Genomic DNA, 72,089 nt, shown 5'->3' with positions numbered 1-72,089 from the left:
CCATAAGTACGAGTAGATTTGTCCAACAAAGTTTAGCCAACATATTTTTACCCAATGTTATACCTACCATTTAATAAAACCGTATTAATGCTTTTTGATGCTGCGTCGTATACCGGGTGTCCCACGTAACACTTTCGGGTGCAATAACTTATTTTTAAAGGGATTTTTATGAAATTTAAGACAGGTGTAATATAATAGGTAAAGATTAGGCTGATAACAAAAAAACATCATTTTATCGTACAAAAAACGATAACACAAAATTACGTTATAACTTTGAGCAACTAAAATAACGCCTGTGTGCAAAAAATTAATTAAATCACTGTTTTTGTTTAAAAGAATTACATTAATAAAAACGCAAAAATTAATTAATCTGTTTTTACTTCCCGAGCGTAAGCAAAGGAAGTATTGTAATCGAGTCCGTCGGCCGACTCTCTACTTCTACGTTTTCTCGATCTTTCATGACCCCTAGAAGACGAAGAAATAGGTCTCCCATTTCCGTCTGTCTGTCCGTCTGTCCGTCTGTCCGTCCGTCTGTCCGTCCGTCTGTCCGTCCGTCTGTCCGTCTGTCCGTCTGTCCGTCTGCCGTCCCGGATTTTTATTAGATAGATAATCTCCGAAAGTACTCGACCGATTGTTGTGAAATTTTGTACTTATATTAAGAATATCATGTAGATGCTAAAACGCTAACCAAAATTTGTCTAATCATCCCCACCACTAATGCGATGACGTCACTTCAAAATTGTACATAGTAAATGGGTTTTCAATTGTATAAAATAACATAGTCCTACACATGTAGTTTACAACTCTGAATCGACTTTTCACCCGTAACGTCCAGATTTTTGGAAAAAAAATCAAAATTATAAAACAACATTTTGAAATTTAATTTTTAATCTGCTAACCAGAATGCTTTGAAATGTTGCAGATGTTTTAAGGATATAAAGAGCATCATAAATCTTTAGTCAAAAAATATTTGCTTATCCTCTCCAAAAACTTGATGACGTCAGCTCAAAAGTTTGTGGAATAAATCATATCTAAAATGTACAAAATATGATGAGCCTGTACTTGTCATTTATCACTCCATTCATATTTTTTGGATTTGCATATACAGAGTGACTCAAAAAAATTAATGAATGCGTAAATATATTTTATTGATTTAATCAGGAACTACAAAACGGAATGCTCTGACATCTTGCAGATGTTGTAAGGTTATAAAGAGCATAATAAATGTTTAGTCAAAATATATTTGCTTATCCCCTCCAAAAACTTGATGACGTCAGCTCGAAAATTTGCCGAATAAATCATATCTAAAATGTACAAAATATGATCAGTCTGTACTTGTGATCTATCACTCCATTCATATTTTTTGGATTTGCATATACAGGGTGATTCAAGAAAATAAATGAAAGCGTAAATTTATTTTACTGATTTACTCAGGAACTACAAAACCGAATGCTTCGAAATCTTGAAGATATTTTAAAATGATCATAAGCATGGTAAATTTTTGATCAAAACGTATTTGGTCGTCCCCCCTAAAAAATGTATGATGTCACCACAAAATTTTGCTGAATAAATCCTATCTAAAATGTACACAATATGGTGAGTCTCTTCTTGTGATTTATCATTCCATTAAAATTTTTTCGATTTGCATATACAGGGTGACTCAAAAAAATTAATTAATGCGTAAATTTATTTTATTGATTTAATCAGGAACTACAAAACCGAATGCTTTGAAATCTTGCAGATGTTTTAAGGTTATAAAGAGCATAATAAATTTTTAGTCAAAATATATTTGGTTATCTTCTACAAAAAACTGATGACGTCAACTCAAAAGTTTGCCGAATAAATCGTATCTAAAATGTACAAAATATGATGAGTCTGTACTTGTGATTTATCATTCCATTCATATTTTTGGATTTGCATATGCAGGGTGACTCAAAAAAATTAATGAAGGCGTGAATTTATTTTATTTTATCGATTTAATCAGGAATTACAAAACCGAATGCTTTGAAATCTTGGGAATATTTTAAAGTTATTATAAGCATGGTAAACTTTTGTTCAAAATGTATCTGTTCATCCCTCCTAAAAAAATTGATGACGTCACCCTTAAATTTTGCTGAATAAATCCTATCTAAAATGCAAAAAATATGATGAGTTTGTACTTGTGATTTATCATTCCATTCATATTTTTTAGATTTTCTTAAGAGGTGGTCCAAAAAAATTAATGAAGTCAATTTATTTTATTGATTAAATTAAAGGCAACACTTATTATTAGTATTACACCCCAACCAACCCAATTTGGTAGACACAAAATTTGTTAAAGGAAAAACTCGGTTGAAACATAAGGGTAGCACGCTTATTTAGATCGACTTTAACATTACAGACCTGCATTTGTTTTATGCGCTCACTTGGTTCCGCGAATGTGAAATAGACATGTTTATAATCAACCAATTGTGAATTTCACCGTCAAGAATTAAAATAAAACCCAATGTTTTATATAATAAGCGGAAGTCGAAGCAATAAAACCGATGGTCGTTTTGTTTACCGTTTCTCTGTTTGACTCTCACGTATGCTGTTACGCCTGTCATCTTAAATTAAGAATGTTTATACATACACGATTTTCAGTTGCCTCTGATACGTATACGTGAGTAAATTGTTTCGTTATTTTATTGATTATTACAAATCAGTATTCAAAACGACCCAATTCATTTTCCCGAAAATTTGAGAATATGATAATTTTATTCTTAGTATTACACTACATCTATCCCAGCTGATATATGTGTCCTTGCAAAAATGTTGATGACGTCATCGCAATTTTTTTTTTAAATTCCCACCACAAAAATGTAATGAGAAAAAAAACACAATAGGCATGCAGTCGTCAAGTTTCCGACAGCGAGGGAAGTACTGTCTAAACTCTTTAGACCAATTTTTTTAAATTCAATAGTGCTGTCGGTGCAAAACAATTGCCGGCATCGTTGAGTTCAATTTTGTACACCCCTGACATTTTTGTCAAAATCTGACAAGTTATTGAAACTGGTTCGCTTTTCTTTAATTATAAAACAGAAATCATTTTAACCTACGGAGAATGCCGTACAGACCTAGATGAAACAATCAGGACTCTTATCGAACGGTATCCTGATGACGAATTTACCAAATTCAAAATACTGAGAATAATAAACTTATTTCAAGATACGGGAAGTGTATAAGACCTAAAACGAGTGAAAAAAACAAAGTGTTAAATACACCTAGCAAAATTATTTCCATTCAAGTTAGAATTAATTCCTGGACCTAAAGCAATTTTGCACCTTCGAAAAGGTTGTAGTGGAGCAACTGAAAATTAGTATTTTCTTAAAATTCATAAAATAACGCTTAGCAAACAGGTATCAAATTCCCGCAAGGGCGTCCAAAATGCGAGGATAGCAGTTTTTTGTTTCATAGCTACCTATGCTTTAATACTTTTTGGAATTATTTGTGCAACAATTTATGATTTCTTGTATAACCAGACGTATTTCGGAGATCTTTTTTTTTTTCTTTTTCAAGATAATGGTTATTCTTACCGGTTCATATTAATCCGCACCTATCAAAATACATACATTTCAAATTTCATAACACTCCGTTCAAAAATACCGCTATTGCGCCCGAAAGTGTTACGTGGGACACCCGGTATAGTCAAAGCTGGAACCCACTTAAAAGTATTTTATCTAAATTTGTGTCATTACATTTGTCTCGCTCACGGTGTAAACAGAATAGTGGGAGAAGTACAAAATCAATTTCCATTGGTAAATGAATTAATTAAGAATATTATTATTATTATTATTATTAATATTATTATTGCACGCTCGAGCAGAGAGCTCACACTCTGTTATGCCCGCGTGAGCAACAATAGTTCTTAACTTTATTAAATTCAACAAATACAAATATTACAATACAAATAGTTTACATATTCATAAAATGATCAAAATTTTTCTTGAAACTAAGTACACTTGGGCTGCACACTACTTGTAATGGCAGAGAGTTCCATGTGTCGAAAATACGGTTCGAGAAGAAGAACTGGCGGGTTCTCGTGCGAAACGCTTCTTTCTGGAGCTTGAACTGATGACCTCTAGTACGCACATCAGAATTCAAAGTAAACATGCTGTTCGTCGGAGGAACATTTAATATGAGTGCAATAAATGTTGCAATGGCGTCTCCTCTTGTTCTTCTTTGACCCAATGCAGGGCATTTCATGATTACGAGTCTCTGTTCATACGATGGTCGCAAAATGCCATAAGGTAATCGAGTCATGCGCCTCTGAACGCCTTCTAACAGATCACTATCCCTAACTAAAATTGGATACCACACTAAATTAGAATACTCCAGGATTGGCCTTACGTATGTTTTGTGTAGTTTTGCAACTGTGTCATGGTTAGGATTTTTAAACGTACGTCTTAATAGATATACCATTTTGTTGGCTTTACTTACTATTTTAGTGATATGTTGTGACTACGTTAAATCGGTGGTAATTGTTACTCCTAAGTCGTTCTGTGCATCTACTTTAGTCAGTGGAACACCATATATGAAGTAGTCAGCTCTGGGATTATGGGGGCCAATGTGCAAGACAACACATTTGCTAATGTTCAAAGGAATGAGCCATTTTTTATTCCACTCCGTCACAGCTAATATATCCGTCGCAATTACATTTAGTTTACAGGACGAGTTATAGATTTTAAAATCATCAGCATAAAACGCACATGGTGACCGAATATGCTTTCTTAAGTCGGCTGTGTATACAAGAAACAGGAGGGGTCCCAATACAGAACCCTTCGGAACACCACTTATTACCTGCTTGTGACCACTCACTACCTCACCAACTTTTACTCTAAACAATCGCTCAGACAGAAAGGATTTAATCCAAACCAACAGATTACCTGAGACACCAAGCCATTTTAGTTTTAATATAAGTAATAATTGGGACTCTATCAAATGCCTTTGCAAAGTCAAAATAGATAACGTCAGTTGGTATTCCTCGATCAAAATTTTTAGTCCAATCGTTTACACAACTCAGCAGATTAGTAGTAGTAGATCTTCCCGACACAAAACCATGTTGTTCAGTTGGTATGACGTTTTGCTGATTAAGAAACGCACGAAGACTATCACAAATAATCGATTCCATCATTTTTACGACGAGAGAAGTGAGACTTATAGGTCGATAGTTAGTCGCACAGTATTTGTCTCCTTTTTTATAAATAGGTTTCACATTAGCTAGCTTCCAATCAGAAGGAAGAGAACCCGATTTAAAAGATTGAGTCATCAGAATGCTGAGAGGTTTACATAGAGATTGAGCACAGTTTCGTAGCATAGTAGCAGATAGTCCATCTGGTCCTGGAGAGGTGTTTTCTTTCAACGAGTTGATTTTTTTTGATATGTTGTCCTCCGAGAATTCTACATCCATGAGAATAGAAGAATGAACAATGGAATCAGAGGTCAGCGAAGAATGAATAGGTGGTTCCACCAAGTAGTTTGCTGAGAAACTATCCGCGAAAACTTCGGCAGTAACATAATTATCAGTAATTAGGTCACCGTTATGATTTTTGAGTTGTGGAGTTTCTGCCAATCCGTTAATACTTGACCTTATATATTTGTACAGAAGTTTGGGAGCCTTTGAGTTAGCAACGTTATTTTCAAATGAAATTCTAGCTTTCTTTATTGTATTCGACAATCTATTCGAATATGTTCGGTGTGATACATAATCACTTTGATTTCTAGAACGTTTGTAAATTTTCCAAAGGCGACGTTTTTCCTTAACCATTTTTAATATTCTCGAGTTGATCCACGGCTTTGTACCAGATTTTTTCGATGTAAATATTACCGTATGTTTTGCTACTACCGTGTTGAACGTAATTTTGAAAACGGCCCAATTTTCCAAAATGTTTGAGCTCGTTAAAATTGAAGTCCAGTCTAGATTAGCAAATTCGGAGTTAACTTCAACAAAATTAATGACGGATTTATTTTTGACGACCGTATGCGGTATCACTTTGTAGCATAACTGTAGTTGTCCTGAAAGAACTACATGGTCCGATTTACCAATCGGATCCAAATACTGTATGTTTGTGAACAGATTTTCGTCGGATGATAGAATAAGATCTAATCTGGATGGATCTTGGTTTTGTCTATACCTCGTCGGTTGATTTACCATCTGGACAAGATGCGAGTTCTGCAATAATTTTACCAACAATTGCTCTGAAGTGGAGCGAGGATTTGACAGACAAGACATCCAGTTTACTTCGGGCATATTAAAATCGCCAAATAGCAATAAATGAGTGTATTTTTCAGATAAGCGATCCAGAGTATTAAATAACACTAAGTCATCATTAATAACAGTAGATGAAGGCCTATAAATACACCCAAGTAGAAGCGAACTAGTGTTAATTTTGAAATTAAGAAAGAGAGTTTCGATTTTATCAATGTTGACATCAAGAGAAGTGACTTTGAATACAGAAGTAATCGAATGAGATACAAAGATACATACACCCCCACCACGTTTACCTTTTCGGTCAGTCCTGTATATTGAATAACCTGGTAAAGAGTATAGAGAATCGGGTATTGCTACATTTAACCAACTTTCAGTGATTAAAAATATAGCGGGTTTATTCCAGACAACAAAAGAACAGAATTCATCATATTTTGCAGGCAAAGATGCTATGTTAGTATATGCTATTAAAGGGTTACAAAATGATAGAAAAGTTATTAGTATTCATCTTGAAGAGGAGAAATTAGAAACGACTCTGTTGGAGGAACGGGATCAGCTGATGTTTGATCTACAAAGTTTGCGTATGCCTTTTTCAGTTTACGTTGGGCTTTTAAACATTTATTTTTGATGCTTTTGTGCTCTACAAGAGGGTATACGTCATATAACAAATTTAACATTCCCTGTACATCAGTTGTGTATTTGTTAATAAGATCCATCACGTTGCTATCTCCTATCACCTTATCCATAAACTCTACGAACTGGTTGAAGTCGACGGGATACTGTACCCCAGAATTGTCTATTAATTGTCTAACAGGTGACAACAGTTCAGATGTAGACGTGAGACTTTCAAGTGAGTCACTAATTTTCATTTTTTTTGGGCTTTCTCTTTTCACGAGCATCTTTATCACGGAACATTTGAGTCAGATCCAAAGGAGTTACTTCATCTGGATCATCGTTAGTAGTTTGTCGTTTATTACTGGGATAAACTTGGTCTACAGATTGTTTGGCGTTTTCAGAGGGGGAAACTATAGAAGTGGATTTCTCGATGACATTCGGACAGTCAACTGCATAATGACCAGCTGCTTTACATTTAAAGCAGACATCGTCGAAACTTAAGAAAAGTCTATAGTTAGTATCATCATACTTAAAACCGACAGAAGATGGGAGACTGATGGATGAAGGTTGTACGTAGATTTGTCGACGGAAGCTGAGCACATGTGAAAAAGCACTGTTCTGGATGCCGGCTCTGAGAAAAGTCATAGGCGAGACAGCTGTAAAACCCAACATTTTAACTTGATTCTCAACAATGGAGTGAGGAATCGTGAGGCATACATTGGATAAGATGATACGTTTAGCTGGGTTTAATAACCGACGAATTTTAATTTCAATTCCGTTGATAATGAGTGCAGGTTGTTCAGATACTATTTGATCTACAAGTGCCTTGTTACTCAAGTAAATACAAACTCGATCGTTGGACATACGAGATGCAAAAAGTATATCTTTAGGAGTCATCAGGTTACCAATCGCAATTACATAGTCAGTAAGTTTTAATTCACTTACTGCATTCATCACAATTGCTTGGTCTTTAGCAGGGAATTGAAACGCAGTTTCGGCCATAGCTATCGGGTATAAAAAAAAAAAAATGCTAATAATACACTTTTCCCTTTCGGGAAATACCCACCGGCGTGAGCCCGGCTAAAGGCCGCGGCACAGCCGCGGTCTCTTGCCACCGACACAAAAAGTTATCAATTAGTAAAAACTAATCACTACAGTGTAAGTAACAACTTAAAGTAGTACAACAATGAAAAACTCACAATTTTGTAAAGTCAATCTCTCCAAAATTAGCACAGATTGAGCAACTGTTCGGAACAAGCACTCACTCAATTGTGATATGAAAAAGGTTTTTGTTAAGAATCCTTCAAGAGTACAAGTATACGAAGATACATATATCTCAGATGTACCATTGCCTCCTAAACCTGTTATTACACGATCGGATACATGGCTTGACGTAGCTTTATTTCATTTCGAAGATTCGTGTGAGATGAAAGAAATCATGTCAAAATTTGATGATAGTTCATCTGCAATAATCAAGGAAGATAAAAAGATTTTAACTAGTTCTAAATTAAATCAGAACTTCAGTTTCATAAAAAACAACTACGAATTAATTGGTAACATTAACAAAATTGGAAAAACAAAAAGTACCCCTAAATGAACCCGTACAGCAAATAGAAAATTAAAAAAATATATACATCGGCATAGTCAGTTTTAATTTGTAAATGTGTAATTTAAGTCCAAGTATGTATTATCTAAGTTATAAGTGTTGTAAGAAATGAAATAAAATATTAATGTGTAAAAAAAGTAATTTTTCTTGCATACTTTGCATATATTTCTTGCATATTTTAGCAATTTTTGCATATAATGACAAATTTCTCTGCATACCTATAGGTATATGCGCATATTTACATGTTTTTTTCTGCATATAATTTCGAGCTTTACTTATATTATAATATACTACAAACATTTGGATGTTTTTCTACATTGTGGATGATAAAATAAGGAAGAGATGTTGTTTAATTAAAATAAAAAAGGGAGGGTTTGAAAGTGCAATATAATACTTTTCCTTTTATAAAATTTTTGTTTTTATTTTTTTAGGAGATTCCTAGATAGCATTATGAGAAATTATCCAAAATTAATTAGTATTGTCTGTTTTAAAAGTCTTAAAAGTTAAAGACGATGAAAAATTATTTTTTAAAACATTTAACAAAGAAAGAAACATATCTTTTGTTACTGCAAAACGAAATGAACATAACGGAAAAACATAATTTAAAATGGACTAAAAATAATAAATTCGTCATTTCTTGTCAAACGAAATGTGTTATCTTAGAAAAAACAATTCCCGGAGTGCATGATTATTGATTACCCATGAATGCAAGATTGTATCATACAATACAAAATATCGTTAAAATTAATGAAAATTAGTCCCAGATAAAGCAACGTACAGTAGTATAAATACCGAGCTAGTAATCTTTTTTTGTTAGCTTTACTTAAGCGGTTTAGAAAATAACTCATCATGAAGAAAGTAAACACCGTCTCATTTCTGCTCGCAATGGCATATCAATTGCAGGTATGTAATTTTATTATTTTGTTTATAGTATACATTTGTCATCAAATCACACACCATGTAATTTTATTAAAATTTGGGAAAAATCGATTTTATAGAATTTCTTAAAAAAAATTTAAATTAAAATCTGCTGTCAACTCGTATTTAAGTTTTCTTTCCATGTAGATGTTAACAACTGCAGTGGCTCAAGATAGTATGTGGGATCAGGCTGAAACATCACTAAACGAATATCGGGAAAAAGTAAACGAGGGCTTGAGCAGTGCTTTTATAAACAACTACACAGCTTTGGCTCAAACGGCTGATTCCCTAATTGCAGCAGCCATTATCAGCGGTAATTCAGGAATCGTCAGTACACTGGAAGAAGCTTTGTCCGAATACAGATCAATCAAACAAGCAGCTGAAGACGCGAGAATCGATATAACCATTTGCGTTAACAATTTCGAACAATTAATTGTCGACGTCCGCAGAGAAAATTCAGTAGGTTTGAATGAATGCGTACAGAATCTTATAGATCCAATTCTAACATATATATCTGGGGCTAGTACTGGACTAGCGGAACGTTATTTAGGTGACGTATACCAAAACGAAAAATTGATCCTGAACTGTGGACCATTGGATGATGACTGTCTAAGTAATCCAGTGTATGTCCTCGTTCAGGCAAACGCTCGCGTTCAGGGTGAAATTGCCAATGACCTGGCGAGAGATGTGGGCCAGTTTGGCATGTACGAAAGTCAACTCAACGCTTGTACAACAAAATATGTGTCCAGCAGCCACGTGAAATGGAACCAGCTGGTTGGAGATTTTAGAAGCTGTGTAGAAGCTTAGTCCTAATAAATGGAACTATGTATTTTATTTTGTACGATGGTTGTATAAATATATAACGTGCATGATATTTAATTGAGTACATAAATAATTAATCCAATAATAACACACCAAGATACATCCTCAAATTATAATGCTATCAAAAAAAATGGGGAGAGATTACAATCCAATAACAATCCATTATTATTTTATTATTTATAAGTGTGATGTTCTTTTCCAGTTCTTTGCAGAAACACTGAATAAAAGACAATACAATTACTTCGTTATTGTAGATAAGTCTATCGAAATATTTAACACAAATAAATCAGTCTTAGTCAGGCTCGAATTGTATGCAAAATGAATATTCTTTTAATCTTACTGCATATTTTCCGATGAAGTGCATATTTTATTATTATTATTATTACAAATTATACCTTTGTTCAGCAAATACCAAGACATTTCGATAGAATCTTTACCTGGAAACACCAGTAATTAAGACACCCAAATCCGAACTAGAGACATTTCGTTTATTAGTAAAATTATCTTAATTCTCCCACATTTAACTCTCCGGGAGCATCTTTCTAGCAATTATTCAATTTGTCATTTACCCGTTTCATTCTTAAATTTGTCAGTCCTTAATTTGGTACTGAACAGTGAACATCGAGTCTAAAATGCCAAAAGTTTCTGCAAGTGTCTACAGCTGGATAAAAGAGTATTTCGAACTAGCGTTAGATGAAAATTCTCAATCTGTTTTTCGCGGAGTGTGCTGCAAAACGGTAAGTAAGGTATCTAAATTTCATCATTGTCATATTTTAGAATTTGTCAGATTTATTTTTTACTATATTAAGACCCACCACAGACCCGGAAATCAACGGCATTCAGGCAAGACTTCTATCATTACGGGTACTAAGACCAAGTAATTATATGCATTGATTAGATTAACAACTTTCGAGATTCTAGAATTACAGCATACAAATTAGTCTGCTATTATTCTCTAATCTCACCCCATCCCCAAAAGTCTAGCGTAACTACCGATCATTTATCCGCGCATCACTTGGAAAGTGACCTACACTACTCTGACCTACTGGTGCTAATCTAATCTGACTGACATGATCAGACTGTTCGAGAAACTTACGAACAATATGACATGTTCCTAACAAAACAGCTTTTTGAATTTTGACAATTATTGAATCATTCAAATCCAAAGACTTTAAATTCTCAACTAAGCTATTTGGGACTACACCTACATTAGAGATAACTAAGGATAGAATTGAATTTTTTTTAAGATTTAACATGGATTTCATTTCTATTGATAATTGTAAATATTTTGAAATCTTGGTGTGGTGTGTTTGAATAATGTTGTTTGTGTTAGGAATAGCAATGTCAATGAGAATGGCTTCGTTCGTGTGTTTTTTGATAAGTATGATGTCTGGTCTGTTAGCTGTAATGTTTAAGTCTGTAAGTATTGTGCGATCCCAGTATAATTTGTATTTGTTATTTTCAAGGAACGGAGATGGAATGTAAGTGTAATAGAGTGTCGTATCTTCGATTAAGTTCATAAGTGTTGCTAATTATTTGTGAATGATTTTGGCTGCGTTGTCGTGTCTAGCTTTGTAGTCAGTTTGTGCCAGGATGCCGCAGGAGGAGATTATGTGCTGGATCGTTTCAGGTTTTGCTTTACAGAGGCGACAGCAGTCGTTTCTTATATTCGGATCTTTGATGATGTATTTTCTGTAATTCTTGGTATTGATTACTTGGTCTTGAATAGCAAACACCAATCCTTCTGTTTCGGCATACAAACTTGATTTTTTTAACCAAATCAATGACATCTTCTTATTGACATGAGTTTCTTCTAAGTCTTTGTAGAATTTTCCATGTAGTTGTTTTTGTTTTAGCCCACTTATTATTTTGTCTGTTGTGTGGGGGGTGTGGATTTCTTCGGTGTTCGACAGATTTAAGGGTGTGTGGTTCAAATCTGCTCTTGTGATGGTGCGAAACATTTCATTTCTTTCTGCTCGTTTTAAGAAAGAAATACTTCTTCAGATCTGAAATTTGTCTCTGATGTAAGTTTTCTAGGTTCTGGAAACCCCTTCCTCCATTCTGTCTTGGTAATGAGAATCTTTCAATCGACGATTTTGGATGATGCCTTCTACACTGTGTGAAGATTTTCAAAATCAGTTTTGGACCATTTAATGACTCCAAAAGAATGTGTTAGCAGTGGAGCGCAGAATGTATTTACTGCTTCATTAAATTTTTTCCATTTAACTGTGTCTTCAATATTAATTTTAATCTCGCTAGGTAGTATTGATCTTTCAACCGTGTTTTCGTTTTGGTATGATTGATGTGGGAGGATTGACAGAAACCCAGATATTTGTATGTATCATTTCGTTCTTGGGCTTCGATTATTTCGTTATTCTGGGTTATATATGGTACTTGGTGTCGGACGCCTTTTCTGATTTCTTGGGTCTTACATTTCTCAATACCAAAACATATACCAATATCACCGAAATTTGTTCAGTCAGATTTAATAGGTTTTTTAACTGATTTTGTGTACTTATACTTGCATATATTTTTATGTCATCCATATACAGCAAGTGATTTATTCTGTTTTATCTTTGTTTGTTAATTCTTATATTGAACCCATAATTGCAGCTGTTCAGGATATCGGAGAGGGGATTTATTGCTAAGCAGAACCATAACGGGCTAAGAGAATCGCCTTGAAAAATTCCTCTTCGGATCATTATTGGATCTGATTGAATTGTTTGTTCATTTAAAGTTATTTGGATGGTGGTCTTCCAAAATTCCATGGAACATTTGAGAAAAGTGCAGATTTTAGTATCAATTTTGTATAATTCCAGAATTTTACATAGCCAGGAATGAGGGACAGAATCGTAAGCTTTCTTATGATCAATAAAAGCAGTATATATGTTTCGGTTTTCTTTTCTAGCTTGTTCACAGATGATGGAATCTATGATTAATTGCTCTTTGCAACCAAAGGATCCTTTAATACATCCTTTCTGTTCTTCATTAATGATGTCAGAGTTAAAACAGTGTTGATAGATTTTTTGTGTAATGCATGAGGTTAATATTTTATAGATTGTCGGTAAACATGTGATAGGTCTGTATTTTAATGGATTTTTTGTGTCGTTATCTTTAAGTTTTAGGTATGTTACACCATGACATAAGAATGTTGGAAAGGAGGATGGGTCAAGAAGGAACTGATTTAAGTGATGTAGTAAATGAATATGTACACAATTTAATTTTTTTATCCAAAAATTATGGATTTTGTGTGGTCCTGGTGATTTCCAGTTGTGTGTCTTATTGGTGGTATTTATTAATTCGGCAAGTGTTATCTGATGAATGATGATCATTCATTGGTGTAACTGTGGATAGTTTATGGGATATATGAGGAATCCATTTGGCAGATTGGTTAAATTCAAATTCTTGAGACCAAAGTTTTGACCAAAATGTTGTTACATCCTGTGAACTTGGAAGTTCACCGGATAATTGAGTTTTGCTTGAATTAGTTAAATGTTGATAGAATAGTTTTTCGTTGTTTAAAAATGTAGTGTTATCAATTTTTCTGAGATGTGATTGTTTGTATCTTTTAAGTCTTTTGCTATATAAGGAAAGCTTTTGTAATAGGGTATCTTTAATTTGGGATAGTGTTGTGTTGTACTCATCGTAATCAGTTTGATGAAAATTATTGTTGGTCAGTATCGAATGCATACATGTCATGATATGTGGTGTTTTAACTCCTCTAAGGTACTGTGTTATTTGACCTAGTTGTTTTCTAATGTTATTAATTTTATAATTTAATCGTGTTTCCCAATGAGGGGTGGAGGGTATATGATTGGTGTTTGTATTTATTATGTTATCTTTACATGTGTTAATTTGAATACAACCTGCAAAATGCTACCTACCGCACTCATAATGCAAATAAGTATTAGCCAATCCAATAGTGTTAATTTTTTTTTTATTAAATCACCATTGAGTATAATTTTATCAATTTACCATTACCACTACAACCTGTTGTAACTAGGTGGGGAACATGGTTAAATGCAGTTATATTGTATACCAAAACTACAATGACATTAAAGATTTTGTTAATAAGCTGTAAAATAATGCTATTTCTATTAAAGATTCTAAAATAATTTTTGCTAAAACAGACCTGCCATCTCAAATGGCATTTATTTCAGCTAATTTTTCCATAGTTGCTGATACAATTTTAAAACTTGAATGCGACGAGTTAGCACTGGCATTTCGCATATTTATCTTTATAGTTATATAAGCTAACGTTAGCGAGAAATAAAAGAAATTTGTCGGTACAGGACAACCATTGAGATATGCTCTACTGATGAGACCTGAGGAGGTCGAAACTGCAGTCTGCAGATTTGCATTGCGTTGTCTAAATCCTTATAAGTAGAAAACGAAAGTCCAATAAGTAGTCGTTTCCACCCACTGGTTGTTTTATTTATATTATGAAAATTGATAGTTTTAATGCAAATTCAAATTGTTATTAGGTATTTTAGAAAATGAGCAGCGAATGTATACTTTAGTTGTATTTAAAGTGACTATATTTTATTATTATTATTTTTTTTTTGTTTATTAATTAGGTCTTCAACAGATCGAGGCCCAATTACATTTAAACAAATGGGCTACTTTTGACTTCAGTTAAAAACGTAAACTGAATTGCAATTAGATTAAAGATGTTTTAATTTTAATTAAACCGTAAATAATAATCAGTTGTTGACAAGGCTTTTGTAATGTAATCAATCAAAATTATGTTCGGTTAATTACTTCATTCATCAATTGTTTTAAGGTATTATTGATAGCAATTGTAAATAAATATGGCTGTATCTATAAACCACAAGTCTAGACACTCACAAAAATTTTTGGAGGCAACAAGCAGCTAAATTTTGATTATATATTTATAATAAATAAGTACAACGATCTTATGCATAGGTCTGCAAAATTTCAGAATATTTGTGTCTATAGTTTCTAAGTTTAATTGTACTTTTTCTAATAATTTCCAATTAGATATTTTCCAAAAAATTTCATACCTAGGATGAAAACGTAGGGTGATTTAATAAATGAATGAACAGATAAATAACACGATATTCATAAAAAATTTCACAATTACCACACCGTAAGTTCGAAGTTCCTAAAAATCGCCAAATGATCTTTATTCCATATTTTTATGCTCAAGCAGCTAAAAAGAAATAAAGTGAACAAAAATAGGGACATGAAAAAAAGGAATGGAGATGATAAGGCAAACCAATAGTCTCTAGAAAAAACCGTTCTTAAGGCCTATTTCTTCTTATAAGAAAGTTGTGTCTCTCTCGGGTTTTAATATAATCTAATATCTTAAAAGTAATCCCCAGGTTTTTATAAAAGTTATTAAAAGATTATTCTTATCAGCCTTGGCAGACGTCAATTTGAATATTCACTTAACGTTATAAATAACACTAAATACTTAGCTACCAGACTGAATACTTGGTAAACACACGTCTGCCTTTATCCACGGAAAAATTTCTTGAAAATGCTGACACAAATGACGTTTCTTTGTTACTAAATTTTCTGCAAATTTATGTGTTAGTTATAAATTTCATTTTTTTGTTGTCTGAAAATGAAATAAATATCAAAATATTGTATATCATTGTAATCGCAATTTTACAGTCTACTGGAATAAGTTAAAAAATATATACATTGCAATGTAAAAAAACATTGTGTTATATATATGTATTATTTACAATGTAATCAATTAAGCTTCCCACTCAAGCTAAAACAATAGTGTTTACAGACTTTCAATGTCTCTATCCGTTCTCAAAATACTTATTAGACCGCAGAGGTATGCACCAAAAATTGTTGCAATAACAAAATAAAAGAAAGAATCAAAACTAAATTATAAATTCAAATAGAATTCACTCATACCACAAATCTTTTTTTGCCGTTGAATATTCCCGCTGTTACGATGTCTACATACATATACCTAACTTGTTTTTCTAAGGTAAATGACATCATATAAATTCGTTTTGATAGCCTATAATTTTTTTTTTCTCTACCACATACCACATACCACTTATTTTTTAATGACACACTATACATTTTTTTAGAGATCTTGTAGAGCTTGTTTTTTTTTAATTCATTAATGCATTATACCTACTTTAATTACCCATACTCCGCTACTGTCCACTGTTTAGCATTCCAACACATTATGTTACGAAAACACCCGATAATGGAGGTGAAGGGCCCCGACTGGTCGCAGGATAAAGAATTAGTTAGAATTTTAGATGTAAACCGAAATGGATGTCTTTTCGTAGTTTTAATATGTTTTGATGCGAAGATATAAAACAAGGATGCGATATAGTACCAATCTGATACAGATTTCACTCATCTGATTACAAGTCAGTCTTTCTAATAATTCTATGTACTCACTGCTTCATAAAGATTTGATTGCAAAAATAAGATTTTGATGTGTAATCTTTAAATGGTGGTACATGTGAAGAATTTGACCCTTTTCCTGTAAGCAAAGTGAGTAGACATTATATAAATTCCAATGATACAGAGTGAGATAACATCGCGCAGGCGAAGTCAGATTTTTGGAGCGCCAAGTTAAAATTAACCAATGAGCGATAGATTACGCATGTGTAGCTGGTTGCATTCTGTCAAAGCGGTTTGTTGTCACAGGCCTTTGCTCTGCTGCCGGAGTGCCGGATACGTGGTTTTGAAGATGCGTGCGCACGGAAAGTCACTATGGAAGTTTTACGATCTTACAGGAAAAGGATCAATTGCAAATTGTAACTTTAAATGAATTCAGTTAAACTACTTGAAAGAATGTTTTCAATAATCCACAAAAATGGATCATCTTACGCCAGCGGACCACTGGAAAACCCGCATAAACAATGGTTGTAATTTAAATATGTTCCTGTACCTATGTATGTTGACTAAACATGAGAAACGGAAAAAGAAAAAATAGAGATGGATCGACCTTGTGACCGCTATGTAATTCTAGAATTTAAATTTTGGACTCGAATTCAACATTAAAACCATACACCAAATAAAAGAAAGGAAAACGTATTTACTGCGCTTAAATTATTATTTTTCGATCGTTCGATGTACCTAGACTGTTGTGAAATTTATACCTTAAACATTAATTAATTTGGATAAAAACTAATTAGATATTAACGGTAAGCACCTAGCAAGATCATCGATTTTTATTTATGACCGATAACGGTGTCAACTAAATCTCGATTTTATCACAAATCAAAAATTAAATTACATATTCAAACAGGGTACACCCTTGTCACTTCCGACTGATAATATTTTTACTATCTGTGTGGACATTGCTATTGTTGTTAGCAATATCTATCGATTTTGCAAATGAATCTCCTCTTCGTGTTCGTCTTCCTGCCCACAACAAATTTTATATTTCGCAAGGTTTAGTACGAGAAAAACCAGTGAATACCTTCAAGAGCTAGAATGTTTTTTTAGTCAGAGTATGAGATCTCTATAACTGGTGATCAAAAGTTTACAGGATAAATTAACCTATAAAAATATTTTAATTTGGATGTGGCAAAAATTTCATTTTACATTCTCCGTTCCAACATTAAATCATTTGAATTGATTTGGATTTTAAGATAATAATAAAATAATAATAATAATAATAATTTTATTGCCCAACAGAGAATGCTTTCCAATTACAGGACAATATGTGAACACAGGAATCATATGAGTGGCGGCAGAAAGTGCTCCATTAGTATTTTTAGTATATGTTATTTTATAAACCAAGCTCAACTTAAAGAATGTCTAATTACAAAATTTAGCCATAACCTAGTTTATTTAGATACAAACAATAAACAAAAAATAAAAAAATCAAAGCCTAAAATAAAATTTTAAAATTATTCAACTACATTAAATAGTTTAAATTAATAAATTGACCATAGATAAAAATTAAAAAATAATGAAGTATACAAGACTATTTGTTGTCTAGAGTTACTCTGCGGAACGTGAAATTTCAAGAGATCTAACAATGCAAAACAGCCGATTTTATTGTTTAGCAAATTGTGACAGAATATAACAGCACTGGAAATGCTCCTATGTTGACTAGATTCTATGTAACTAGTCCCAACTCACGTTGAGAACAATTCCGTATTGGCCATCTATGGTAGGTCTTAAAAAACAACATTTTCAAGAACTTGCTTTGAATTTTTTCAGTGGTTCGTTTTTGATGTAGGTAGTAGGGAAATCAGACTAAAGGGCAGTACTCTAAGCGGGAACGAATAAGGGAGAAGTATAAAATCTTTAGAGTCTTTATATCAATAAAGCTACTACATGTTCGAAAGACAAAACCAAGCATTCCAGATGACTGAATAACCAAGTTATCAACATGAGAATTAAAATCAAGCCTGGAATCAAATATATATTATACTCAAATCATGAACACATGTTTTCCTAGTAATCGCCTCAGTATCAACTTTGTAGGTATAAATAATGGGATTATGCAAGCGAGAATAGGTTACAATATTACATTTGGAGATGTTTAGTTGAAGATCATTACTTACATACCACTGATATAGGTTATCTAAAGAGTTCTGTAACATATTGTAATAATATAACAATCGTCGCAAGAATTAATTACATCAGCATACCTAAGTGAATCACATTCCAAACAGTACTTGAACATCATTCACATAAACATAAAATAGTAAAGTGTGAACCACCACAGAAACAGCAATTTAAAATCTGATATATAACCATTTATACAGGCAACTTGTTTCCTGTTCAGTTGTTCAGAAGATATAACGGATGAGTCTTTCAAAAAGGTTTGTGTGAAACAAAGTAGATCAGTATCACAATCCAATATATTGAGAGATTATTTACTTTAGATTTAAGACCACGTATGTTTTGATATATGACTTTTAAGACTTATTTATAGTTTTTTTTTTTTTTTTTTGGTTGATTATTTCTATACTTTATCATTATATCAGTTTCGCCTTTAGATATCCTGTTGTAGTCACGTTGTGCCTTAGTCAAGTCGAGTTTGAAATGTCTTTTATTGAGATGACCTTAATTGGACCGTAGTATACTTCTGGCAAGCCCCATATTTAAAAGTCGCAACCGACGATTATAATTTGGCCGACAAGTACCAATGCGGATGACTTATTGGTGGAGAAAACGATCTTAACGGACTTAGTATAGTCATGGCTTGTTGGAGGTCATCATTAATCTTCTCTGTATAAGACCTAGCTGTAAATTCGGGGGTGTTGAAAAGAATAACGTTCAAGCTAAAGTTTTGCACTCTTGAATTTCCGAAACGACATTATTAATATCTCGAGCAGAAGAAACTGAGTCAAGTTGGCATTTTTTTAGCTTATCAATTTCAAGTTGAGATGAACTAACATTTGACTCTATCACAGTTAATCTAGTCAGTATAGTTTCCAGGTGATTATCGATAGATCGTTTAATTTCATTTTGCACGACATTTTTCAAGTCATTTATTTCGTTCTGGAATGATCGAACATTGACTTCAACAACAGTTAATCCGTTAAATATGCCCTGGAAGTTACTATCAATTGACTTTTTTAGTTCCATTTGCATAACACTCAATTGAGCTTTCATTATCTCCTCAAATTTTCCAACAGAAATATCATTTGCACTCGAACGCGAAGAGCACTTGCTTGAGAATTATCCACGAACGCAGCATCAGACAAATTTAAACATTTATTATTTGTGTCGGGAGGACATTTTTCTTTTTTGATTAAGTTTATCGATTTAATCAAAGAAATGAAAGATACTTCCATTTCCTACCCTAACTTTTTGATCACTTGTTACTACTGTAATGGAGTGAGTAAGCTTGAATTCTTTAGTCAGCAAATGCTTGTCCATTACAAGGAACTAGGTCATCAATAATGTATAAAAGTGTAAGTGATATGTAAAATCAGTTAGTGATAAGTCGGGGGTTGTAGTGGTGGTATGGGTAAATAAATGCATAATAACTATGTCGTGGTGTTATTAACCAACCACCGTCGTGGCTTAAAGAGAGGACATCACACTACAGCGTATCTAGCCTATGTTAAACGATTTAAAGAGTCGTTTAACTAATCTTTATATTACATCAACAGGAAATACCTGTTTCTGATAATATGCTATGTACAACATTTAGCTGTTTTTCTATATTGTGGGTGATAAATAAGGAACAGATGTTGTTTAATTAGAATAAAAAAATTGGTCTAAAGAGTTTAGACAGTACTTCCCTCGCTGTCGGAAACTTGACGACTGCATGGCTATTGTGTTTTTTTCTCATTACATTTTTGTAGTGGGAATTTAAAATTGCGATGACGTCATCAACATTTTTGCAAGGACACATATATCAGTTGGGATAGATGTAGTGTAATACTAAGAATAAAATTATTGTATTCCCAAATTTTCGGGAAAATGAATTGGGTCGTTTTGAATATTGATTTTTTTATAATCAATAAAATAACGAAACAATTTACTCACGTATACGGCAACTGAAAATCGTTTATGTGTAAACATTCTTAATTTAAGATGACAAGCGTAACAGCATACGTGAGAGTCAAACAAAGAAACTGTAAACAAAACGACCATCGGTTTTATTGCTTCGACTTCCGCTTATTATATAAAACATTGGGTTTTATTTTAATTCTTGATGGTGAAATTCAGAATTGGTTGATTATAAACATGTCTATTTCACATTCGCGGAACCAAGTGAACAAATGCAGGTCTGTAATGTTAAAGTCGATGTAAATAAGCGTGCTACCCTTATGTTTCAACCAGGTTTTTCCTTTAACAAATTTTGTGTCTACCAAATTGGGTTGGTTGGGGTGTAATACTAATAATAAGTGTTGCCTTTAATTTAATCAATAAAATAAATTGACTTCATTAATTTTTTTGAACCACCTCTTAAGAAAATCTAAAAAATATGAATGGAATGATAAATTACAAGTACAAACTCATCATATTTTTAGCATTTTAGATAGGATTTATTCAGCAAAATTTAAGGGTGACGTCATCAATTTTTTTAGGAGGGATGAACAAATACATTTTGAACAAAAGTTTACCATGCTTATAATAACTTTAAAATATTCCCAAGATTTCAAAGCATTCGGTCTTGTAATTCCTGATTAAATCGATAAAATAAATTCACGCCTTCATTAATTTTTTTGAGTCACCCTGCATATGCAAAACCAAAAATATGAATGGAATGATAAATCACAAGTACAGACTCATCATATTTTGTACATTTTAGATACGATTTATTCGGCAAACTTTTGAGCTGACGTCATCAGTTTTTTGTAGAAGATAACCAAATATATTTTGACTAAAAATTTATTATGCTCTTTATAACCTTAAAACATCTGCAAGATTTCAAAGCATTCGGTTTTGTAGTTCCTGATTAAATCAATAAAATAAATTTACGCATTCATTAATTTTTTTGAGTCACCCTGTATATGCAAATCGAAAAAATTTGAATGGAATGATAAATCACAAGAAGAGACTCACCATATTTTGTACATTTTAGATAGGATTTTTTCAGCAAAATTTTGTGGTGACATCATAAATTTTTTAGGGGGGACGACCAAATACGTTTTGATCAAAAATGTACCATGCTTATGATAATTTTAAAATATCTTCAAGATTTCGAAGCATTCGGTTTTGTAGTTTCTGAGTAAATCAGTAAAATAAATTTACGCTTTCATTTATTTTCTTGAATCACCCTGTATATGCAAATCCAAAAAATATGAATGGAGTGATAGATCACAAGTACAGACTGATCATATTTTGTACATTTTAGATATGATTTATTCGGCAAATTTTCGAGCTGACGTCATCAAGTTTTTGGAGGGGATAAGCAAATATATTTTGACTAAACATTTATTATGCTCTTTATAACCTTAAAACATCTGCAAGATGTCAGAGCATTCCGTTTTGTAGTTCCTGATTAAATCAATAAAATATATTTACGCATTCATTAATTTTTTTGAGTCACTCTGTATATGCAAATCCAAAAAATATGAATGGAGTGATAAATGACAAGTACAGGCTCATCATATTTTGTACATTTTAGATATGATTTATTCGGCAAACTTTCGAGCTGACGTCATCAAGTTTTTGGAGGGGATAAGCAAATATATTTTGACTAAACATTTATTATGCTCTTTATGACCTTAAAACATCTGCAAGATTTCAGAGCATTCGGTTTTGTAGTTCCTGATTAAATCAATAAAATATATTTAGGCATTCATTAATTTTTTTGAGTCACCCTGTATATGCAAGTCCAAAAAATATGAATGGAGTGATAGATCACAAGTACAGGCTCATCATATTTTGTACATTTTAGATATGATTTATTCCACAAACTTTTGAGCTGACGTCATCAAGTTTTTGGAGGGGATAAGCAAATATATTTTGACTAAACATTTATTATGCTTTTTATGACCTTAAAACATCTGCAAGATTTCAGAGCATTCGGTTTTGTAGTTCCTGATTAAATCAATAAAATATATTTACGCATTCATTAATTTTTTTGAGTCACCCTGTATATGCAAATCCAAAAAATATGAATCGAGTGATAGATCACAAGTACAGACTCATCATATTTTGTACATTTTAGATATGATTTATTCCACAAACTTTTGAGCTGACGTCATCAAGTTTTTGGAGGGGATAAGCAAATATTTTTTGACTAAAGATTTATGATGCTCTTTATAGCCTTAAAACATCTGCAACATTTCAAAGCATTCTGGTTAGCAGATTAAAAATTAAATTTTAAAATGTTGTTTTATAATTTTGATTTTTTTTCCAAAAATCTGGACGTTTCGGGTGAAAAGTCGATTCAGAGTTGTAAACTACATGTGTAGGACTATGTTATTTTATACAATTGAAAACCCATTTACTATGTACAATTTTGAAGTGACGTCATCGCATTAGTGGTGGGGATGATTAGACAAATTTTGGCTAGCGTTTTACCATCTACATGATATTCTTAATATAAGTACAAAATTTCACAACAATCGGTCGAGTACTTTCGGAGATTATCTGTCTAATAAAATCCGGGACAACAGACGGACAGACGGACAGACGGACGGACAGACAGACGGAAATGGGAGACCTATTTCTTCGTCTTCTAGGGGTCATGAAAGATCGAGAAAACGTAAAAGTAGAGAGTCGGCCGACGGACTCGATTACAATACTTCCTTCGCTTACGCTCGAGAAGTAAAAAGGAAAAGTTTGAAAGCGTATAACAAAAATCGACTAATACAATCCTTTTCCATTTATAAAATTTTTGTTTTTATTTTTCTACAAGATTCCTGGATATTAGCAGGCCCATCATTGTGAGAAATTATCCAAAATTAATTAGTATTGTCTGTTTTAAAAGAGTACACTTAATTTTAGTTAACCTTTTTAAAGCAACTGTGAATTAAAGGAACCCACCTATTTAAAATTATATTAACTTAAAGAAGATGAAAAATTATTTTGTAAAATATTTAACAACAAAAATAAAAATATCCTTTGTTACTGCAAAACGAAATGAACATACCGGAAATATATAATTGAAAATTGACGAATAAAAATACTAAATTCATCATTTATTGTCTAACGATATGTGTTATCTTTAAAAAAATAATTCTCAGAATGCATGATTAAACATTAATGCAAGATTTTATCATACAATACAAAATATCTGTAAAATTTAATGAAAACTAGTCCCTGATAAAGTAACGTACAATAGTATAAATAGCGGGCTAGTAATCTTTCTTGTTAGCTTTATTTAAGCGAATTATTAGAAAATAACTAATCATGAAGAACGTAATCATCGTCTCATTTCTGCTCGCAATGGCATGTCAATTGCAGGTATGTAATTTTATTATTTTCTTAATAATATACATTTGTCATCAAATCTCACACCATGTAATTTTATTAAAATTTGGGAAAAAATCGATTTTACGCAATCTTTTTAGAAACCGTTGGGAACATTACCTGAAACGTTGGCAATGGTTAAATATAAAAACAAGAGAAACCGCGATAATTTTTTTAAATTAAAATCTGCTGGCAACTCGTCTTTCAGTTTTCTGTTCCTGACTCTGCAACTACTAATAAATAATGATTTCTCTCCATGTAGATGTTAACAACAGCAGTGGCTCAAGATAGCATGTGGGATCAAGCCGACACATTACTAAACCAATATCGACAAAATGTCAACGAAGGCTTCAGCAGTGCTCTTATAAACAACTACACAGCTTTGGCTCAAACGGCTGATTCTCTAATTGCAGCAGCCATTACCAGCGGTAATTCAGAAATCGTCAGTACACTGGAGAAAGCCTTGTCCGAATACAGATCAATCAAACAAGCAGCTGAAGACGCGAGAATCGATATTACCATTTGCGTTAACAACTTCGAACAATTAATTGTCGACGTCCGCAGAGAAAATTCAGTAGGTTTGAATGAATGCGTACAGAATCTTATAGAGCCAATTGTGACATATATATCCAAGGCTAGTACTGGACTATTGGGACTTTATTTAGGTGATGTATACCAAAAAGAAAAATTGGTCCTGAATTGTGGACCATTGGATGATAACTGTCTAAGTAATATGGTGTACGCTCTCGTTAAGGTAAGTGGTCGTGTTCCGAGTGAAATTGCGAACACCGTAGCAAGAGATGTGGGCCAGTTTGCCATGTACAAAAGTCAAATCAACGCTTGTAGAACAAAATATGTCTCTAGCAGTGACGCAAAATGGAACCAACTGGTTGGAGATTTTAGAAGCTGCGTAGAAGCTCAATCATAATAAATTGGAACTATTTTATTTTGTACGACAGTTGTTAAATATTTGTACATGATATTTAATAGAATACATAAATAAAGCAATAATAACACACTAAGATACATCCTGAAATTATAATTTTTATCAATTAAAATGGGGATAGTGTATCCTATGGCTGTTAAGAAAAATTATTCTCAGAAATGTTTTCTGAGTAAAAAATATCCACAAAGCATAGTTGTGGAAAAACTGAAGCTATAAAGATTGTCCTAAATGTATGTGTGGGTTTTAGAAATTAAGTGAGATATTTTGGTAGATATGGAAGACAATCTTTTCTTGTAAATAAGTAAAAATTTTCCCAATAAACTTTTTAAACAAGTCTCTCGTTTCTCACTAATTCAACCTTAACGCTTTTGTTAAAGACATCTGTATCTAAAAAGTTCTGGATGATTTCACTAAAGTTACTAGATTGTCCACACTTTACAATTTCTCTCCTTGCCGTTTACCTACACCCGAACCACACCTTTAGCTGGATCCAAAAATTCGACCAGTTGTCTCAAAATTAAGAGAACATTAAATTGTCTTATTAATCAAATGTAACTATAGTTCTTGTTGTAAGTATTGACCATTCGATGGATTCACTAGGTTTTAGTTTTGTGAATTTGGCATCAGCTGTGTTTAGTCCTTTTCCTGCCAGGCTAATACAGCGCATGTGCGTAGTTGCTATTTCAGAATTTTGAACAGGAACGTTTATTACTTCAACTAAAGGATACATTCGCACCGCATTTTCTAAAGTACCTAATAACAAAATGAATTTGCAATTAAACCATCAACCTTCATAATATGTTTGTGCAATCAGATTAAAGATTTTTTAATTTTAATTGAACCATAAATAATTGTCATTTGTTGACAACGCTATTGTGATGTAATCAATCAAGATTATGTTCTAATGTAAAATTATAAAAATTATGTTCGGTTAATTACTTCATTCATTAATTGTTTTGAGATATTTGTAGCTCCACCGATAAACAAGTGTAGACAAGGAAAGTTTATGGAGCAAACAAACACAACTATATACAATAATTTTATGCATAGGTCTGCAAAATTTCAGAATATTTGTTTCTGTAGTTTCTAAGTTCAGTTCATTTTTTTTTTAATTATTTTCCATTATTTTCCAAAAACCTTTATATCTAGGATGAAAATGAACGGTGATTTAATAAATGAATCATCAGATAAATAACACGATATTCATAAAGTATGGGAGTTAAGTATAATACCTAAGATTTCACAACTATCAGATCGAAAATACGAGGATTAACTGTTTAATAAAAATTGCCAAATGATCTTTATTCAATATCTTAATGTTCAGCACAGCTAAAAACAAACAAAGTGAACAAAAATAGAGAAACGAAAAAAATGACAGATGACAAGGCTAGAAAAAAGCATTCTTAAGACCTATTTCTTCTTGTAAAAAAGTTACTTATGTTTCTCTTTGGTTTTAATATAATCTAATATCTTAAAAGTAATCCTCAAGTTTTTATTAAGATTATTAAAAGATTAATCTTGTCAGCCTTTTTTTTGTTATTTATCACAAATCAAAAACATTATTTCGTAAAGCCGTAAACCAAACTTATTAGCGTTAAAATAGAATGACACAAGTGACACATGTCAATTTGAATATTCACTTAACATTATAACTAAGTGACACTAGATTGTTACAAGAGTGAATTCTTGCTAAACACACGTCTGCATATAGCCACAGAAAAATTTCTTGAAAATGTTGACACAAATGTTGTTTCTTTGTTACTAAGTTTTGTCTGCAACTTTATTTATTTCTCTGTTACTGTCAGTCATAAATTTATTTTTTTTTGTCAATTGAAAATGAAATAAATATCTACATATTGTATATCATTGTAACTGCAATTTCACTGTCTACTGGAGTAAGTTAAAAAATATATACATTGCAATTTAAAAAAGTATAGGGTTATAATTATATCAAACCTATTTGTTATGTACTCAATTAAGCATCCCACTTCAAGCTTATACAATGGTGTTTACAGAATTTCAATGTCTCTATCCGCTCTCAAGATATTAGGCCGCGGAAGTATACCATACCAAAAAATTTTGCAATAACAGAATAAAAGAATCAAAACCAAATTACAAATCAAATGGAATCTCATCATACCACTAATCTTTTTTACTGTTCTATGAATATTCCCGCTTTTACCATATCTACATATAACTTGTTTCCCCGACTCCACAAAATATATTGTTACGAAATACATTCTTAGCCCGTCTCGGTACGACGCCAATGGCCGTCGAGAGCTTTCTGAACGTATGCACGGCGTTGATCCGTGAATCATTATTGCTGGCTATGTCGACGCGGCGTTCCACAAAGGCAAGTCTGTAGCGGTTTACCGGAAGCTCGATGGCGGGCCCAGAAAACTCTCGATGCGGCGTTCTGGATCCGTGGGGAACAGGGGCATTCAGTCGAACGACGAGTCTAGAGAGTGTTAAGAAGAGCCAGTCAAATTGCACCATAAATAGTTTGTAGGTACTGTTACGGCACCCTTTGTGCCGACCGACCTATGCTCTGGTGGAGATGGGGTATACAAAAAAAAAACGGTAACTTTCTTACATCTAATGTGACCGGAAGTACAAATGGACGCGACACAGCGCCCTTCAAATCACAGATTACCAAACTACACTTTAACATAACATGGATACAGTGGGTCGCAACACAGCGCCCTTCTCGATACAAATTACCACAATACAGTGTTGTTTCCTCCCTCCTTTGTATGCAAGTCCTGCGGGAGGATTCGTGGGGGGGGGGGGGGAAATCTGGCACGGCGGCTCCTCTCGTCTTCGGGACGCCCCTTGTCGGCTCAGTGGGACGAGTCGGGAGGTGCGGAGGCCTGAGGGATTCTTACGGCCTCCCAATGAGGTTTTTCGTTCTTCTTCCAAAAAGAAATGAGTAACACGCCACGTCGAGGAGGAAAAAAGTTGTAAAAAAAGAAAAAAAGAAACCGAAAACGTTGGCTGTCTGTGGCAAAGGAAAACCTGGTTTATACGGGATCTCGCAAGGGTGACTTACTTACGGCTCTCTCTCTCACTCACTCTCACCCCCGGTGTAACTTTTCCGGGCTGTCGCTCCCCAAAAGTTACAACCCTTTATTTTGTGCGTCACCCGCCGACCGTTACTCGATTCTGTTTGAACACGATCCCGTCGGATGAGTTGCGGAAATTCCCGATTAGGCGACCAATCGCGTTATCCCTGCTCCAAACGCCACTCGTTCACCGCAGTCTCTCACTTGCGCCTGACTCGCTGTTATCTAGGCAACCCCTTATTTTCGAATCGTAACAGTACATAATCGCTGTAATAGTTAGTCGTGTATATTCGAGTTAGTAAGGAATAAATTGTTGAGTTTTACCCACGCAAATTTTCAGTCACCCGTACAACGTAACAATATATTTTTTTCCATTACTTCATGCCATATTTTCGAAAAAACCCCTATAACAGGACGTGCAATTTATTTTTCCAATAATTGTGATGGTAACACCAATGCGTTCTTTCTTCAGCTTAACAGCTACAATATCAGCATCATTAGTTTAAAAATAAATGTTCAGAACGAACAGCACGTCAAAACATGCAGAATTGTCTCAGATTAGGAAAAGGAGACGTTTGTGTCAATTTTATGCATTCTGGCGTTCGTAGATACAAGAAAATTGTTAAAATTCTTCAGAAACGTCACTTTTGAAGTGTTTTCTTGTAGTTTTAAGCCAATTAGGAACCCTACGGGCTCGGAAAGAGTAACGAAACCATCAAATTTTAGCTAGAAACAGTATTTTTGTCGATTTTTATTAAATATGAACTATATTTCAACATTTTTTGATGATTCTGAGCGACGAAACACACTTAAAGCATGCAGAATCGTCTCAGATTAGGAAAAGAAGACGTTTGTGCCAATTTTATGCATTCTGGCGTTCGTAGATACAAGAAAATTGTTAAAATTCTTCAGAAACAACACTTTTGAAGTGTTTTCTTGTAGTTTTAAGCCAATTAGGAACCCTAAGGGCTCAGAAAGAGCAACGAAACCATCAAATTTTAGCTAGAAACAGTATTTTTGTCGATTTTTATTAAATATGAACTATATTTCAACATTTTTTGATGATTCTGAGCAACGAAACACACTTAAAGCATGCAGGATCGTCTCAGATTAGGAAAAGGAGACGTTTGTGTCAATTTTATGCATTCCGGCGTTCGTAGACACAAGAAAATTGTTAAAATTCTTCAGAAACGTCACTTTTGAAGTGTTTTCTTGTAGTTTTAAGCCAATTAGGAACCCGACGGGCTCGGAAAGAGCAACGAAACCATCAAATTTTAGCTAGAAACAGTATTTTTGTCGATTTTTATTAAATATGAACTATATTTCAACATTTTTTTATGATTCTGAGCGACGAAACACACTTAAAGCATACAGAATCGTCTCAGATTAGGAAAAGGAGACGTTTGTGTCAATTTTATGCATTCTGGCGTTCGTAGATACAAGAAAATTGTTAAAATTCTTCAGAAACGTCACTTTTGAAGTGTTTTCTTGTAGTTTTAAGCCAATTAGGAACCCGACGGGCTCGGAAAGAGCAACGAAACCATCAAATTTTAGCTAGAAACAGTATTTTTGTCGATTTTTATTAAACATGAACTATATTTCAACATTGTTTGATGATTCTGAGCGACGAAACACACTTAAAGCATGCAGAATCGTCTCAGATTAGGAAAAGGAGACGTTTGTGTCAATTTTAGGCATTCTGGCGTTCGTAGATACAGGAAAATTGTTAAAATTCTTCAGAAACGTCACTTTTGAAGTGTTTTCTTGTAGTTTTAAGCCAATTAGGAACCCAACGGACTCGGAAAGGGCAACGAAACCATCAAATTTTAGCTAGAAACAGTATTTTTGTCGATTTTTATTAAATATGAACCATATTTCAACATTTTTTGTCTCTTTGAGATACTATACTGTTTTATCTAATTATTTGAATTAAACATCTAGAACTTCCTCCTGGATCAATGGTTTGCTATTTAAACTGTGGACAAAAGGATTCTTGGTCAGACAATGACTCCTCAACTTCAACTGCACATTTATACTTTTCTGACTTACGTAAAATGAGTAGGTGGAGGGACATCCTTCACCATACCAAATTCCTAACATCTGGGTATAGTTTTCTACTGTATTTTTACAGATTTCTGGATTAAAGGTCCAAGTTCAACACTTAGGATCTTTGGATTTGCGACGATTGGTTTGTTGGATATTTCTCTGTTTACCGTAATCTGTACATCTGCAGTATTTTGGTTCCCACTTCTGTTTTTTTTTTTTAAGTAATCAGTGTTAAACATAACAACGCTTCTTCCTGGTGATAATATCATACATCTAGTGGTATCCATATTACAGTGTTCTTTAAAAAGGTGTTTTACTTCAATTTGCTTTGCGTGATTGGTTTTTAAATAATAAAAATCGTTTAAAAGTGTCGAAAAAAATATTTTAACATAAAATTCTCTCGCATTTATAAAATTTATATATCGGTTTTTCTTTAAGGTTTATGAGTATGTACATCTTCGTAACGAATTATATTAATTAAAATCAATGCTGTTGAAAAGAAGAAGAAATAGAGTGGTAACCATATTTAGATATGGAGGGCAAATCGTAATTTAGTGTTGATACAAGAATACTTAAAATCTTATTGTTTGTTTAATTGTTTATTGTTAGTTTTTTTAGAATGATACGAATTTGATAATATTTAAAGAAGGTAAAAACTATTTTCGAAATTGTTTCAACGTAAACTGATAGTATTGTTTGTCGTGACAATAAGGAATAATACCTTTGTTAATAAAAAATCATATCAACAGAACGGAAGCCTATAATTCAAAATAGTATTAAAAATACTAAATTCATCATTTAATGTCAAATGATATTATGTTATATTAAGCAAAATAATTAATTTTAAGAATATGATTAAAATTTTAAACAAGATTGCATCAATCAACACAAAGCAGCAGTAAAATTAATGAAAATTTGTCCTAGATAAACAAATGAACAATAGTATAAATATCGGATTAGTAGCAATCTTCCTTACTTAGATATTTATCAGTGAACGAGAATACAACTCAGCATGATGAAAAAAAGTATTGTTTTACTTCTACTCGCAGTGGCCTATGCATCTCAGGTATGTAATTTTATGATTATGCTTCAACCATTTATGCTATCTATTACCAGTTGAAAGAGCATGTTTGAATATTGTACTAATGCCAGATTATCTTATTAAAGGAAAAAACTTTGATTATTAATGTAAATTTTCTGTACTTGCCTCTACAACTATTAAATGTGATTTTCTCTTTATGTAGAACTCAGCAATTGCCGCACCTAGTGATAGTCTGTGGGATCAAGCCAAAGCATCAGTAAACGAATATCGCGGAAAAGTAAATAATGCCCTAAGCAGTGCTCTTATAAATGGTTACACAAGTTTGTCTCAAAAGGCTGATTCACTAATTGAATCAATCATTTTGAATGGTACTGCTGTAATCAGCGGTGCATATAATGAATATATGTCCGAGTACCAATCAGTCAAGCAAGCAGCTGAAGATGCAGGAACCGATGTCACTGATTGTATTAACACATATGAGGAATTAATCACAAATGTGGGCCCAGAAAACTTAGATGGCTTGGTCCAATGCGTGCAGGATCTTGTCGAACCAGTTGTAAGCTACATATCCGGCGCTAGCAACAATCTAGTGCAACGCTACTCAAGTACGGTATATCAACACGAAAAAAGTCTCCTCACCTGTGGACCATCCAATGATAACTGTTTGAGTAATATTGTGTACAGCCTCATCAAAGTAAATGTTGAGGGTCAAATTGCAAATGACCTGACGAGAGATGTGAGTTTGTTTGGCAGCAATGAAAATCGGCTCAATGTTTGTGGACAAAAATATGTCTCCATCAACGAAGGGAAAGGAAACTCTTTGGTTGAAGCTTTTAGAAGCTGCGTAGAAGCCCAATCAGGATAAATTGGAAACTATCATTTTGTGGAACTAATGTAAATAAGATATATAAATAAACACACTAGCAACAATGAAGCAATATTTATTATTGTATAAGAATAGAAATCGGTAGAAATCAAAAACCATTATACAATGTGTGTTTAATATTATCGTTAATATAATGTTTACTTTGTAATAATAACAAATTTTTATTTTTTTCATGAAATACTTATCATGTATTTAAAACATGTATGATTAATGACTTAAAACAAAAAGATCAGTATTTCAGATATTGTTAATAAACTTACACATAACAGAAAACGTAATCTTCAGATAAACAATACAAGAGGGACTCTCTAACTCATCTTCACTTAACTAAATATTTTGCACTGCTTCTAGTGTAAGACTCTTATCTGGTTTGTTCTACTACCATAGGGAACACGTCTGATCACCAAGTTTACCACTTGGCAATCTGTGTTTCAAACATTTAAGCACCCGAAAGGCGGGAATTGTCGAAAGTTCTGCAGAATTCTACTCTTTACTGTACGGAAATGAGTTTTGCTACATTTTACATACTGTTCCAATTGCAGTAGTTCTCTTTGCCTACCCAAGTCTGACTACAAAAGCAATCTTACAGCTACACAATCAAATAAAATTTTCTATATATTTAAAAATTTCAATTGCTATAATTTGAAATTTTAAAATGTAACATGAAACTTCCAACTGTCTAACCTTAAAGTACCTATGTAATATAACAAGTGCAAACCACCGCACCTTCGGATAGATTATTTTCGTTTTTTTATTAGAGACAGTCGTCGCATTTTTCTGATGGGAATTTTTCCAGAAAACGGAGATGTCATTTCTGAATAATGGTTTATTATGCCGTCCCATCTCATTACCCAGAATTCCTAAATTATCCTGCAATATACATCCGCACCATAAAAAGTTCCTTAAAACTCCCATGGACCGAGCACGGTTTCGGTGTGATGCGCTTTATACAATGTGACCAGCAATACCGTGGAATCCCGTTGTTTAGAGATATAAAATTGAAACGTTCTTGATCGAAAGCCATTAAGCACCAGATATGTCAGTTTTTCACGGGGAATTTATTCGTAGAGATATATGTTTTTCCTTGATTGTAGGTTTGATAATATAATTAGTGTACATAGCAGAAAAGAGCTTTAGTTTCGACCGGATAGTTTGTCTCTCTTCCGGATTTTTAGAGGTGTGTTTTATATTGCCGCCTCGAGCCTGGCCAGCAAGTTCCGAAGTGGGACAGTTTTTATTAGGGTTTAGCATAAGAAATTCTCCCCGTTGTCAATGGCCGTATAGTACCTCTGTAAACTATGGATATTTATATGTTTGTAAGCCTATTGTACGGGAAGGACCACCCGCTCCAAATCATTGCTCTCTTTTTAGGCCGAACTGTGGGAAAAAAGTTCCTGAGAGAAACCACCCCCGAAAGGAGGTGATTGGCCAAGAAGTACCTCCTCTAATCAGGAAGGTACAACTTGGCTGCAAAATTTTCTCACAAAATTTAGTTACTCTTTCGAGTTTGAATAGTTTTTTGCATTTTTAGTGTAGAGTTTAACATTGTGTTAACTTCCTTCTTTTTACTTTAATCAAAATTGTTAGTTTTCCTGTGGTTTAAGGTTGTTTTTTTTTTGGTTTGTTAATATAGGATTTCGTAACGTGTGCGAGAAAATAAAGAAGGCTGGTCGAAACTACTCAGTAGTTTTCTTCCTTTCTTTGGCAACCCCCCCTTTGCGGTTCTCGGACTCAAAGGTAGTGAAATCTGTGACCTGGTGTTAACGCCGGGAAAAACATTATTTTTCTTCAAAAAAAGGTAAGAGCAATCTATGGTTTTGTTTATACACATATCAATATTGTTGGGATCCACACCGGTCTGGCTAAACCGGGTTACAGTAATATAATAACATTTATTTAGCTTCTTCTTTGCGGTTGGTACACTCCCCCCAAAAATTATCGCACCACCTCCAGTTCTAGCGAACCGGACTACATGTGGTTACCATATACGTAGTAGTGATAAATGTGTGCACGATAATGCCAAAAAATGACAATATTTAAAAAATATACATATTCTGGGCCTGCTTTGGAGACTGTCTTAATGCAGGTACATAAGTTTATAAGCGTTAATTAAATTAATATCGTGTATTTCCACCCCTGGCTTGAATAACGGCTTCCATCCGTCGCTGCATTTGTTCGTAAAAGTGCACAATATTGTCTTGAGGAATATTTTCCCATTCTTCCATAAGAACTGCTTCTAGCTGTTGGAGAGTTGTAAAAGCAATTCTACGGCCCGCAACACGACATTGCAGATCATCCCACACATGTTCGATGGGATTCATATCAGGGCTTCGAGCTGGCTGTTCCATAACAGGCGTATCTGTTTCTCTGAAATAAGCTTGTACAACGCGCGCTATGCGCGGCCGAGCGTTATCATGCATATAAACAAAATTTGGACCAATAAATGGTCCGTATGGAATGACATGTGGTTCCAAAATGTCTGTTATGTAACGTACAGCCACCAAACGAGCTCCAGGTAATGGTACTAAGTATGTACGACCTTGCAAAGATATGCCAGCCCAAACCATAATGGAACCTCCACCGAACTGTACACTTGGTTGAAGTTACATTGAAAATACCGCACCCCAGGGCTTCTATACACCGGTATTCGTCTGTCATTTGAGCAAAGAGAGAATCTAGACTCATCAGAGAACATCACATTTTCCCAATCTTCAATTCCCCAATTCACATGCTTCCCTGCGAATTCTAGCCGGGCTACTCGGTGAGCTCTGGTGAGTAATGGTCCTTTTGCAGGAACACGAGCTAGAAGATTATCTTCGCGAAGACGATTTCTTACTGTCTCTACAGAAATATCCACATCTCGAGCACCAAACAACTCGATTTGAAGTAATCGATCAGTGCAATGCCTCGTACGGAGCGCTGTTAAGTGCAAAAAGCGATCATCCCATGGCGAAGTCACCCTTCGACGACCTTGTCCTGGTCTTCTGGCAACACTTCCTGTTTCATGGTACTTTTGTGCAAGTCTAATTATTGTGGAATGATTAACTCCTAAAACTCTTGCTACGTATCGTTGACTACGACCATCTTCCAACAGAGTCAATGCTCGTGCAACTTCGTCGTGGCTCAAATGCAAGGTTAAGCGTTGAGGGACCTCCATAATGTCGAATATGTATGACAGTAGCGCTAGATGTCTACATAAATCCTTTGCAAATCAAAAGGACGAAATTCGTATATGTGCATATTTATCCGAAGAACTAGAAACCATCGTTTTAATCCTCATATTGGTTTTTGTTCTGGCAAATAAATAAATAAAAATATGTTTGGATATGATTTGGCCCCATATGTGTCTTCTACAAATTTTCAAATTGGAAATAACCAAAATTTTGAGGGTGGTGTGATAATTTTTGGGGGGAGTGTATATACAACTTCAGTGGATTGCCGATATCGGCATCATATCCACTCTCGTTGTACAATATATTATACAAAGGCAGTATTTCCAACCACTGTTGGAAAATAGGTGAGAGCTATTGTTTCCAGTGATTTCCAATTGCTTTATTTAGTTTACTTAATGGCGCTAGCTATAATATGAATGGAGCAAACCGGTGCTATCTTTAAACTATTAACTATACTAGCTATTCGTTGTAGTTAAGTTATATGCAAGAGCTAGCGTTAACCTTCCCTCCTTCGAGAAAAACCTATGACTAGAGAGCGGATTTCTAGGTTTAACGCTTTTTGTGAAAAATGTAAGCACTTCAAAACTTTTTTATATCTGTAACTATGATACAATTTGGAGTCATTTGACACATTTTTTTTTTTATGCTTATTTGCTTTTTTTCATTTTTATGCATATTAAAACTTATATGTTTATTTAATGCTTTTTTCAACGAATATGAGTTTTAATGCATATTTTGTTCAAATGCCGGCCTTGTCGGGATGACAAATACTTGTTAGTTAGCCGTATCGTATCGTATGCATTTTACTTGGACTTGACCATTGAAGTACACTTACTCAAGACCCTTTCTGTGAATAGGTTCCGGTCGTTTGGGTAATAAAATTTTATTATAGGATTGGAAAAATACTCCATAGATTTTATGACTTTAAATCCTTACTTCCGTTGATAATGAATTAAAGCTTTTAACCAGATGTTCTTTTTCGGTATTTTGCGGCAAGACCGTTGAAGATTTTCTAGAAAAAAGGATTACTGTACCCAACTACCTACCTTAAAATTTTTCTAATGGAAACTTTTAAGTAAATGAACCGTTTATTTCACAACCATCAGTCTATCGCATCTGTCGTAGTACAGTGTTATACGTGGTTCTCCCTTGTTACATGTTGAGTTCTTTTTGGTAATATTACTAATATTTTAAAAGAATGCCGAAAGTAAAATCGACGCCGGATGAGTGGATAAGGGATTTTCCAGAATTAAAATTAGAAAACAACAAAATATTCTGCAAAGCTTGTGTGAAAACCGTAAGCCCACTAATTTTTTTTTTATCTATTTGCCTTTGTCAATCTTGTATATGTACGTTGTTTTAGATTCAAAGTGATAAAAAATATAACGTGACGCAACATGTCAGAACGACTCTTCATGTAGAAAGGAAGAAAATGTTTGAAGTTTCTAAAATTAAACAGCAGACCATACATGAATCTGTTGCATCTACTTCCACAAAAGATGAGCAGTTTCAGTTTAATTTCGATTTATGTAAAATGATGATCCAGTCCAATATACCTTTAAAAAAATTGGAGAAAGGACCTCTTCAAGAATTCCTTGTAAAACACTGCAATCGACATATTCCGGTTGAAAGTACTCTCCGAAAAAATTATGTAGGCCTAGTGTTTCAGCAAGTTTACAACGAAATTACACATCACATTGGAGATAATTATTTATGGTTCGCTGTCGATGAAACAACCGATAGTTGTGGAAGATACGTGGCAAGTTTAATTGTTGGAATCTTAAATGAAAATTTCCCTAGTCGAGGGTATGTAGTAAGTTTGAAAATGTTAGATAAAACAAATGGCAATATGATTACCAGATTTGTAAATGACAGTCTTACGTCAATATTTTTGCCAAATGCCGTAACGACGAATCAAATTTTATTGATGATCTCGGATGCAGCTCGTTATATGTGGAAAGCAGGGAATAATCTAAAAATATTGTACCCCAATTTAATTCACTCTACTTGCATTGCCCACGGTTTAAACAGAGTGGCTGAAGGAATACGTTTGCAGTTTCCTACTGTTAATAAATTAGTGGCAAAGGGTAAAAAGATTTTTGTTAAAGCCCCACTAAGAGTGCAACATTTTAAGGAAAAATTTCCAAACATACCATAGCCCCCAGAGCCGATTAGTTATAACGAGGTGGGAAACATGGTTACAGGTCACATTTTATTATGACAAATATATCAAAGAATTTGAGGAAGTAGTTACAGAGTTTAGGGAAGATTCTTCTGAATGGATTAAAGATTGCATAAATATTTTGGAAAACAAAGATTTGCGACAAGATCTAGCTTTTCTAAGAAGCAATTATCAATTCGTATGTGAGGTAATAGAAAAGTTAGAAAAACCCAACATGTTGTTGGTAGATGCCATAAACTTAGTGAAAGAATTTAAAGAACAAGCAAACGCAGTAAGGGGTGATATTGGTACTAGAGTAACTCAAAAACTTGACGAAGTGTTAAATAAAAATGCAGGTTTCGGTGTTCTTTCCGACGTTGCTCGTGTTTTATAAGGCCAGAAGGTGGAAAATTTGGAGTTAGATTCAACATTAGTTGCAAAATTCAAATCTGCGCCAACAACGAGTGTGGATGTTGAACGCACATTCTCCAATTTTAAACACATTTTAAATGATCGGCGAAAAAATTTTGCAGTGGACAACTTGGAACATATTACAATCATAAATCGTTTTAAAGAAAACTGAAATACGTGTGTAAAATATAAAGTCTAGGATTATTGTAATAATATTTTATCCAAAGTTCTAAGAAGTGTTCTTTGATTTGTAATATGATTATGTTTTTAATGCTTTTTTGCTTAAAATAAAACTTTTTTATTGAAAATGTTGTGCTTATTTAAGCGCTTATTCTTAATTTTTTTGTGCTTACAAATCCGCTCTCTACCTATGACTTTATGTGAAAAAAAGAGTTTATAATCCGTCTTGTAAGAGACCTGAGAAAATATCATCCATATGCCCTCTGATTTAAATGGAACAAACGAGTTAATTGCCCATTTCAGCTTCTCTGGGGTGACTTTAGACAAAAATTGCCCCCCAAGAAGTAGTGTCAGCTTAGCAGACGCGTTCTTAGTAAAGACCTTCTGAAGTCTTGCTACTTTGTGGAAAATTGTCTATCTTCCCATCAAAGTCCTTCCAATGGTTTGTTTTGATGCTTCGAATTACAGATTATAGAGCTCCCAAAAAATGGATGACTTGTCAGTTCGAGCCCTATCCCAGAGCCTCCTTGCAGTGTGTCTGAACTTACTGAGGTACGAGTAAGGGTTCAGCATGGACCACGAGAGTTGCGTGTTGGACAACTCTCCTTGTAAAACTCGACAATTGCCTCATGTATCAAGGTGGTCATTTTTCCACTCCTTTTACACGCCAGACTTTATTTGGCAGCCCTAAGACCCTTTTCGCTGCAGTTTCCTTGAAGGAGTCCCTACTTGTCGCTCTTGAATCTCTATGCTCCCGTTCTGAATTTTCATTATTTTGAATTCTAAAGACTGGCTGGAACTCAGTTCTTTCGGTACCTGAATTCATGAGCCAACTCTATTGAGCTCAAGGTGATGTCGATAATCTCTTCCTTCACTCAAGTGGCGAGGGTAGGTTTGTTAATTTTATACTTTTATGAAAAAAGGACTTGTATTACTTTTTAATTAGTTGTTGCTTATATTTTTAAATGAAGTTATTTAGGATTGTTAATTATTATTATTATTTGAATAAAACTTTACGTTATATTTTTGTAAATTTATTTTGTTTTTCCTAGAAAAAATACATTGATAGTAGATATTTCAAACAATTTTCAGGAAAAGACAGAGGTATAATGATAATTGTCATCGTTTTTTGTTATTAAAAGACACCACAAAAATTCTCGAGTAATGGAAAACTCATGTTTTGTAGCGCTTAAGATTAGAATGATTTTAAAATTTCAAATTTCACGCGGATGGTACACTTTTCTTCGCGTAGATTTAGTGACTTTTCTGTCACTCAATCTCTCACCATACGTAGTGTATCCATAGTTATTTTTCCAATTTCTACTAATAAAATGCTGATTTTGTATGTTATATCTCGCTATTAAAACAATAGTTTAATCGAAAGGATGAATAAAATGTTTATAGCAAGACTGTTCAAGTTATTTACTTGCAACTTTTTTGGGCCAAAAAATAATTTTTATACAGGGAAATATCATAATCAAAAAGTCAAAATTTTCTAATGTCCTATTTTAAACAGAACCTTGCTGTTCTTTCAAAACCCAAGTATATGAAGAAACGGTCACACCTTGTGCAAACTAGACCATAATCACCAAATAAGAAATCATCCAAGTACCAATCTAAAACAAATAATAGCAGACACTTTTTTTACCAAAAACGTCTAAAATGTTAAAAAAATTACCACAAATAGATTTGATGGATCAACCGTAAACATACCAAATACTTGGACACACACATCACTTCTATCAATTAAGAGATAACATTCCATTAACTGTAATAAAACAAAAATTAGAAGTTTAAACATATAATGAACATTAAATTTAACTTACCTGAATAGGTCTATGTTTATTAACACCACAGTTCAAACGTGTGAGATGAGGTGCTAAATTTTTAATGATGTTGATCTAAAAAAAAAAACGTTTATTCCTGTATGACAAAACTTCAAGCCACTCACTTTAAGTTGAATCTGGTAGTGTGCCAAAACTACAGCTACTATTTCGGTCAGTTTCATAATGAATAAGTTATACAAACGCAGGTGCTCAGGAAATTCAAACTCTTCTTTCACCAGAAGGTACAAGTTATTTGTTAAAGTCGCGGATGTAATTAGAAACAATGAACAAATTTGTAAAGAGAATTTTGATATTAACGACTTGACGATCTTATTCAATGTTATAAAACAGTTAGCGTAAGCTTTAACCACTGTTAAATTCTCCATATTCATGTAAATTAGAGACTTCGCAGTTAGAATTTTATTTAGAAAAGAAACCAAAAGCGAGTACCTTACCCTCAGCAGACACAAAGTAACAACCATGAAAAAACACGAGTAATAACATGAGAGAAAAGGAATAAACAGTGAGAACCAGTGAGCAAAAGATACGTTCTCTTCTATAATAACGTCGTAAACACAATCAAAAACAGCTACATATAAAAAGAATAAAATAGAAGCCGCAAAGGAAACATGAAAATATTTTTTGATCTTGTTAATGTTCAGCACAAAACCATAATTTGTTAAGTTTTCATCGAAGAGTAATAAGCGTTTGAAATATTTTTGAATTTTTTTAGAATATAGCCAGTTAGAAAGTATATTTGCCAAAAACAAAGCGGCATAAACAGCGAGTCGTAAATTCAGCATAGTTTTGTTCACAGTTTCAAGACTTGTTGAGTCCACGTCGTCGAATCTAAAGCGTAAAATTATTACGTACGCTAAAATTAAAATTACGTTGTACATTATAATCAGTTTTTTTAATTTATGTTCTGATTTGGCAGAATGCAGTCCGAAAATTTTTGAAATAGTAAAGATCCGGCTATGTAACTTTTGCATAGTATTAAACTGAATGCGAAATGGACGGAACAAATTACGCGACTATAATTTGATCTCTTTGATATAATGGCCTCTGTCGTTGCGTTAACACTTTAATACATTTTTAAAGAGTTGGAAAAGTTTAATACGAAAATCGAACAATAATAGGCGAAGGCGTTGGTGGTCGTTATTAATGCAATTTATCTAAGTAGAGCATGATAACTGATAACTATATAAGTAGCGTTTTTTATCCACTTGGGTCGTATTATATTTTCGTTGAGAAAGTTGAATAAAAAACTTTTTATTACCAATTAGAAATAAACTTTCTATGAGTAAAAATAAAATTATCAAAACTAAATTTTCTAATTTTTCCGATAAACTGTATTTGTTCGACTATACTTCGGAGATGAGAGAAGAAATAATTTTAGAACATTTGTTTTTTAATAAACTATGTAAAAAAGTTTTGCAAGAAAATTGTTGGCCACAAAATGTATTAGAAATAACTTTTTAATTTTTTCGTAAATGCTCAGACGGGTTTTAAATATTTCAAAAACTCAATGCCTCAAATGCGTATCGCTGGAAAATTATGAATTAAGATTGTGTAACATAATTTCTATAAACCAGCTGTTTAATTGTTGCATTCTGCTGCAATTTCCCAGAAGATTACGGTTAAACAAGTTATGGAATGATCGCTAAAGACAGTACAAAAAAACTCCCCATCGATAATTTTCCATTTAAGAAATAATAATTCTTTATGTAACCAAGAAGCTTCAAGTGTTTTTAAAGGACAAATTGTTTGCAGAAAATGTAGGTGAATGCGTGTAAATTGGATAGTTGTAAAAATTACTACGACGAAGTTTGTTTGTAGAATACGAAAAGGCTGGTTTTGTATTTCTGTCGATTTATGCATAGGCGACATACGTAAGTTAAAATTTTTTTAATGAAAAACCATTTACACCAATCTTCCTTCACCTTAAAGACGTAATGGATTAATTCCAGATACATCTCCAGGTTTTCTCAAAGTATAACGACAAATGAAATCTATTTTTAACAAAAACAAAAACCTTTATAATATTTGAAAAAAAAATTGTAGTGGTGTGAACTAAAGCAGCAATGACAGTTATTCCACATGATTCATGTTGTTCTCAAATTTTCAGAATTCTTAAAACGCAGCATGTATCCTTGCTCTTCGGTTACTATTTTTAATTAAAGCTAAATAAACATCCATGATTTCAGTTATATTTAGAAATAGTGTCATATTTTTTTCTATCGTTGCCACACTAGTTAGTATCACAGGTAAAACCACAAGAACTTACTTATGCACAATTTTGAATCAGAAACTTAGCGTCAACAATTTAGCATTTATCATTTTATCGCCTTGCGACACCTACTAATTTACCTGACCTTTTCTCGTACGAATACATACAGTAAACAATAATATATTTTTAGATTTACATTAAAACTGCATAAGTAGAAGTAGCGAAAAACCGCAAAACAACTACTACAGTTTAATAGTACTATTTCTATCGTCATAAAATATCTACACTTAACACAAACAGTCAAATTTAATTAACTGATAGTCATTTTACAATTACTCATTACACGTACTGTTTACTGTCTGTAGGTATGTTTTTGAAAAAATGTTGTCAAATAGGTTACTGAAAATCGGCCAGTGATGTAACACATTCAACCGTTTTAAAAATTTTTAAGTGAGCAGTTGCTACTGCACACTTCACTTACATATCACTAGAGAGCGGATTTTATGAAATTTGCATATCCGTTATTTTTTGCATGTAAGTCGTGATATTTAATATGTGAACGAATCATGCTAATTAAAAACGAATACAGCTATAAAAAAATTGCATATTTGCATATATTTGCCTTCTGCTGCATATTTCACGTAACGGGTGCATATTTTGCATTTTTATCAATTTTTGTGCTAATTTGAAAAAAAAAATGATGGTTATTCTATCGGCATGTATCTAGAAAGACGAAATTTCATGAATCATATTGCAAATATTGTCCTGATCTTCAAATATCTAGTAAAGGTTTGGGTTTTATGGTAGTTTGGAGAATCCATTGGGTGTTAAGCCATTTTTCCAGGTAAATTTGGGCCCTAATTACTTTTGGAAATACCGTTCATTCCCAATATTTTTGTTCGTTACTTAAGTGTATTAATGGTATGTGTTATGGTGGTTGAAGAGACGTTACCCTATTATTTTTCATCGTGAGTTTGCATTGAAAGCATTTAAAGCGATACATGTGTGTTAATATGTCGAAGATAACTCAAATTAATTTATGGATTAAACCTTTTCCTGAGCTTATTCTTCAAGAAGGAACTGTTTTGTCGCGTCTGCTCTAAACCGGTAAGGATTTTTATATCTGTGGACGTAGTACACAGTTTTTCTATTCCAAATATACTTTAGAATCATCGGAAAACTTTGGTTAGAATATTTCGAAAAATATTTAAAAATAAATTGTTACCAAAATAGTAATTAAATAGTCGATTACTACTAATTTTGTAATTTGTAATTAAATTTGTGGGAAAGCAGAGAAAAATGTTGTGCCTCGGTGGGATTCGAACCCACGTCTCCAAGCAATCCGGGCTGGTATGCTAACCGCTACACCACAAGACAACTTATCTTTACTCTGCTTTACCCGCGTGTTATTGTGCCGCCACAGTACTCCCCCCCCAGCGACACAGCGCGCGGTCGTGCTGGGGTGCGAAGGAGATAGTTGCTGGCGTCGCTCCTGCCACTCTTACGTTCGTCGTTCGAACCCTGGCGGTGCTGCGGACCCCGAACACAGCGGGCACAGGGCGGTGGCAGAAGGATGTTGCGTGCGCGTTGCCTGTCGGTGGTCACCAATGTGGGAAAGCAGAGAAAAATGTTGTGCCTCGGTGGGATTCGAACCCACGTCTCCAAGCAATCCGGGCTGGTATGCTAACCGCTACACCACAAGACAACTTATCTTTACTCTGCTTTACCCGCGTGTTATTGTGCCGCCACAAATTTAGTTCGGTTATTACGCTTTTTTTTAGTTTTTGGAGCATATGCAGCTGCATATCTCTGCATATATTAAGAAAGTTACTGCATATTTGCATAAATTTGGTGCATATCATATGATCATATTTCCCAAAATTTTGCTGCATATTTTCCGCTCTCGACATATCACGTTCCACCCAAAAGATGGTAATAAATGCCACTTTTCACCCTAAAATGTCAAAAATTATAATGGTTGCCAAATTATAAATATCAGTGTTTGCGCATAATTTTTTAAAGTTATTTAAAACAGTTGTTGATAAAATAATTAACACCACAGTTGAATGAGTTTACATTATGTCAAAATAACTTTCAGTGATAAAATTGAACTTCTAAATAACGTTACTTTATGTCAATAGTCCAAATTGTAATATCCACACATATTATACACGGAGAATAGTAGTGCTGATTAATCATTCTACAGCAACTTATTGAGAATATTTCGATATAGGGTAAATGTGTACAAGAGTGCGCATATGTATAAGAGTACGCACTGATGATTTCTGCTTATTAGTGCCATCTGGGTAAGATGAAGTTATACCATTCAGAATTTAATGTTAAACCTGAGATAAAGGTGCAAAAGTGACCTGAATATAGTTTATAGTTTGGTCGTACTGACGATTTTATGTTGACACGTTGTGTGGATGTAATTTTTACCGCTCATAGTTTTAGTTTTTTGTAAGGTACGTACCAGTTCTTTTATTTTACAGTAATAATTTTCATTAGTTGTAACTTTTAAGGTGTCGTTATACACTAACAGTTTTACACTTTCTGTCCATCAAAAGCTTTTAACTTTGAAAACATTAGGTTATGTACAAATGTACAAGAGTGCGCAGCGAGGTATTGTATAAGAGTGCGCATTGCTTGCAATACGTAGTCTAATAGTCTTGGAGATACATATCATACGATAATGAATTATTTAACTCTACTACTTTGTACTGCTTCTCAAGTTGTGTGGTGGTGGTTATGGTGATTTTTTTTTATCGAGTCCGTCGACCGACTCTCTATTTTTACGTTTTCTCGTCTTTTCAAGACCCCTAGAGTACGAAGAAATAGGTCTCCCGTTTTATGTGTAGTCTGTAGTCACTTATTCCCATTTATTTTCACCTTAGAAACAAATATTTTTTCATAAAATGTAATGCGTACTCATAAGCGTTCAAATGCGTACTCTTGTGCAATGAACTGTCTAAGAGTGCGCATTTACACATCTTGACAAAAATTGAAATTACTCTTAAAATATAGTGGTGTTGGGGCGTACAATTAAATATATCTGATCTCAAAACATGTATATAACGAACCTATATCATAAAATTTGTCTATCCAAAAAAATTAAAAAGTTGTTGACAGTTTTACACTAAGTGCGTACTCTTGTACACATTTACCCTAACTATAATTTAAAAGAAGCATAGAAAATGTTCCTAAGCAAATCTTTTAAAACAATTTTTTCATAGACTAGTTTAATAAGAATAAAATATTTGCAGCTGTTCCCCTATCTTTCAATGAGTTTAAATTAAAGGGAATCCTCATACAGAGAATTCTCACATACTCCCCAAAAAAATTATAGTGAACTCCCCCTCCTCAGTACTCGACATTAAATCCGGAAACAACTGTTTCAGTGAAAATCCCCGTACGAAAAAAGTACATTTAAGATTAAGTAACTTGAATATGGTTTTGCATAAAGCAGTTTGTAAATGCATGGTAAAGGTCATGGACAATTATTTTAAAACGTATAGTTTAGGTAAGTATTAAATGTGGGTTTTTGTATTTATTTGTATTTTATTTTTTACGTCAAGATTATTTAATCAATAATCATCACACAAAGTATGGTACTTGTGAATAAATAATAAAGTTTCAAAAAATTGGTCTAAAGAGTTTAGACAGTACTTCCCTCGCTGTCGGAAACTTGACGACTGCATGCCTATTGTGTTTTTTTTTCTCATTACATTTTTGTAGTGGGAATTTAAAAAAAAATTGTGATGACGTCATTAACATTTTTGCAAGGACACGTATATCAGTTGGGATAGATGTAGTGTAATACTAAGAATAAAATTATTGTGTTCCCAAATTTTCGGGAAAATGAATTGGGTCGTTTTGAATATTGATTTCTTATAATCAATAAAATAATGAAACAATTTACTCACGTATACGGCGCCGGTGTGTAATATCTAGAGAGCGGATTTCTGTCGGGCTAGGCAAGGCAAACTCGGTACGGCTCGCACGGGATGCGAATTCATTGCCGTTGCGGACTGCACTTCGTTTATTTGAGATTAGAATAACGTTGTTTCGTTGCACTCTGCTGTTAATTCCCGTTCTCATTTACTTAGCCGTTTGATTAATAAATCGTTAATTATATTTATGGAATCCAGCACGTCCCCCCCTATAATCGTGACGTAGCCCGACAGAAATCCGCTGTCTAGTAATATGAGGGGCAACTGAAAATCGTTTATGTATAAACATTCTTAATTTAAGATGACAAGCGTAACAGCATACGTGAGAGCCAAACAGAGAAACTGTAAACAAAACGACCATCGGTTTTATTGCTTCGACTTCCGCTTATTATATAAAACATTGCGTTTTATTTTAATTCTTGACGGTGAAATTCACAATTGGTTGATTATAAACATGTCTATTTCGCATTCGCGGAACCAAGTGACCGCATAAAACAAATGCAGGTCTGTAATGTTAAAGTCGATGTAAATAAGCGTGCTACTCTTATGTTTCAACCGAGTTTTTCCTTTAACAAATTTTGTGTCTACCAAATTGGGTTGGTTGGGGTGTAATACTAATAATAAGTGTTGCCTTTAATTTAATCAATAAAATAAATTGACTTCATTAATTTTTTTGAACCACCTCTTAAGAAAATCTAAAAAATATGAATGGAATGATAAATCACAAGTACAAACTCATCATATTTTTTGCATTTTAGATAGGATTTATTCAGCAAAATTTAAGGGTGACGTCATCAATTTTTTTAGGAGGGATGAACAAATACATTTTGAACAAAAGTTTACCATGCTTATAATAACTTTAAAATATTCCCAAGATTTCAAAGCATTCGGTTTTGTAATTCCTGATTAAATCGATAAAATAAATTCACGCCTTCGTTAATTTTTTTGAGTCACCCTGCATATGCAAATCCAAAAATATGAATGGAATGATAAATCACAAGTACAGACTCATCATATTTTGTACATTTTAGATACGATTTATTCGGCAAACTTTTGAGCTGACGTCATCAGTTTTTTGTAGAAGATAACCAAATATATTTTGACTAAAAATTTATTATGCTCTTTATAACCTTACAACATCTGCAAGATTTCAAAGCATTCGGTTTTGTAGTTCCTGATTAAATCAATAAAATAAATTTACGCATTCATTAATTTTTTTGAGTCACCCTGTATATGCAAATCGAAAAAATTTGAATGGAATGATAAATCACAAGAAGAGACTCACCATATTTTGTACATTTTAGATAGGATTTATTCATCAAAATTTTGTGGTGACATCATAAATTTTTTAGGGGGGACGACCAAATACGTTTTGATCAAAAATTTACCATGCTTATGATAATTTTAAAATATCTTCAAGATTTCGAAGCATTCGGTTTTGTAGTTCCTGAGTAAATCAGTAAAATAAATTTACGCTTTCATTTATTTTCTTGAATCACCCTGTATATGCAAATCCAAAAAATATGAATGGAGTGATAGATCACAAGTACAGACTGATCATATTTTGTACATTTTAGATATAATTTATTCGGCAAATTTTCGAGCTGACGTCATCAAGTTTTTGGAGGGGATAAGCAAATATATTTTGACTAAACATTTATTATGCTCTTTATAACCTTAAAGCATCTGCAAGATGTCAGAGCATTCCGCTTTGTAGTTCCTGATTAAATCAATAAAATATATTTACGCATTCATTAATTTTTTTGAGTCACTCTGTATATGCAAATCCAAAAAATATGAATGGAGTGATAAATGACAAGTACAGGCTCATCATATTTTGTACATTTTAGATATGATTTATTCGGCAAACTTTCGAGCTGACGTCATCAAGTTTTTGGAGGGGATAAGCAAATATATTTTGACTAAACATTTATTATGCTCTTTATGACCTTAAAACATCTGCAAGATTTCAGAGCATTCGGTTTTGTAGTTCCTGATTAAATCAATAAAATATATTTACGCATTCATTAATTTTTTTGAGTCACCCTGTATATGCAAATCCAAAAATATGAATGGAGTGATAGATCACAAGTACAGACTCATCATATTTTGTACATTTTAGATATGATTTATTCCACAAACTTTTGAGCTGACGTCATCAAGTTTTTGGAGGGGATAAGCAAATATTTTTTGACTAAAGATTTATGATGCTCTTTATAGCCTTAAAACATCTGCAACATTTCAAAGCATTCTGGTTAGCAGATTAAAAATTAAATTTCAAAATATTGTTTTATAATTTTGATTTTTTTTCCAAAAATCTGGACGTTTCGGGTGAAAAGTCGATTCAGAGTTGTAAACTACATGTGTAGGACTATGTTATTTTATACAATTGAAAACCCATTTACTATGTACAATTTTGAAGTGACGTCATCGCATTAGTGGTGGGGATGATTAGACAAATTTTGGTTAGCGTTTTACCATCTACATGATATTCTTAATATAAGTACAAAATTTCACAACAATCGGTCGAGTACTTTCGGAGATTATCTGTCTAATAAAAATCCGGGACGGCAGACGGACAGACGGACGGACAGACGGACGGACAGACGGACAGACGGACAGACAGACAGACGGACAGACGGACAGACGGACAGACGGACAGACGGACAGACGGACAGACGGACAGACGGACAGACGGACAGACGGACAGACGGACAGACGGACAGACGGACAGACGGACAGACAGACTGAAATGGGAGACCTATTTCTTCGTCTTCTAGGGGTCATGAAATATCGAGAAAACGTAAAAGTAGAGAGTCGGCCGACGGACTCGATTACAATACTTCTTTGCTTACGCTCGGGAAGTAAAATCAATATATATAGGTACCAGAATGTAAAAAAACTCAATACCAAAGTAACTGAAACTTATCTTAATGTATGTGCAATTGATGTTGATATTATTGCGCTAACGGAAACATGGCTTAATAATAATGTTTTGTCAGCTGAACTATTTCCAGTTACGTACAATATTTTTCGATAAGATAGGACAACTGGTAGGCGTGGAGGTGGCGTGTTATTAGCGTTGCATACAAAATTTTTTGTCCAACAAATCCACTTAGTCCTATACCTGAAATTGATATTGTGGCTGTGAAGATAACAGAAGACAAATTCTTTTGGATAAGTACTATTAATTTGTACATACCACCGACATGTTTAATTAATGATTATGCTGAAATTTTTGATTATATTGAAACTACTATAGACTTTACCTAACCTGAATTAATAATGGGAGATTTTAACATTCCAGAACTGAATGAGTGTGCGCTTGGAAATAGAACAACTGGCTTCTACTATACTTATAATAATTTCATAACATTAATAAATGGTTTAAAACAGAGTAATGCAATTGTGAATGTAAACAATTGGTTACTGGATATGGTGTTACCAAATAATCAATTAAATACTGAAGTAATTAGGGAACCATTGCCACTTCTACAAGAAGATGTGCATTATCCACGTTCTTTGAAGGTAACGGACACAACACTAAGTTTAATTTTAAAAAAGCCAATTTTCCTCAATTGTATGCTAAAATCGCAGCTATTGACTGGTCCATAATAAATAACATTAACAATGTGAACTTAGCATGCGATTATCTATACGACACTTTGTACAAAATCTTCTCGAAGCATGTTCCGACTTGTAAGTACTCAAACTTGACCAATAGATATCCTGTTTGGTTTACTAAAGAGATAATTGACAATATAAAATAGAAAAAACATTATTGGAATAAATATCGGAAAACTAAATCTCCCCACATCTTGGAAAATCTTAGATGCTTAAGAGAACAAATTAAACGTGACATTCGCAATAATTATGACATCTTCCTGCATAACACACAAAATTCTAAATTAAATGATCCCAAGACGTTTTGGTCTTTTGTAAACTCCAAGAAAAGAACAACCAGCATACCAAGAGTTGTAGTACACAAAGATCCAAAATTTTGATTTTCTCAAGCAATTATCAATGTTTTTGCTCAGTTTTTGGCGGGTATTTATGAAAAACGTGTGTGAAGACGTCTGTGTAACCAAGGACGTAAGTAAACAATGTGAATTTTATAAGTTGCCTTGTTGTCCTTCGCTTGAGTACGAGTTAAAGAACTGTGGTGGTGTTAACGTGTTGCACAACTTTAAGATTGATCAAGATATGATAGTTAGAGCTAGTAAAAAACTAAAGAGTAACATTGTTAGTGATTCTGACAATATTGCGGCCTCATTGTTGTCGATTGTATAAGAAGTTTCGCGGCTCCGTTAGCGCGAATATTCAAGCTAATTGCACCGAAGTCAGAATATCCTGTAGCGTGGAAACAATGGAGGATGTGTCCTATTTTTTAAATCTGGGGACAAAGGGTGCCTAAAAAATTATGGGCCGATAGCAATTTTATTAATATGATTGCGCCTGAGCAACATGGATTTTGTTAAGGGAATTTACTACTTTTATTTCCCAAGAATTAGATGATAAAAGTAATGAAGTTGATGTTAAATGAACTATTGTTCATTTTGTTCTTAATGATGTGTTAAATTACATTAGTTCTTATGCATATCTGTATGCTGATGATATAAAAATTGCTAAAGTCATTAATTTATATGATGATTTTTTTGAACAGCAACAGGACTTAGATAATTTCATTTATTGGTGTAAAAGAAACTGTTTGGAGGTTAACAAAGATAAGTGTAGTGTTCTAAAATTTTCTAGGAAGAAAAATCATATTTATTTTTATTACAATATAAATAGTACGGTATTAATCCAGGTTGATCAATTGTCAGACTTAGGTATTATCATTGACAATGAATTAACTTTCGTACCTCAAATATTGCAATTGATAAATACCACGTTGAAAACTTTAGGTTTTATTTTTAGAATTGCCAGAGAATTTGATAACTTATCATGCATTAGAATTCTTTTCTATACACTTGTGCGTTCAAGTTGGAGTATTGTTGTATTATCTGGACACCTCATCATCAAATGTATATAGATGCTCTTGAATTGGTTAATAGAAAATTGTGTAAATTTATGTATTTCAAGACCATTAGTTACGACCCGATAAGGCATCATGATCATGCTGATTTACTTCGCATTGTTAATGAGGACAGTATGTTATCTAGACGGAATATATTTCTTTTGTCATTCTTTCAAAAGCTTCTGTGTGGTGTAATATATAGTTATAATTTGCTAAGTGAAATAAAGATTGTTGTTCCTAATTTCACTCGCAAAAACTTTAACATTTTTATTTTGTAGGTAATTCCTCGAACGTATCATCATTTTAACTCTACTCTAATTAAGTGCTTTAGATTATATGTCAAACAAAGGCCCTGCACAAAAAATTAATGTCAATTAAGAATTAAAAGCAGGGATTTTCAACTTTTTACTTTGTTGCTTATGAATTATTATTTTTTTATTGTTGTTTCTTATTACTTATTTTTATTTTCTTGGTTTCTAGTTTCTAGTATTTAGTAAATTTATTATTAAGTTAAAGTAATGTATTATTGTCCACTATGGACAGAATTGTCCGATGGAAATAAAGTTTATTATTATTATTATTTTTGTATCTCTCCTGTGACAGAATATACACCACTGTTTACGGGACACCTGTATATACAAGAATTTGCTTCTTTTACGTACTTTAACATGCGACTTATTCATATTCAATTTTTGTGGGTTCGTTTGTCCAAATCTTTGTATTCTATAATAGAGGACAAATTTTCTCCCTGAATTTGTTAAATCAGCTTCAGATTTTTCTTATTAATAAGCAACACTACATATGTTGGGGCTTAAAGCGACTTCTTGCGACACTCTGCCTAGTACAGCATAAAAATTACCGAAGTTTTGTGCAATATTAACGGAAATTTTTATGTTATTTTATTCCATTCCTGCACGTCATTGTCCATTAACATAGAAGATTTGGACTTCAATATAAATAAATTTAAACAAACGTTATCAAGTGCCTAATCTAAATAAGTAAAAGACATCTACGTAAAGAACCGTTACAAACAATTGACAAGGAAAAATAATCAACTTCACTTACTGTGCCTTTAAAGGTGTGGGAATAAAAAATCTGCATAAATTTCAAACTAATAACGTAATAACGTAACTTTATTATTAAGTCATGAATGAAAAATGTGATTGATAAATGACAACACGTATAACACTAATTTTAAAGAACACAGTCTGCTTCATATTATTACTGCTTCAAAAGTATATCTCTTTGGCTTTCTCAAATTTTAAGAAAAAACTAAATTAAATAAAACATGTTTCACTTCAACCAGCAACTCTTTGTATTTTTAACGGCTGAACTTTTTGTAAGTTGCTTTGAAACGAGTTTGGAAAACATCTTGAAGAATATGTAAAATTGAAATGTTATGATATTTCAAAAAATAAAAGAAATGGCTTCTTGAAATGACGTCATCAATTTTACGGTCTACAGTGGTAGAACATTAGACGAATCATTTTTATGTCAGTAAAACACATTTATATTTTTGAAACGTTTCGTGTAAGAATATTACAGAATCGCAACCAAAGTTATTTTATGGGGTAGATTTTTCAACAAATATTTGTTTAATAATTTTTCTAGATTTTCTCGAAGAAACGAAGAAACAGTTTCTTGTAAAAATTAAGTAGCCCATCAACCAACGTTAACATCTTAACAAAATTTCGAACACGTGTTTTACGTAATAATAAATTGTTAAGTTTGTCAGTTTTTTACCCCACAAATATCTACTGAAAATACAAAATTGTCGACGTATTTCGCCAGCCACGTTCGTATCACGTGGATAAATATACAGTGGTGAGTTTTTCGTTTAAACAGAATTGTTTTGGAGCAATAAATAAATAAATAAAATTAAGGATAGAGATAGATTGTTGCTGACTGCAAAAACAAAACATAATTGTTTTATTTCAAAATTTTAACATGTAATCTCAGCATGATACTTTTAGTTTTCGAAAAATTAAGTTATTTTCGCATTAAGTATCACCAATGCACTGTAATATAATGTGTCACTGTCACTGAACTTGACCTTAGTAATTTTTATGCACAGTATTGTCTGATAAATAATAAATAAAATAAATAAAATAAAATAACTAGAATCTTTGGCAACAAGTGCATATGAAGGTTATTGAAGGATAGATATAAGATTCGATTTTTTTAAGTTTCTGCTCAACTTTTAATTTTTTTTTTTAGTGTGTACGTCATCCGCAACACAAGCTTCCTTCTCTTAACGATCAGCTTAACTTAGCTGAAAAACCACAACATTAACGCACGTTTGGATTTCACTTTAAGATCAACAAAATTAATTTTGAGTATATACCCATATTACCATATTTTAGTACAAATTTCTTATAAACTTCTTATTGAAACAGATTACACATGACTTATCTTCTAGACGAAATAAACCAACAAATAATGTGTGCAACAATAATTAACATTATTAAAATGTACACAAATTCTTCACAATACTGTCGCTCGGCGTAGCAACTTTTCTTTCTATATTTTCATGGTCAAACATTGCTTCAAACAATCAGTAAAACGCATTAAGTACACGAACTAAAATACAAAATCATTTTGTATGTTTATTTTTCTAATAACAGAATTCATATTGTTGTAATTATTTTTGACTAAGTGACCACAAACTACGCAAATGTCATTCTTCACATTTTATTGGATTGTTTACATTTACCAGAAAAACTTTTATTATATTGCAAACCACTGATTAACTTTATAAACTCTCGTCAACGTTATCGAACGTTTATAGAAAACAAACTTTATCAGCTTGCGGTCTTTCTAAGAATCTCGTACAACGTAAATGTGTATTTTATCCAAATTCACAATAGGTACGATTAACATTTTTTCTAAAATCCTAATTCGCTGTCAGATTAAGAGAAGTGTGCAGCTATTTCATTTACACGCACGAATTCGTCTACGTATTCGTGACGTCAACGCTCGAATTCCGCGCACTTGTCTAACCCCAGCCAGTTTTCGAAATGTTAAAAATGCAATAATAAATTTTATTCACAAACGTTGTTATTGTTGTCGCAATCTAACAAAGAGTCTACAGCAAAAAAAATAATTAACATACTTTTATATTTGCAATTGAAATGTACAAGCAAAAGACGCGGAAAAACCACACAACGTGTTTTTAACACCGTACGATAGTGCGATATTAAAAAGTTTAGGTACAACACCTGAAGATTATATGGATGTTACATAATTTACATATAAACGTGTTTGTTGATAAAAGATGTGTTTACGTACGGTTATATACCGTCGAATATGCCAATCTATTTAATTTTTCACGAAGCAGTCATTCTGGATTCCCGATAAACCGAAGGTTACAAATGTGTAAAAACCAAGGATGAGATTGAAACTATCTTAGTTAGCCGAAGAGATCCCGCAATGTTGTAACATGTGCTGTTTTCAGTTTAGTGTTGTTAGAGTGTTGTGGTTTTTCAGCGAACTAGCGTTTTTCGGTAAGAGAAGGAAAATGGTTTTCCTTATATTTTAGACACCATTAATATTTTTTTTAATCGAATTTCATATATATACGAAAACGGACAAATACACTAGCTCCTAAAGATTCTACTTATCAGGCAATATTTCGCATCAAAAATGAGATATCTGCCAGAGCTGTGTTAAGGTCAAGTTCAATGAGAATTTAAATACTGTTGCACAGTATATAGGCGATTTTTTTTAGAAGCAGCGCTTGTCAATTGCCACAAACTATTGAGTAACAAAATGCCTTAAATTCACAACATGCATTTTTTTTAGTGATAACAGTTGAATATAGAAACGGATCGAATGAATTAAACATTATACCATGAACTTGAATAAAAAAAACTAATTAAACATTCAAACGATATGAAGAAAATGCAAGTTGTTTTTAATTTTAATTTCTCCTGTATCCTGACGAATGTTTTCTTTGGCTGATGGTGAATTATTCTGTATTATGTTACATTAGTTTACATTTTTTTTAACAGCTAGCAACTAATGTTTTAAAATGTAATAAAATTATAGAACTTGCAGCATACCTTTTTTTTTAATGTAAACACACAGTTACAATATAATACATTATGATGTCGTCTCAAAAGTGTAAATTCATTTCATTTTATAATGGAATCATCTTTGACAATCTATTTCTATTTTTAAATTTATTTACATGTATCTCCTTTAAAAAATTTGTTAGACCAGCAAACTTAACACAATATTTAAACATTATGTAAAAGACATGTTCAAAATTTTGGCAATTTTTCTCCAAGAATTCCATCCCGTCATGGTGCAAAATTATTAAATAAGTAAATATTTATTCAAAAATGCACATCGTCGCTTGAAATTCTATAAGTTTTTATATTTTTTTTAATATTCTTGCATGTAATATTTCAAAAATAATATTAGACGAATACATATTTTTTATCGATTATCTTCAAAATGATAATTATAATAGCTCTAAACCCTAAAGAAGTTTTCTTGGAAACTATATTCAATGTATTTTCTATTTTCTCCAATGTAGCACAATTTAGAACAAGTGTTAATGTTTCCTGCACTGAGTGATCCATTCGTTCATTCCACAGTTACCATTTATTTATTTATTTTATTTTTAAATAGCCCGCCGGATATAACGGTGAATTCACTGTCACTCAGGCAGTGCAGAAACAGTGGCGTCTCGAGTTAATTCAGTTTTTTTGTGTGGATACTATGTGTGGTGGAATCTTAGATCATATAATAAATAGATACCAATACTCAAACTGAAAGGTGTGACTAGACATGAAGCTATCTGTTGTCGTTTTCTACGTCAAGGGGAGTAGTATAATGCTATCCTTGTGTGATCAACACATCTTCATCTTTGTTATACATATGCATTTCATCTGTATATGTCTATTTCACTTCCATCCTTGTACCGCACCAGCGCAACAAATCGCTTTTGACAGATGTTTCTTCTAACCTCTCTTTCGAGTTGTTGTACAAAAAACAATTTTAGAATTTAGAACAAAGATCCTATTTTAAATGATGTAGTCATGAAGGATCACAATTGCTGCCCAATAATTTACTATTCCTTTCATTATCTACTGTGAATTATTTATAAAATCAAGCTGTCAACATCTTTCTTCCGAAGTTAGTTCAGACATACTTCCTAAAATTTAGGCGCGCAAAATTCAAATAGTGATCAGGCAAGGATAGCTTCATTGTAATCCCTCCATGCACGAGAGAGATGTGTGACAGGAGGATGTCGTCACAGGCTGTCCTAGGGAAAGAACACGGCATGGTGGTATCTATTTATTATATGATCTAAGGGTGGAATCAGGTTTCCATCACTATTTATGTTTAAGATGGACTCGATACGCCACTGGTTGTATGATGTTCACTATTGTACACGCCATCTCTCTCTAATGCAACAATATCCTCGATTTCTTTTGAGTATCGAATGACAAATCCTAATGATTTAAATGGTTTAGTAGTAATTATGTTAATGTGATCAACAAAATTCAGTTTTGTATCAAACGTAACCCCCAAGTCGCGAATTAAAGATTTACGTTTTATGACGTCATTGTCAAAACAGTAATCGTAATGAGTGCTGTTGGTAATTTTGGAGGGCATTACGTAACACTTATCACCATTGATGCAAAAGAAATTCTCCTGGTACCAATTAGAAATAATGTCAAGATTATTCTGAAGTCCCTCGCAATCTTCGAACAATTTAACCTCTACAAAAATTTTCAAATCGTCAGCAAACATTAAACAGTCGTCTGTTAAATACTTCGTTATATCATTGATATACATATTAAAAATCAAAGGACCCAAAACAGACCCCTGAGGGACACCTGAAGTTTGAGCATAAGAATAAGAGTCGAAACCATTTAATGAAACATACTGAGATCTACCAAAGAAGTATGATTTAATTAAGACGATAAGAGAGTCTGATAATCCAAAGGTTGACAGTTTACGGAGCAATGTATGGTCGTCAATACGGTCAAATGCTTTACAAAAATTTATATAAATGCAGTCAACTTGCCCTTGTCGATCTAAAACTTCAGATATAAATTGAGAAAACATTGTGAGATTAGTGACTGTCGACCAACCTTTCATGAAACCATGCTGCTTAGTTGTTAGCATATTGGAGACGTGAGAATAAATAATATAATGAAGAATATATTCAAACACTTTAGCGAAATTGTTAATTATGCTTATCAGACGATGATTGAATATATCAGACGTCTTGTTCACCGCTATCTTTAGCAGGAGATGTATCTCGAATGAATGTTTTGGTAAAGAAATTAACAAATGAATTAACAATTTGCAATGGGCTTTCAACCTTAAAGTTATTGTAGGTCATTACTGCCGGGATTGACATATGGTTATTTTTTGCTTTAAAAAAATCCCAGAATTGTTTTGGATCAGATTTTATATTCCTACTAACATTTCTAAGATAACTAGTATACGCTTAGCACGCCTGCAGTTTCGCCAAAGTCAATTTTTTCTTTTCAGTAAATTAATAATTATAACGTTATACCATACCGGATATTTATTGGTTCGTCTTTTGTTTCATCGGCACATGGTTATTAAAAATTGAAGTAAGAAGATCATTCAATTGACTGACTGCAACATTGGGATCTCTAATACCATTTAAAAAACCAAAGTCTAACTGGCGCTTTTCTGAAATTATAGATCAAATTTGACTTGACTCCCAAACTACCCAATGTACTATCTATATCACTCCTCCATTGGACAACCGACCATACAGGCATAATAGTTACTTTTATATTATACTCCTGTTGTTTATAATTTACAACTAATCTTATACAGATTGTAAAAGCACAGCAAAACACAACCACTCAACACACAAATTATATTAAATATGAGATATATACATTGTCTTATAAACTACAATAATGATATAATACTAGCAAATGACACATTTGACAAAATTATACACAGAAATTTCATTATTTTTATATAAGACAATTTTAGAATCTATAAATATCTGTCTACGAACTGTACATTTTTCAGTGTATTGTTTTTCGTTTTCATGCAAAAATTTCGTTTATCCTAAATGATATTACTTCGAAATTATTGAATTGCTACAGTGCTACAACTCCCTGAACCCCTACGGCTCAAGAAAGTACTGTACTTTGATCCGGAGTATCCATGCCTAATTATCCGGTACTTGATTAAATTCAGGTACGACATTTTCATAGAATCTTTGATCATTCTCGAAAATATGGTGGTAAATTTAATTTTTCAAAGCTAACATCTGTGAGATACCTTTGAATCGCGATTAGTTTCTTCATTTGGTTGATTTTTACTTCCTGAGCCTGAGCGTAAGCTACTAGTAGTAAAGTCCATCGGACGAATTGCCACTTTTATGTTTTCTCGGCGTTTCATGACCCGTACAGTACGAAATCCCTTAAGAACGTTAAACTTTTCAAAATTTGCTCAAGACGAGCCACAAAATTTCAAGTGCTTAGCACCGACAATGTCTTACCGCTTGGTTTATATACATGTTGATGGAATAACTGCTGGTTGAATTGAAAAACGTTTTATTTAATGTAATGTTTTTCCTCGATTATGTGTAAGAACCTCTTTCTTCTTAAACCCTTCATATCTGGGTTATAATATTTTTCTGATACGTAGTAAAAATATATTTCTCAAAATTATAATAATATTTTTTCTTTTATAGGTGTTTTCAGTTACGTAACAGAACCTCAACTACGAGATCTCAGTAATGGCCATACTATAATAGGACAAGATATACAGTTGGAATGTACGGTAACCTGCGACAAACCCAACGTTTTGATAGAGTGGAGGGCACCTCTAAACCTGCATTTAAAGGTAAATAATCCAAACCTGCTCTACCATAAATAAAAAATAAATTAGAAATCTATTTTAGAAGGAGCGTATAAATATTACCAAAGATGAAACATATGATTCACATGTGTACGTCACAAGAAGTCTTTACGTCATTAGTAAATCTGTTATTGAAGACAATTCGATCTATTACTGCAGAGCGTCAGATCCAGAAAACCCCTTTAACACAAAATATACATACATATGGGCACCAGCTTATCGTATGTTGAAACAAAAAAATATCTAATAAGCACTAGAGACGTGCGATTTTATTTCATACCACCCAGTAGATGTTTCAGTTCGAGTCCGGTAGATGTTCTATATTATTAGTAATAATATTATTATTATTAAACATTTATCTACAAATCGTCACTACAATTATTAAATTTTTTATCAATAAAACTGGTCGTAGCATGAAAGATAATCGGCTACGTTACAATCCGGGAACTTTTTATACAGTATGCATTTTAGTATTTAGTAACTTTCAGTCGTACTGTAAAATATGATTTCTCGGATTTATAACACGTAATGGTAATTTTCAGGCGCAGATGAACACATAATTCAGTTTAACAACAATCAAATATTTTTCAACAAAACAAACACTGAACTAGAAGTACATATCAGAGCTCATCCAGAAGCTACGTTCTATTGGTAAATAGCCTAAACTTTCACGTGTATTCAATTTTAGAGCTTTTTGCTTTAAGGATCAACAAAGAAAACGAAACTATTACTCCATCGTCAGAAAAATTCAAAGTCCTGACAACACTGTCTAATGGAGCTACAAATTACAAATCCGTTCTAAAATTCAACAATATTTCTAATGACGATTTTGGAAATTACACGATTGTCGGTAGAAACGAGTACGGCAACAGAACATTCCCAATTTTGGTAAACTTAACCGGACCACCATCAACAAGTGTTACAGTCAAAAAAGACGGTGACCACTACGTATTTAAGTGTCTGTCTACGGGTTTTCCCAAGCCACTTATTAGCTGGAAATTTGAAAAGTGCAATAGCTTATCTTGTTTTGAAGAAGTAAGTTTTTATAAAATTGTATAATTTAACAACTTTGTTGTCTAGTTCACGTTTCGCTCGCGGCATATAAGGTATAAGTAGTAAATACGTGGATCCGGCACCACTTATCTAAGTACCTCAATAAAATTATTAGTTACCTACAGAAATAAAAAAATACTCGTACAATCAACACTTCGATTACATAAACATTAATTACAAGACCGGTTAGTCTTGGTATCATCCTAGGGTAATTACTCATTTCAGACTGCTCCAAGGTCGCCCATTTTTCAAAGTTGTTCCAACGTATCAATCAATCTTCCAAACCCAAAACAGTAGTCTTCTGGGATCTTAGATTTTACCACAAGTTCATTGATATGACGTGCAATAATATCGTAATAAACGACTATAGACTTCAAAATCATCTTTCATGAAGAAATAGAGATCTTTGGCTAAAGAAAATTTTCTCTACAATTTGAAATTGATTCCATATCATGTAGTTTCGGTGAATGTTACTGAAACCAAAAAATTTACACCTATTTGAATGAATGTAAATTTTATATTTTTTACATTTGATACATAATATGCTCTAAAAAATGTCCAAAAATAGTGCTCTAACCATTCTTTTCTGGGCAGTAAAGAGTATTTCTGCTTTCTGGACTAACTTCAGATGGTGATTTAATCCATTACAGACCATCACGGTTAGGAGCTTCGATATTCCACTAAGTGAATATTTTAAAAATTGCTAAGAATATAGTGATTTTGGCAAATGACATACTCTATAAGAAAACGGTGGGCGGGTGGGCGGGACTAGTACTTGCAAAGATAAGACTGAACAATATTAAGAGTAATCACTAGAATGAAGAGGGGTGGGTGGGCGGGGCTACTGCTTGCTCATAAGACTGTAGAAAAAAGCTAAACTACGCCCCGTCCCCTTCTTTTTTCATTTTACTGATTTATTTTATTTACTGTAAAATGGGAGTGAATTCTGTTTTGGCAAAAGGTAGAATCTAAGTTCGGATTCAGTTTGTTGTGGTGAATGGAGTAAAATCCATTATTTGTACAGGGTTTCTATAAAGAATTATAGGGTCGAAGTAGGTCATGAAAACGTTCCGCCTCTCAGTTTTAAAATTAATATAATTGCACAAAAAATGTAGTTATTTATAACACTTCTGATAATAAATTTAACTAATCTGGTTTGTACAAAATAATGTGTCAAAGGCACGTTTAACTTACTTTTACTGTATGATTTTTTCGGAGCATTTCGAAAACAAAACACGAGGAACACAAGTAACTATTTTCTTAAATTTTTTTAAAAAGACACCACAGATCCCAAGATTTAACCATTTTTTTTTTATGAGAGCAGCAGGGCTCCCCAAGATCGTTTCAAATTCAAATTCTAGTCTATTTAAAAAAATTTGATAATAGAATAATATTTTCGAGTTTTAATTAATACCATAGAATTCGTCTTAGTAACAGCCTGCAATGTTTTTTTTTTTTAATATAATCTAAAACATGTGCTGAAAAATAAATTGTGACTGCAATGTTTAAATACTACATACCTTATCGACTGCCTTCTTACCGGGAACTGCAGTAGACCTTTGTTCTTGAAGAAACAAATTTTTTTATTTTTTAAGAATGAGGAGACATATCTAAGAAATGGTACTGAAATCAAGGAATTCCGGTCTGAAGATAACGGTTTACAAACGATTTCATACATTAAGATTAACAAATCTAGTATAGGTACGGTTAAAGCAACTGGAATAAACCAATTTGGCTATAACAATGCACTGCAACACATTTACAGTAGGTAAAATTTCATAGACGAAGACAAGTATGTTGACATTTTATATTTACAGAGGTCAAGAGTGGATTTGAAGTTTATGTCCGAAACACGTTAGTAGATCAAAACGAAATAACAGTAGAAATGTTATTCAAAGAGAATCTTGAAATTATGTGTGGAGTTTCTCTGGAAGAATACTACCATGAGATAAAATGGTTTCGTGAAGGAAGAAATATGTCACTGAACGATATTCGAGTTCCCATTAGAGGTATGTAACGAATTGTATGTTTTAATGAAACGAATATTAAATCAACGATTTCAGGTTTTGACGAATATAGTATAAAGGATATTAATGCTATACATAGCAGCGTATCTATAATTAAATTTAACATAGATCCAACGGATACTGGAAAATATTTTTGTAAGGCTTTAACAAGAGATGGAAAAACTGTAACAAAAGTTATCACAGTGATAGGAAGAGGTAAGAAAACAACCCCATTGAAAAAATTTAAGAACAATAACACATCTTTTGCGACTATTTTTAGAAACGCCTGATCTGAGAGTAGCCAGTAATATGCGGAATAAAACTATGTTAGCCAAATTTGGAAAATCGGCCAAATTTTACTGTAACTCTAACGGATATCCAACACCCTCTATTCAGTGGTTCAAGGTATCTATATCATTGGCTATCATGCTCTTAAACGCAATTTTTAATTTTTTTCAGAACAATGCTTCGCTCACAAATTCGGCTAAAATTCAAATTTTAGACAAAAATCAAACTCTTATGATCGATGATGTTGGCCCGAATGACAACGGAACATATAGTTGTAATGTTTCGAACAGGTTTCAACAAACAACACAGTTTGCTACCCTGGGAGCTATTGGTAAGACTTGACTTAGTAAAGACGTTTATAATCTATTTCGTTTATAGAAAACGACTTTGACTGGTTATTGGTAGTCATAATTGTTCTTGCAATTGTGCTGATAGCGATAACAATTATCATGGTACTTAAGATACGCAAAGAAAATAGGATCAAAGAGGAACTGAAACTGGCTGGATTATCTAACTTTGAAGCAGGAGCTGTTGAGTATATAAACCCGAAACTGAGAATTGAGAACCAAGGAGAATTACTTCCTTATGATAAAAAATGGGAAATTCCGTTAGAAAATCTCACATTAGGTGAGACATTAGTTTAGTTTCAGTGTTCGTAATAATGTTTATAATGGCAGGAAAAGAACTTGGCTCAGGAGCTTTTGGCGTTGTTGTCAAAGCTGAACTTTCTGGTTTACCTACTAAAGAGAGTAGGAGTACTGTTGCTGTTAAAACGGTTAATAAATTTGCTGGATACGAATGTATCAGGGCGTTGGTGTCAGAACTAAAGATTATGGTGCATTTAGGAAAGCATGTCAATATTGTTAATTTAGTAGGTGCCTGCACCAAGGATGTTATGAAAAGTAAGTACGATTGCACGTTTTGAAATGTCACTGATATTTTTTTCCAAAGAAAAACTGCTTGTGGTCGTTGAATTTTGTCCTTTTGGCAATCTCCAAGAATATATTCTACAAAATAGTAATCGATTCATTGATCAGAGAAGGGAAGACAGAGATGGATTTGATTGGACTATTGATCCTAAAGCATCTAAAAAAGAAAAGTTAGTAATTTTCAACGATTAATTATTATTGGCATCTCTGTAATGTATCCTTTTTCAGAAGTACAACTAACTTACAGTATACAACGGTATGTTTCACGAGTGATTCTTCTAAGTCAGGTTCTGAAGATTTATCCGGAAATGTGGAGGAGGAAAAGGTGGAATATATGTGTAGCCAAGATTTCCTGGTGTGGGCATTGCAGATTTCTAAAGGAATGGAATATCTAGCCTCACGTAACATTCTTCATGGAGATTTGGCAGCCAGAAATGTACTTTTATCCGAAAATAACGTGGTAAAAATTTCCGATTTTGGTTTGGCCAGAAACATGTACAAGAGTGGTATATATCAGAAAAAAGAACAAGTAAGTTTGCATGTGATATTAATTTTGTCTAATCTTGAGTTGTTCGAAGGGTCCTTTACCAGTCAAATGGATGGCGGTGGAATCTATAGGAGAAAATATTTTCTCGAGTCAATCAGACGTTTGGTCTTTTGGCGTTGTATTGTGGGAATTCTTTTCATTAGCCAAGACTCCGTACCCTGGAATGCCAGTAGATCAAAATTTCTACAATAAGCTTTTCAGTGGGTATAGAATGGAAATGCCATATTTTGCCACAACACAAATGTATTGTTATTCAGATAAAAGTTATGAATGTCGTTGTGAAAGTTTTCTTGTAGATATGAAATGATGCTGGAATGTTGGAATGTAATTCCGACTAAAAGACCAACGTTTAGTGAACTAGCAAAATGGATAGGAGTTTTGCTTGAAGATTCAGTGACAGAAGTAAGAAAATAATTTCTCCATGAAAAACGGTTACTAAAAAATATGTTTTAGCACTATCTGAGCATCAATGGTTCGTACATCTTGGTCAACGGTAATCAGTCTGAAGTTGATCAAACCGATTATCTTTCTATGATGAGTTCACCAAGTATTGAGTTTCCTCATTATTTGAGCAACATAAATTACTTCCATACATATCAAAACAATACGAACAGTGTTACTGACAAGACTGAAAATAAGGCTTATGACAATAATGCTTACGTCGGGTAATTTTTGAGTCACTTGGAAAACAAATTGTGAGACTGTTAATTGTTAATAATAAATGTTACAGATGAAGTGTAATGCTTTTGTAAAAAAATAATATATGTAAGACACGTTTGTTTTTGAAAACCTTGATTATAAAATTTCTTTTCGGTGCGTAACGACGTTTTCATTAATTTTTTTCTGTAGGTCTTTATGTAAACTCAAAATCCCGAAATCAGAAAGCACCTTTTGCATACGCACACGAATTATCGAAAAAGAATGAAATTTTTACAAATAGGCTATGTTTGTTTTCCAAAACAAAGAAAAAAATTTTCAACGCGTTTCACTAACCACGTTGGGATTGTCTAGTACGAGGATGGTCTGAGAAATTCGCGGCCTGTCAATGAAAGAACACATTTATAAGTTTGACACTATTTTTAATTTTCTACATAATCTCCCTGGAGTCTACTACACTTGGACTACCGATGCTCCGATGCGATTATACCCTCCCTACAATGGTTTTTTGAAAGGTCTGCAAAATAAGCCTCTACAGCTTCGATAGCTTCAAAATTAGACCCTAAACGCTGTCCACCTAGGAATTTTTTGAGTTCTAGGAATAGATGGAAGTCCGAGAGAGCCAAATCTGGTGAATAAGGCGCATGTTCCAACAAATCGTACTTTAAATCTCTCAAATTTCCCATTGCAATAACATTTTTGTGCACAGGTGGATTGTCTTGATGAAAAATGATTTTTTTTTTCTGTAAACCAGGCCTTTTTTCTCGATTTCTTTTACCTAATCTATCTAGTAGATTAGTATAATATTCCCGCGTTATGTATTACCTTGTTCCAGATAATCAATAAGTAAAATTCCTTTAGCGTCCCAAAAAACCAATGCCATAACCTTTCCGGACTATGCAACGGACTTTGCCTTCTTTGGCGCTGGATAACCAGCTTCTGTCCAATGTTTAGATTGTTGTTTTGAATATGGGGTAAAATGGTGAACCCAAGTTTCAGCCATGGTTACAAATCGTCGCACAAAATCAGCTGTATTTGCTTTAAAACGATCTAAACAGTGTTCCGAAATTTGCATGCGGATCCGTTTTTGATCCACCGTTAAAAAACGCGGCACTCATCTTCCACAGGGCTTTTTAATATCCAGTTCTTGGTGCAAAATGTGATCTACCCGTTCTTTCGAGATGCCAGTAGTCTCAGCTATTTCACGAACTTTACTCGTCGATCAGATAATACCGTGTCATGTACTTTTCGAACGATTTCCGATGTTGTCGCAGTTTTTTATCGTCCCTCACGTGGGTCACCTTCAGTGCTTCTACGGCTACGCTTAAATTCGGCAGCCCATTTCTTAATGGTTCAAAATGAAGGTGAAGAGTCCCCATACACCTTTAAAAACTTTGTATGAATTTCGGTCGGTGTTAACCATCTTTAACAAAAAAACTAATTACAGCCCGATACTCAATTTTCTCCATTTTGCGGAATGTCCATAACACGCAGCTTTCAAAAATGGATTTGAAGAAAAGTTTTTGACAGAATCTTTAGCAATTGTTAATGTAAGCTTATAATACATGTGCCTATTTGGGAAAAAAAAATCAAGGTGATAGATTCATTTTTTATGACTGAGGCCGAGAATTTCTCAGACCATCCTCGTACATCTAAACAAACGCGTGAAAACTGTATATAAAGCACAAATAGAATATACAAGTACTTTGTATGGAAGGTCGTAGTATATTTTTAATAAGAATGTGTACAAAATTTCAAAATAAATTGTAAAATCTTAAAAATCGAATTGTATCCTTTTAGATGTTTTCAAAAAGTTACATAAAATGAGACTAAGAAACTGGCTTTATTTAAAACACCAGTTAACTTTGTCTTCGTAATTACAGAACTTAAAATATTTCATCACTAATAATTATGAAAAATTATTAATTTGAAAACTTTAATCAGTTCTAAAAAATGTCTTCTTCAATACTTAAAAATCTTTATCAAGAAATTGGTTGTGTCTCAAGGGCAAGTCAAACCCTGCCTAAATAACACCAATATTGATCTGAATGTTAAATTATGATATAATTATGTAATAAGAGAAGAAACATTACGAACTTTCACAACTTCGGAACACGTAACTATATTTAGTTATTAGTCGCATTTTTGATACATTTCATAACTAACTCATTTAATCAAATATTTCGAAATACGTTGCCTTCGTAACAGAAATTTCAATTATACCATATACTGATTACCGTATGCTTCGTAACAACGACTTATATTCAGTTTAGATCAGCACAACTTGCAAGATGGAAATAATCAATTCAGAAGAATCGTTTTTATTTTGGGCAAAACTGTTCGCTCTAAATTCCGCCAGAAGCCCAAAAACTTTTAGTAAATTACTGATCCTTTACAGCTTTTTGTTAGTGGCAGCTTACATTACTATAGTATGTTTAGAGATAATCGAACAGCGTGCGACGACACTAAATGAAATGAACAACGTAGTCTTCAGCTTTCAAATATTCGCCTATGTATTTACGTTTTTCGCAAACATGATATCAAACTGGTGGCAATCGAAAAAAGTTCTCAAATGTTTTAAAAACCTCGCTGGATTTGACAAAAACCTCTCAAAATTAGGTTTTTATCCTAACCACAGAAAATTGATAAATGTCTTTTATGTTTCTTTTCTGTTATCCTTGATTGCTTTTCTTTACATTGCGATAACAGAATATGTTGTTACAGTTGTTGTGAATACTTCGTCGACAATCCACTGGCTTACGTATTACGTTCCCTTTACTGTAATGTTTTTGGGGTCTTATTTTATCGTTATTTCTTTGTATTTTCTACTAGAACGATATAAAGGTTTGGTGCATGTTTTAACGAAAGAGGGCACAACCGACCGTTACTCGCCCGAAAGTCTTAAAGTCATTAGAAGATTCGTTCCGGTGTATGTTGACATTACTAACATCACCAACGATATGGCTTCAAAATTTTCTTTACAAATTTGTGCACTATTAATTGTGACTGCAGTTACCATCACCAATAAACTATTTTTATTAGTGAAAGGTAAATTTCGCTTTTTGCATCAACTGATTTTGTTTAACGTTGTCTGTCTACATACGATTGAAGTATGTGCGGTCGTTTGGATACATTTTCAGATCCACCTTAAAGTAAGAGTGTTTTCAATTAATGAAATTAGTACCACACATTTTTTTTTTTTAGATTGGGGAAATCAATGACTTGATTTCAAAGATCATTTCAAATAAAGGTGAAATTCGTCACTCGGACAATGATGTAAGAATTTGTTCACATTTTTTTTTCACTCGAGTTTTATGTTTGTAGCTTACCCAGGGATTGTTATTGATCGATAAAAATAAATTTGATGTTCAAGTATTTGGAATGTTCGCAGTAACTCCAGGCAGTCTGTTTAACGTAAGTTGAATAATATGAAAAGATGTTTATGAGAATAGGATTTGCAACGTGGTGATGAATGTATAAAATTAAAAAAAAGTCGTTTTGATAATTTAGTTCATATGTAATATAGTTTATGAAAGAAAATCAGTATTTATGCGTTTATAAAATAATTTGGGGAGATAAGTTAAACATTTATTTTTTACTATTGTAAACCACGACAAATTTACATAGCAGATGTATTTTTGAAAACTACAATTCGTGGTCAACAAAATGAAACTGTTTGGTTTCATCAGAAACGAAAAGTGAACCTTTTCTACTACTGGTTTAGAAAAGTGTTCATTGATCACTCGTTGGTGATCTATATCTTTTTTATTACAGATGGTCACTTGGATTGGATCTTATCTGATAGTTATGGTTCAGTTTACCCCAGACAATTTAGTTATAAACGAAGTCACATGGCAACTGGCACCACCAGGTTAGACTTACAAGATTTTGTAATGTATCATTATTTTTATTTTCCCTTTATTGTTGTAGGTACTCAGTAATTAGTTTCCATTTTCAAATGAAACTTGGGCTGAGATAACGCTTGTAGCCTATCACAGTGTTCAAACAGTATAACAGATCTCTAATGCACATCGTTCCAATTTGCAAAAATCAAATACTTTGAACTTTTTTCAACAACGTATTTTCCTAATAAATGTTTTAGTCAAAATATTAATGATATTAATGTTACTTATCTTGTAAACTGGATCGAAATATTTAGGTTTTATCAAAAGGTTGAAATGTTATTCTTATTTTACAAGCCTTTGAAATCCTACAGCCAGTTATGTTTTAATAATTTTATAATAAAACTGAAACAATAAAATAATGCAAGCAATACAAATGTACTGCTGTCAGACCGAGATTATTTAATATTTAGTTCTTGTTAAAGCTAGGTCAAGTAAGTAATGTAGTTATTGATAACGCACTTATGTTGTAAGTAACGTGGTAATTTAACTGACTACACTGGAACAAGTTTGAAAATTATATGCACACCATTATTTAATTAGAAGTAACCCTACAGTTAAGACATTAATACTGGTGTAATGAAGATGGAATAAACGCCAAATCTAATAAATAAATAAAGTAATTTTATCCTACCCATCGGGACATTTTTTTAACACTAATCATTTGAAAGTGAGTATGGGCTTAATCCCCAGATACAATTGAAAAAAAAAACACGCATCAATGCTTTGGAAGAATGCAAGCGATGTTACTTCACTAAAAAAAAATACAACTTGTTTAGTGTTTGTCTATTTAGTCCTAATACCCACTTCAAATAGTTTACTTGCACCCTCTATAACTCATAACATTTTCTCCATCCCTACACTCTACACTTCCAGTCCATACTCTTTACAGACTATAAAACATCATTATCCTTCTCTTCGTAGAAGGTCCAAACTTTCTCGCATCGATACCCTAAACGATACTGGTTGCCTTATTAGCCTTTCCGGCCAATTAACTTAAGTAGCTTCTGTTAGAGTTAATATTACTCATTCAGTTCTACCTTTTTCCTTTCCATATGTCTTACCAAGTTACTCATCATTTCTGTCATTCCTTCTTATTTTCTATGATCACCAGGTCGTCAGCATACGCCACGTCAGACACCACAATTTTTCTCGTCTGCATTTTTTTTTTTTTTCTCTGTATTTCCTATATAAGCCTCAAATAGGCTAGGACTCGGTGGGCATCCCTAACTTACTCCTTTGCATGTATAAAAAACTTCACACTCATTTACTCTTACCTTGAAATCCATTTCCACATAGATTTCTTCTATCTTGCTTTCTAATTGTTCACGTATTCCTTTCAGTTCTCATAATTGTCCCCACATTCTTCCCTATCTACCATATGGAACACTAGCTTGAGGTCCACAAAGATTGCATACATCCTACTACCGTCTATCTTTATTTCTTGTTCTATTGTTGAGTTTTTGCAGCATAAAAACACCCACTTTATTTCATGCAACTATCTTTAGATTATGTCTGCCTCAGATTATCGCGCAATCAAGTTTCTACCACACGAACCATTCATTCTGACAACAGATGCAACGTCACACTTTCAGGATTTAATGAAGTTAAAAAACTTATTTCCGATGTGAAAACATCTGTAGATCAGCGTTTTTAGAAACTTGAACCTGTCTATTTCGGCCTTTACAGGTCGTCCTCGGTTGTTAAAAGTAAAACTTAATTCACCGGATCTTGCTAAGTCTGTTTTGATAAAGCAAAAAGTTCTGAAAAATACATCATTTCAAAAAGTTGTTATACGTGATGACAAAACCTATGCTCAAAATTTATTTCTAAAGGAACTAATATATAAATATTTAAATGGTGTCCCCCGAATTGTTCAAGATAGTCCTAAATCTTCTTTTAATGGTAACAGTGATTTAAACTAACCTTGCCCAACAACAATCCAATGATAACAAAATTTATTCTCAAAACACGCATGGTATGAAATCTAAAATCCATTTATTCTTTCCTAATATTTCAGTTATTTCCAGATTTTTTCACAGTGTTCAGGAGTGATAGAAACAAAAGTTTAACAAATTGTTCCAAAGGTGGAGGTGTTCTCATAGCCGTCAATGCAAAGTTTTCTGCTTATAGTATGGACATCACCATTTTTACGATACTACTGTTCCAAATGTTGACATAGTTTGTTGCAAATTTCTGTGCTTCAATCGATCTTTGATTATTGTAAATTTGTATATCCCTCCAAAAATTAAGTCAGATATGTTCCAGCTGTTTCTGGAAATCTTTGAGCAATTCCTTTCAGTAAATAAGAATTCAATCATAGTTGGTGATTTTAACGTTCCGCATTTTCTAGAGCAATCATTAAATGATATGAAAACTAGATTATTGAGACAGAGTATATCATTCTTAAATTTAAGCCAAGTTAATAACATAAAAAATTGTGACAACCGACGTATAGACCTAGTTTTTCACGACCCTGTCTTAAATAAATGCGCCGTTACAAAAGATAATGATCCACTAGTACATCCAGATCCATACCACCCTGCATTAAATATCTCACCCTTAATTGATCATGTAGCTCATCCAAACTACCCATTTTTATCAGAACCAAGATGTAGAATTTTAAAAAAGCAGACTTCATCTCTCTTTATCGTGATATACATTTCACTAACTAGGATTTTTTAGATGAAAGACAAAATGTCAACATGTTATGTGACACATTGTTTTCCCAAATGGTACCCACCTGAACTTAAACGAAAAATTAAAGAAAAAATCATAATTCATCGTAAATTTAAAATAACTAAATCTCAATTTCATTATTATGAGTTCTCTAACATTCGTAGAAATGTTAAAGTTTTGGTTAATAGAGATTATAAATCTTATCTGAATCAGGTGCAGCCACATAATCCTAAGGAATTTTGGAAATTCTTTTATGACAAAAAAGGGCGAACACGAATTCCCTGTAGAATGCAGTTTGATGAAACAGATCTGTCGACCCCCAAACAAATTGTCGAAGTATTCAAAAACTTCTTCTCCAGCGTTTTCATTTCATCGTCTATTCCTACTGCTGATCCTTTTACAACATCAACTAACTGGCCATCTATAAATCTTACTACTATATCTGAAGAAGAAGTTAACTCAGCTATAAAAAAATTAAAACCCAACATGAGTGCTGGCTTGGACTGTGTTCCTGCATTTCTTATTAGTGACTGCTCCAATGCGCTACTTGCGCCTCTAACCCTTATTTTCAACAAGTGTATTCAAACTAGTACATTTCCGGATGTTTGGAAACTTGCAAGAATTGGCCAGTTCTTAAATCGGGTGAATCATCGAATATACGTAATTACAGCCCCATCTCAATATTGTCAAATTTTGCAAAAAGTGTAATTTACAGTTCCATATATCTTTGCGTAAAAAACTTATTGTCAGTCAAACAGCATGCTTTTATCCGTGGCCGTTCAACAATCAGTAACCCCACTTGCAGCACACAGTATTTATGTATTTATCAAATTGTTTGGATAATAATTTACAGGTCGATGTAATTTACACCGATATATCAAAAGCATTTGGTCGCATAAATCACATTAATCTTCTGTGTAAACTACATCAATTTGGTTTTTCTACTCCTGTCTTATCTTTATTTACTTCGTACTTACATGATAGAATGTTGAGTGTTGTCTATAATAACTGTAAGTCTACTAATTATTTACAGTCATCAGGTGTGCCCCAGGGTTCAAACTTGGGTCCACTTCTCTTCCTTCTTTACGTAGGTGATACTACTGCTCATGTCTCTAACTCTCACTGTCTTTTATACGCAGATGATTTAAAGCTTTACAAATTTATTATTATTATTAAACTACAGCCCCAACAGAC

General features: G+C 33.1%; 5 protein-coding genes and 1 long non-coding RNA gene across 6 annotated transcripts; 4 read left to right on the top strand and 2 right to left on the bottom strand.

Annotated features, from left to right (window-relative positions):
* Window positions 1-3,933: 3,933 nt before the first annotated feature.
* Window positions 3,934-4,440, bottom strand: LOC135137314 (uncharacterized). Its single transcript, XM_064066936.1, has one exon. The coding sequence runs from the start codon at window positions 4,438-4,440 to the stop codon at window positions 3,934-3,936; it is 507 nt and encodes a 168-aa protein (XP_063923006.1).
* Window positions 4,441-9,260: 4,820 nt separating this feature from the next.
* Window positions 9,261-10,244, top strand: LOC135137582 (uncharacterized). The gene is made up of 2 exons (XM_064067271.1): window positions 9,261-9,350; window positions 9,513-10,244. Exons 1-2 carry the CDS (start codon window positions 9,297-9,299, stop codon window positions 10,170-10,172), a joined length of 714 nt encoding a protein of 237 aa, XP_063923341.1. The 5' UTR covers window positions 9,261-9,296; the 3' UTR covers window positions 10,173-10,244.
* A 13,657-nt stretch (window positions 10,245-23,901) lies between these two features.
* On the top strand, window positions 23,902-25,058 carry LOC135137451 (uncharacterized). Its single transcript, XM_064067112.1, has 2 exons — window positions 23,902-24,026; window positions 24,295-25,058. The coding sequence occupies exons 1-2, from the start codon at window positions 23,973-23,975 to the stop codon at window positions 24,958-24,960; spliced, it is 720 nt and encodes a 239-aa protein (XP_063923182.1). The 5' UTR covers window positions 23,902-23,972; the 3' UTR covers window positions 24,961-25,058.
* Window positions 25,059-31,070: 6,012 nt separating this feature from the next.
* On the top strand, window positions 31,071-32,062 carry LOC135137498 (uncharacterized). Its single transcript, XM_064067179.1, has 2 exons — window positions 31,071-31,152; window positions 31,331-32,062. The coding sequence occupies exons 1-2, from the start codon at window positions 31,099-31,101 to the stop codon at window positions 31,991-31,993; spliced, it is 717 nt and encodes a 238-aa protein (XP_063923249.1). The 5' UTR covers window positions 31,071-31,098; the 3' UTR covers window positions 31,994-32,062.
* Window positions 32,063-39,464: 7,402 nt separating this feature from the next.
* LOC135137546 (uncharacterized) lies at window positions 39,465-39,845 on the bottom strand. Its single transcript, XR_010281845.1, has 3 exons — window positions 39,766-39,845; window positions 39,618-39,707; window positions 39,465-39,555 (listed from the first exon to the last, which is right to left on the bottom strand). It is a non-coding gene; the product is annotated as an uncharacterized LOC135137546 (long non-coding RNA).
* A 14,323-nt stretch (window positions 39,846-54,168) lies between these two features.
* LOC135137435 (fibroblast growth factor receptor 4-like) lies at window positions 54,169-64,446 on the top strand. Its single transcript, XM_064067076.1, has 17 exons — window positions 54,169-54,465; window positions 58,668-58,819; window positions 58,878-59,055; window positions 59,377-59,485; window positions 59,539-59,869; window positions 61,483-61,651; window positions 61,705-61,896; window positions 61,951-62,109; window positions 62,174-62,298; window positions 62,353-62,512; window positions 62,560-62,808; window positions 62,859-63,083; window positions 63,133-63,280; window positions 63,339-63,639; window positions 63,689-63,900; window positions 63,954-64,059; window positions 64,111-64,446. Exons 1-17 carry the CDS (start codon window positions 54,402-54,404, stop codon window positions 64,324-64,326), a joined length of 3,096 nt encoding a protein of 1,031 aa, XP_063923146.1. The 5' UTR covers window positions 54,169-54,401; the 3' UTR covers window positions 64,327-64,446.
* The last annotated feature ends 7,643 nt before the right edge of the window (window positions 64,447-72,089 follow it).

The sequence above is a fragment of the Zophobas morio genome, unplaced genomic scaffold, assembly GCF_036711695.1.
Source record: "Zophobas morio isolate AGI-343-1 ecotype UQ-CSIRO unplaced genomic scaffold, CSIRO_AGI_Zmor_V1 ptg000029l, whole genome shotgun sequence".
NCBI classification, from domain to species: Eukaryota; Metazoa; Arthropoda; class Insecta; order Coleoptera; family Tenebrionidae; genus Zophobas; species Zophobas morio.
This window is presented reverse-complemented; position numbering and strand designations above follow the sequence as displayed.

What these genes read in the sequence shown, in the direction of transcription:
- LOC135137582 (XM_064067271.1), top strand. Translation starts at nt 9,297, where the DNA reads ATGAAGAAAGTAAACACCGTCTCATTTCTGCTCGCAATGGCATATCAA. An exon ending in CAATGGCATATCAATTGCAG is followed by an intron (nt 9,351 to 9,512) that starts GTATGTAATTTT and finishes CTTTCCATGTAG; the next exon opens with ATGTTAACAACTGCAGTGGC.
- LOC135137498 (XM_064067179.1), top strand. Translation starts at nt 31,099, where the DNA reads ATGATGAAAAAAAGTATTGTTTTACTTCTACTCGCAGTGGCCTATGCA. An exon ending in CAGTGGCCTATGCATCTCAG is followed by an intron (nt 31,153 to 31,330) that starts GTATGTAATTTT and finishes CTCTTTATGTAG; the next exon opens with AACTCAGCAATTGCCGCACC.
- LOC135137451 (XM_064067112.1), top strand. Translation starts at nt 23,973, where the DNA reads ATGAAGAACGTAATCATCGTCTCATTTCTGCTCGCAATGGCATGTCAA. An exon ending in CAATGGCATGTCAATTGCAG is followed by an intron (nt 24,027 to 24,294) that starts GTATGTAATTTT and finishes CTCTCCATGTAG; the next exon opens with ATGTTAACAACAGCAGTGGC.
- LOC135137314 (XM_064066936.1), bottom strand. Translation starts at nt 4,440, where the DNA reads ATGGTATATCTATTAAGACGTACGTTTAAAAATCCTAACCATGACACA.
- LOC135137435 (XM_064067076.1), top strand. Translation starts at nt 54,402, where the DNA reads ATGTGCTGTTTTCAGTTTAGTGTTGTTAGAGTGTTGTGGTTTTTCAGC. An exon ending in GCTTATCTTGTTTTGAAGAA is followed by an intron (nt 59,870 to 61,482) that starts GTAAGTTTTTAT and finishes TTATTTTTTAAG; the next exon opens with AATGAGGAGACATATCTAAG. An exon ending in TATATCAGAAAAAAGAACAA is followed by an intron (nt 63,640 to 63,688) that starts GTAAGTTTGCAT and finishes AGTTGTTCGAAG; the next exon opens with GGTCCTTTACCAGTCAAATG.